The following is a 72,089-nucleotide window of genomic DNA, read 5'->3' as shown; positions in this document are numbered from 1 at the left end:
CTTTGATTTTTTGCTGTTGAGGATGGACCAACATGCAGTTCCCCAAGAAGGTGAGCAGCTCAGCTGTAGTATTTTCCTCCGGACTCTTAGCCACTAGTTCCATAATTTTTTCCTAAAGCTGATCACAAACTTAGATCTAACATCTGTTTTGAGTATGCTTGTTCATTAAAGCAAAATTTAAAGAGCAATCAGGTTTGGCTTTCTGTAAGTATATAACGTGCTCCCTGGGCCAAACAAATTGCTCAAATCTGGTTTGATTCTTCAGTGAAAGACACTTACAGCATTTCAGCAGTGTATGTTTACTGCAAAATACATAAAATCTTCATTCCTACTTTGTTTCATTTATAAACTGTTAAAGTTGTACTATTGCAATATCATAAAACTGCAGTGGGCCTATAAAATTGCTTTGTAGGGCTGTAATTATTTTTCCACAACTTTGCTCATTATTTACAATTAAAACAAAACAATTTAAAAGGCAAGAGCAATCATATTGAACAATTCTGTTTATTATAGCAGTAAGTTCTGCAGTGTGGATGTGTGGATTTGCATTCTATTTGTATGCATATACATATATATTTACACCTGATGCCTTGGTTTGATGGGAGCTGGTATTTCTGGCTCCCATTCTCAATGCCTTTTATGACTTTTCCTCAACCATCTCTTCTCCAAAATGAGAAAAACCATTAATGAATCTCTTTCTGCATGATATCCTTTACCTTTGAGTAATGTTATCTCCTTGGTGCTATACCTGTTATTAAGATAATCTTTTACGGATCTAAGATACAAGAACTGTATTCACTGTTAAAGGTAGACAGTAATGGAAAATTTAACGGAAGTGGGAAGACATTAGAAATCATTGCTTTATGTGTTAGAAATAAGATTTGTGGGCATGTGGCCAATTTTCCTGTCATACGATGCATTTTTGGTTATTCTGTGGGTCAGAACCAGGACTACATAGTAAGACTGCTTCCTGCATAAGACAGTGGACCTGGTTAATACAATAGCAAAGCAGGGAGAACAACTGGTTCCAAGCCTACAACAGGTCCTTCAACAAGGTACTTGCAGCCTGTGGAGAACGCTTAACCTCATGTCACCCTGCCAACACCTTCCTGCCCCAGGCAGTGTGCAGAGCAGAGCCACTGAACGCACAAACTGAAGCTTGTTCTCAGGTCTGAATTCTGTGCTGGCCTCTCCTGGGAGAGCTGATACAGCAGTGTACTCCGTGCAGTTACGGCGCTTTTCAGCAGTGTTTATTGTTTTAATAGAGAAATGAACCGTGCAAACTGTTATTGACATAAAAACAGTAATTAATGTCTGACTAAAATTTTTCATTTGTTCTCTGGATCTTAAATGCATCTCCAGAAATAAACATTGTGAGGTTGCTTCAGACCTCTGTGAGTGTTTGGTGCTATAGACACCATTTATCTTACTTTCCCTGAAGAAAGATTTATTGTAAGAAATGGTTGTGAAAAGATTGATAGACCTCATTTCAAAAACACTTGCAGAGGACTCGGGCAGCTGATTCGCAGGTATGAACTTCAGACTTCTCTGCAAAAGAACTGAGTGAAGAAACCAAAGCAGCAAGGACAGAAGGCTTATGCAGGTTTTCAGCCACTTCTGTGCTGTGGCTGCATATTCTCTCAAGTGCCATCTAGGAGACAGTCAGATGCCAGGATAAATCATGACTGTCTTATGCTCAGTGACTGGGAACAGAGGAGCAAGTTCCACTTTTGCCCTTTCAAGACTGTTTAGTGTGCAAAGACAAGGAGCAGCCGTGGGCACTCATTTACCTCCCATTAAAATGTAACATCCAAGAAACGCATCTGCCACTCAGTGATACCTGCTGTGTTTTTACAGGAGGAACTGGTGTGAGTGTCCCTTGCTTATCTGGGATTCGCTGCAGTCAGTAATAGGAAGGGGAAAAGCTGCCTCTGACTCCAGCATATCGGTAATGGAGAACTCTCACTGAAATTGCTCAAGTAAATCCTCAGTATTTGATCTGAGTGCTTCCTTGTTCAGAAAAGGTCAGTTTTAATGTCAGGGACAGCTGCTTAAGCACTCCCATATTATCTCAAAATTCTTAGTAAACTATTTTCAATATCATCACCGTGATTAAGGGTCCAGTAAAAGCCTCTAGGAGCTACTAGACTGACACTAAAATTAATCTTAGGTTTGGTAATTTTCAGTCTTGTTCCTATGAATGAAGAATACATTAGACTTTTTGTTAATCTGCTCTTTTATCAAGCAATACCATATACCAAACTGGAAGAGGAAAATAACCTTGATTTGACAACAAATAAAGCAAAAAGGGAAGCCAGTTCCTGCATGTTCCCCTTCCAGCTGATTTTCATGGGACTCTAGTGACTGCAGAAGGTAGATAGCTGGGAAGGACAGTGCAATGGCAAGAATTAGGATACGGTCTCTTATTCTTTGACCCCCTGCTGTGCCCAAGGAAGAGGATTTCTGTGTGCTGGAGGAAATATGGAATTCCATCACTAATTCCTTTAAGTGAAGTGATTTCTAAAATTTCTGGCTTCTGGCTGTATTGTCCAGCTGTACTGTCTTGAGGAATGCTGCCTGGTATAACTACAGTGTTCTGCTTATAGTACAATTTCCTTGCCTTTAAAGTGTTCATAAAATTACTCTGTAGTACTCTGAGTCTAATAAAGACTCATCTTCAGCATGAAGGGCTTGCCAGTGTAAAAGTTTGTTGACAAAGAACTGGGGACCTTGGAAATAAAATGAATAGCTAGTTCTATTTTAAAGCTAATTGAATGCAACAGAATCCTACTGGGAGCAAACACTGACAAGAGAATGGAAAATATATTGTAACTGAAGTCAAGGGAATTTGGATAGCTTATACCAGCTGATTGTGTGACTGTTTTGGTTTAGGATATTTGGTTCACAGGACCATACTTGGCTACAAGACTACATATTTAAACCACTTCCATCTCTCACAGACCCAGCTCACCTGGGAGTATTCTCTAATGGTCTAAAAGAATCATATTCTTTGCATTAAAAGAGTGACTCTTCACTAATGGCCACAGCATAGGGTAGCATGATGTGTATCCAAAAATCGTAAACTAATCTTAAAATAAGATATTCAACAATCTCTCTGAAAGGTAGATCTGTGTCTGTATGCAAATTTTAGAATCAATACACCATTCCTTACTGGGACAGCAGGTAACTCCTCCATCTCCTGTCCGTGCCCTGTGCTGCTTGGCCTGGCATACTTCCTGGGGCTTCTGATCTCTTTCCTTTTGAGAGAAGTTCTAAACAGTGTTCATATAACAAGGCTGCGGAGGGGACTGGAGATGAATTCTGCACTGTTTATAGCATAAACAGGATGCAGGAGCTCTGGGCGTTTTTCTGTGCTGTTGTATAGGCTGTTGAACAAACCAGTACCTCTGGGCAGATGTTTGATGCCAAGTGAACCTGGAAAATTGCAGCTTGTGTTTCACCCCTAAGCTACAGGTGCCTCTGATCTTGGTAGTGAAGATGAAGAAGCTGCACATCTCACCCCTTCACCTGGAGAGCGAACATGGTGCATTTTGTGGAATTCCATCAGTCCTTCAGTGAGTTTCACTCCCCAGGAACCACCATCATCCTTTAAAACATTCTCCTCCTCCTTTCTTTCGTAACTGCAGTAGGAGCTGTAGAAACATCATCTCGCTTCCCCAGAGCCATGGGTAGTAACAGCTTTCAGTTGTTAGTGCTGATTGGAGCCAGTGCAGAATCAGTCACTTCAGGTGAGCACGCCAGTTCACCACCTCCTTTCTGAACCCGCACTTGATGAATGGCACTGAAGTCAGCAGCACTGCCTGCAGTGCGTAGGTGACAACCGAGGCAAGAGCGTCCAGCGTCTGGCTCACACTGACAGCTGGAAATTGCAGTGCCCAGGTCATGCTGCTGCAGATTTTGACCAAAGCTAAAGAAATAGATCTTGAAATAAGCTGTTAGGGATTAATTTTGAGAAAGGTCAGCTCCTCATCAGTTCCTCAGCATTTCCTGGGTTCCAGAAATACTTGTTCATTCAGTTGCAGTGCTGTTGCCAGCTTAAAATATGGGCTTGGACTTGATAGGGAGGTGGGTAATCTATTAATCAGCACTTCATCATCTACAACTGCTTATCTTCTCTTTTCTGTAATTCCTCTTTTTAGCTGGACATCAGCATTGTCTATGTACTTCATACCATCCATCAGCAGGAATGAGTGAAGTACACAGCGATATATCAGTTTGACTATGCTCAATAAAGTGAAGGAGAAGCAGAAAATTATTGCAATAATCTTAAATCTTTCATGATAATGGAGTTACATATATTTAATTTCCTTATTCATTACCGTGGTGATGAAGCCCTGTGCTAGCACATAGTTCTGATGTGACATGGAAAGTATCCTCCTAAGATGTTTGGGTTTTTAGGTTTTTGTTGGTTTGTTTTTTTTTAAAAAAAAAAAAAAATCTGGGACACAGTCTCTGAAGTGTTCCAAACTGAACTCCAGAGTTCCAGTAAGTCTTGGAGAATACTTCTCCCAGACTTCACATTAAAAAAATTAACTGAGCTGTTGAAGGCATTAACATCACTGCAACTGTGCCTCCTTCCTCTGTGCTTGACAACCAAGAAAAATGTGTATTAAGTTTTCAGCAAAAGAGATTCAGCTGTTCCAAAGAATGAATGGCACTCATTTTTCTCCTGGTTAAAAATACTTGCAGATGTTTCATTAATAAACTGCAGTGTCCTCCTGTGAGAACAGATTAAAATTTGAGGGGAATGCAGGAAATGTTCTTGTTGCTATTTGTGTGGACATTTTCCCAGCTTTGACAGAACTACAGGATGCAAAAGGCTTATCAGAATTGGCTGGCACGTGTTCTGGGGACTAGAGCTCTCTAACCAGCACTGTACAAGGGCTGCAGGGACCAAACTGAGCTCTCTCAGCATGTTTGCCTTGGGGCCAGGGGTTTGGACCTCAAAGCAAAACAAGAGGCGCTCTTCCTGTCCTTGCTGAGGTAGGGCTAGGCTAAAGCAGGGATGACAGCAGATGGATGAGAGGACACAAGACGCGGTGTGAGAGCTGCAATCTAGTGAGGCTGGAGTAGACTGGAGCTGCCTGGACAGAAGAATCAGGCTGATGTCACTTGGGAGGAAGAGCAGACCCAGATGGGGGGTCCTCTTTCCTCCGTGGATTACACCTACAATCAAAGCTCTGATTTAAATTTTCCATAATAACTTTATGTGATAACTTTTCCTTTCTGTGCCCTCTAAATTACTTTGTCTGTGGTAGATAAATTGATCTCATCGGGAGTAAAAAGGGCATCTTTTGTGAAGCATCAAATCTTTCTTGCTGGAATCTGGATTTGTTAACTTCACTTGATGAAGTTAATAAATGTTATCCCTCTCTCCCTTCTAAGGCTTTTGAATACAGAATGGGCTGGATGCTTAGAGGTTTAGGACGATTATGTGTAATGACAAGTCTTTAACAATGAATTGCATCCTTAACATCCATTAGGGGCTGTCACTTCCTGTTTGGAAAAGGCACCTTTTGAAGGTTTTGTGGTTGTTGCTCTTCTTTGTAATTTGAAGAAAGCTATTTGGGACTTTCAGTTCTGTCCTCTCAGCCATTCAGTGTCTAGTAAGATGTTCAGCTCCTTGCTTCAGGCTCCAAATGAAGATTTAATGAATTAATAGTTTTAAAGCAGCAGTCTGAACATCATTAGAGCAGGATGTGTTACTGAGATTGTAACCTTGAGTTATACAGTAACAGTGGAGACAGCATTCCCCAGGGAAACCTCCCAGTACGTATAAAGGCAAACAGTAATCTAGCCACCCAGACCACGTGCACGCTGCACGTACCTGCCAGATGGATAGTAGAATGGCAGTTACAGAAGCGCTGATACACACATTTTGTCAGCAGTATCATGTCTTTTTGCTCCTGAAGATGTGTCAGGGAAAACGGGGACATGTTCTTTGTAAGTGCTCAAGATGCCTGCGGAAGACAGCTATCATTCCAGAAAAATAGACGTTTTCAAGTATCAACTGTAGTTAGTCAGCTTAAAGAAGACTATTCCTTATATATACAAGCTGTGCTCCAGCATTGCTGACATTTATCTAGCGCATTTAGTATGCACTACAAGTATTTGGGCCCAAGTATTAGATTTATTGAGTCACGAATACATAAATATCTATATGGAAAAAAACTAGTACAATCTACTTTTTTAAAAGGATTTTATGGGAATATTAACACTCTACTTGTAAAAGAGGTCTGGTTTCAACCAAAGCAACATCTGGTATTCCCTTGATTTGTATTAATAAGAGCATATTTATTCCTTTGTGACTATTGTCTTGAAGGAACCCAACCAAAGTACTTGTGATTTTGTCTGAAAGCTGTAGTTGGCACTAGTTTAATAAAAGAAAGTAACAAAGAATATTTTATCCAGATGTAAATGGGTGATGATGAATTGGTGGGAATAGACAGCCATTGATCTCTCCAGAGAGAGAGTGCCAGGCATCGAATTCTCTCCAGCTCTGAGGTCTTATGGGTTGAAGGCAGGAATCAGTGAGATACTGTTTCCTCTTGTTGGCTCTCCATATCCTTTTCTATATACAGAGAAGTACTGATTTATGTCAAAAAAACCCTTACCTTGGCAGAAGGTAATTCTCCTATCAGCAGGTCTTTTTTCTCTCTTTAATTTTGTTCTTTGAATGAAGTTTCTGATAACATTATCTTGTCTTTGTGTTAAGAGAACTCATAATCTCACCGCAGGGCCTGTATCCAGTTCAAACCTATCAGGTTTTTACAGCTGCTTTTCTTTTATTTCTGGTGTTATTGTTAACACACTTCTATAAGCAATCTTTAGAGCTCATATCAGGCTATTTCATAGTAAATATCCCTAATCTTCTGAATAAAATCCACTCTGTGCATGTATATCTTCTGGTAGTTCAAACCTGCTTTCCTCTTCCAACTGTCTGCTTTTTAAGTTATCATAATCTTGATTCAGATCTGCCAGTTGACACAAACAGGTTTATTAGAGGTTTCTGATTCTCCCTTTTGAATCATTCATCTTTTTCTTCCACTCTTCAGAGCTTGTTGCTCAAATGATATAATAGTTCATTTTGCATTACTTTGTATTCGTAAGCTACATCTCTTATGTTCTAATTTAGTTGTAGGCAATACCTCAAAATTCCCTTAAGCCAATCAATATTTGCTAAGTAATAAATATCTCTGTCTGTGCTGTTGTAAATGAATCTTCTCACTCCTGAAGATTTCCAGGACTTCACTCTACAGTTTTCTACTTACTTTTAAGTACAAAGAAAACTCCTATGCCTTTTAAGACACAAGAAGTTTACGTCTGTGATTTCCAAATCCCCACCAAGTATCTCTGAGAGGCAACTGCTGTATAATATCTGAATTATCTACACCATGTGCAATAGCTATGCTTAATAGAGATATGCTGACCTAAAGAAAGCCAGAAAGGGATCTCACCTGGACAAACCAGAGATAAGTAACAACCCTTTTGTCAGCAATCTGAACTATACCTTTCCATTCTCCATCCACAGAGGAGCCTGCTTTTGCTTATTGTGCCCACCTAGGTACTTATGTATGTGTATATGTTAATTTGTGTACGCATGTTTGTACAGGTAGGTATAATTCATCTTCTGTGCTGTGGTACAGAAGAGGAGGGTACCAAAGTCTGACGTCTTTTTTAATGCGAGTTTTGTCCTGGTGCCATCAAATCACAAAACATGATTCCCTTGCTGTTATCACAGTGAGTTTCAGCAGTGATGTAAATCAGAATGGCTAACAGAATACCAGCAGATCAGGATGTCTTACCCTAAAAAAGCCTCAGGTTGGGTGCTCTAATGTGACACAGAGCTTCCCAGGGCTTAACAAAGAGTCTTTGCAAATGAGCGAAGCCAGTGTAGTACATAACAGATGTGTGGCTATATACCAGACTCTATAAGCTATGACAGTGGTAAAATGGAAAAGGGTGTCCTCTCTATAAATGGACCAAATGGAAGATAGAAATGTTATTTGAATTAAGGGGTAGCATTAACACCAGACCTGGAATAAACTATCCAGAAATAAAGTTAATTTGGTGATGGAAAGGTTGCTAAAGGTTGCAATGAGATTCTGGAGCAACTTTCCAATTAGGGAAGTGGGGACAAAACACCAAATTACTTCTGAGATGGAACTTTCTCATTTATGAAGAGGTTACATTATGTGGTTGCCTCTGGTAGCAGAGAATTGGATTTGATGACCCAGGAGGTCCTTTCCAGTCTTACTTACTATGAATATGCAATCATTATGAAAATAAGTAAAGCTTCTGGTGTGCTTCATTGGGTGCAGAATCGTTTCTGCGGTAACCCTAGGAACCTAGCTGGAAATGATTAGTAGAATTAGCAGTTACAATCTGAAGACACAGAAAGTTGAAGTGAATGAAGGAACAATGTAGAGAGTCATTTATTCTCTGGTTTTGGATGGCAAAATTGTGCATGATGCACTTCTTTAAAAGGGAAATTGCTATTACAGCAGTTTGCTTTATGTCCTTTGCTTGCATTTCTGACAAGTTTTTTTATAGAACCGTATATTCCCTCTTCCACTGTACTGTGTCTGTGTGCATTTTTAGCCATCCATCCTGTGCTCCTATGCTGTGGATTTCAGTGACTGACAGGAGAAATTGTCATTGGCATTTACTGAATGCCCAGAATTACCTTGTCCAAGACGTCCTACTCTCCTAAGGCAGCTGCAGTCATCCATGATTCCCAAGTGACCTTCTGAGCCCAGTTCAGGAGGCTCAGATGGCTGCCTGGTTGTGCTTCTGCTGCTGTCACCCAGAGGTGGCAGCGGCGGTGGCTGTGTTGCTAAGCGGGGCAGACCAAGCAATGCAGCAGTGCTGGAAATCCAAGTATGTTCTGTAAAGCATCATCAGAATATGAACCATAAATCACATCACTCTGTGATGTGCCACAAATCCTGTGATTCAATGTGTCAAACAGGAGCTATTAGGCTTCCAACTTGGGATAAAATAATCACAGCAAAATGGGTGGATCTGTCAAGTTGTTAAAAGATAATGCTGAAATATGCACCAATCTGCTCAGCAATAAGGCTGTCAGAGATGGTAAATATTAGTCTAGAAAATGGGAAAATAGACTATTTTTTACATTAGTGCTTGTGAAAATAACTTGTATTTGACTTTGCATTTTAATATTGGCATCTTTAACCCACACTGGAAGGTTAGAGCCAAAACAAAATATGCCGAAGAAACTATTATGTTAAAAAACAACAACAACAAAAACACAAAAAACCCAGGACCCTAAATCCCTGCTGTATGACCTTGAAGAGCAGGAGTACAAGGAAAGAGTCTGTATTTTATATATATATATATATATACATACATATTTGGCCAAATCCAGTTGTTTAGTTGTTCAGTTTAAACAAGTTCATTTGCAGTGCAAAATCCTGTTGTCTCCGGAGACCTGACAGGAAGGAACAAGAACTTTCAGCTTCTTCCTGCACAGTTATGAAGTCACCTTTTCCATTACCAATTGCTACACGTCTTCCCAGGGAAAGTAGAGACCTAAAGGTGGTTAAATACACTGATGTCAGTGACCAAAGCAGCACTGGTCACACCTGATTTGGACAGTTCCATACTGAAAGTGTAAAAGTGAGCTGAAAGAAAGACTGCCTTGTCAGGTTTCTAGTGTCATGAGGGAATCCACCTAAAGACCAATGTCACTGCTTCTGCAGTTGCTGGTAATAGCTCAGTCTCCCAGGTGCAAAGGGGCAGTGTTGGTGCAGCATCACTGTTACTTGATGCCTCAGAAGAGCATTAAGAGCTCTGGAAATGCTGTGCAGTGCAAGAAGCTGACTTCTACCCACTGCACATGGTCACATTCCTCACCATTTCAGACACAGGTCTCAGGAAGGGAGAAATTTATTGTCCTCTTCAACTTCTCAAGAAGTGATGCCCTTTGCTAGGCTGTGCTTTACTGTCATCATTCAGTACAAAGCAAATGCAAGCCTGTAAGGTATGATGTAGGCACAGCTGGTGGGCTTCCTAGAGTTGAGGTTACCTTGTATGTCCATGTTGTAAGATTTGTTTCTGCTGAGTTGAGCTTTGTCTACCTGAAGCATGCTTGGCTGCTGCTATGGGATGTATTTGAGACATTGTCAGCAGGAAAAATTGAGCTTTTTCTTGGAAGAAAACTGCATTCTTAATTGTTGGCTGAAAAGCTCCCTCACTTTCATATTTCAAACCAGACACCTTGCCTAGGGGGTTGTTCTGTTGCTGTAGCAGTAGCTGATAGCAGAGGGGTACGTGGGACTGCTGTCTGTGAGAGCAATGATGTTGCTGGGGTATGTTGTTATGCATACAGTGTGATGCAGCTCTTTAAGGCAGCAGGATTAAGCTTAACAGTACTTGACTTTGCCACCTCAAGGATCTTTTACAACAGTGTTTTGCCTGCAAGAGAGATGTGTAAGCTTAGTTTCAGTGGATTTGTGGATGGTTCCATGTAGGTGGTGTAAACAGTGCCCTCTCATCTCCCTTACCTGGGATTCCCAGCTCACCTCCAGTCAGTGCAGTTTGTCTTTCTGCCTCCCACGAGCAGCAGTGTGAACCAAACTACATATCTCTGTTGTAACTATGTTTTGTGTGGATGATGTAGCTGTAATACCAGCTCCTGAATTTCTTTCATGTATTTGTGGTGAACAGCTCTGCTGGTGATGGCATTCTTAGTCTGTGGCAGATGTCCACCTATATACCCTCCACATATGCTGCTGACAGCTTAGCAACTGAGGTAGTCTAAAGATAATTACATATTAAGTCCTGGATAGGCTCTAGTATCCTATCAGTAATTGAAGTACCATAATATATGTGCCTATGTTTACTGCAGGGTGCTAAGCCAGATGGTTTTCATCAGTTTGATCCTTTTCATGCAGCTTTCCTCATATAATGCAGTCTCGTGTAAGCAGTTGTAACAGCCCTACATGTTTTCTATCTGCCTTTGCTGTAGGAACTAGCTGCATGCAATAAATGCATCTCTGATATTCTGCAGTCACCTATAGTAAAAGAATCTGTCCAGTATATTCTTCATAATTCCTTCAAGCTTTCTTGACTAGTACCTCCCTTTCTTGACTAGTTCCCTCCCCCTTAACTACCTAGTGTTTCCTATCCCTACCTCTTTTCCCTTGCACCCCATATTTAGCTTTATTTATTGCTACAGGGTTGTATGATCCTCTTTGGTTTCCTGTAACTGTTAAACACAAAACCCAACAGCTTTGGTTTTGCCAGCACAATACAAGCTTTGCAAACGTGTCAGATTTAGGGGCCCACTTAAGCTATTCCCAGGTTTGCCTTGCTGGGGAAAAGGGGCCTTTGAAGTCTGTAGCTCTCAGTCACTGAAGGTGAAAGACTGTACCTCCGGGTGTGCCTGGATGGTAGGTAGCATACCCCTAAGGGCAGTGAGAGCACCAGGAGTACTAGGAAACTCTTACTTGGCCACTGTTGGGAAGTTGAACCCTATGAGTACCTTGAACCTCTCAGGGAGCATCTCAGCACACTCTGAAGCACAAGATGGAACATGCTGTGTGCCAGGTTTTAATTTGCTTGCTGTGGCACCATGGTCCTGCATTATGGCTGTGGTCGTCTTACACAAACTGCCTCTCGAAGAGGATGTGAGCCCTCTGCCTTTCTGTACCTAATAGTCTCTTGATATGAGAGTGTATGCAGCAAATCAGTCTGTTAGAGGAGAGAAAGAAGTGATAACCAGAAGTGTAAAGCAGGCTGCATGATGGAGAGCCAGGTACATAATACCAGCTCAAGTCTGTCTGTCTGGGTTTGGTTTGTTGTTTTCTCTTTCTCAAGAGAAAGGCAAGGTGCAGAACACAGGTCTGCTGTTTTTTTCCCAGCCCACTAGGCAGCAGTATCCAGCAGCGTGTATTCAATGCTCACTATCAATTGGAAAGCTATTCTAATTAGGCAGCACTGTAATCCTCCAGCTGCTCTGGATCAGTGTGAACAAAATCCCCTCAGACTTGAAGTGGATCAGATCAAGAGACATTGTGGTGCATGATGGCATAATCCAGTGGGATTGGGTCTAGACTGGTGCCTCGTGCTGGGGGAAGGGACATGGGGCTGCAGCCTGCACTTGGAAAGGCCACTGTACTAGAGGAGTGTGAAAACTCAGCATTGGTCAGGGCCACGTTTTTTGTTTCAGGGCATACTGTAGGTGCTGCATTTACCCAGGCAGCCCCATGACTTTCACGTTATCTGTCAGTGCTACACAAGATTGGAATGAAATACATTTGACAAAAGTCCATTTGCAGAGCAATGAAATGAAACCATCTTAATTTAACAGTATGTTAAAGTGTATAAATTTGGCAGTGACACAGGGTATGTAATTGTACAGCTTATGTACTGCATTAATGAGGTCTAAAGCTTGTCCCAAGAATGCAGCTATGCAGTGACTTTCATTCCACAAATCCATCAGAATAGCATGTCAATTCTTTCCACACTGTTTGGAAGATCTGTAAGTGTTAGCATAGTTGTACAGTTCAGAGAGTCACTGGAATGCCTGAAGGAGCTGAATTTGCCCCCTTGGACTTCTCATTGAACTATTAACTGTTACGATGCAGTTTCTGTGTTCAGTGGCAGTCTCGAGGCTAGAAGGACCACCTTGGCTGTGTGCAGTTGGTGTGGTCATTGCTATCTCCGCTTCTGGTCTGGAGGGGATTTGCGAGGAATGTTGGAAATGGTGAGAGGATGCAGAACTCCAGGGAAGCAGAAACAGAAGCCCAGAGCACCAAAAGAACAGACAGAAACTTAGAGGGTAGATAGAGATGAGCATTCTGGGGGGAAAGACTTGGAGAGTCTTCAAGATCTCTCCCAGGCTGTTCTCATCCCACCTCTGTGTACGAGGCATCCCCTTCCCACAGTCTGTGCAGTGTAGCTCACTGTCCCATGTGTGAGAGGTAGAGAACAGCTGAGGGCTGGATGAAGGGCTCCTCTGGAGACAACTAGAATCAAAGCTGATGGACACCAACCATGTGTAACTTGAAGCCTTGCAACTACAGAGGTAAACTGGGAGCATGCAAGGCTCTCACTTAACATCAGCAAAGTGGCTGGATGAGCAACCAGTTAGAAAAACTCATCGCAGTTGTAAGAAGCTAGAAAATAAACTTTGCATCTGGTGTGAAAGGTTCAGTTTGTAAAAACAATCAAACAAAACCCACCAAACCCCTACATCAATTCCTTGTTGCAGTTCTCAATAAGTAGCTTCAGCCAAATGTTTATTGTCCTACTGTTAACATTTGAACATCTTCAGAATGAATCCCTTCTCTCTTGTAAAACACTGTGTGTCAGGGACAATAGATAATGGTCCATGGTGAAACACACAAAGATAGAAAAGTATTGTTTGCTTTGGCTGCTCCCCAGAAAGTCCAGCTTTGGTTCCTACTCAGAAAGTTCTGCTTTAGAACTGCCCAGAAAAGTCCGGACCCTTGGAGACCTTCCTAGATATTGCTGGCCACTTCATCCAATGTAGGCTGGCCCCCTGCATCGCAATGAGTGTGCTTTTTGTGAGTATGAAAGCCTGAGCCTCATGCTATGTGAGGGAGGCAGAACCTCATACCGCCCAGATCAGCGTTGCCTCCGTAGGGACGCCCACTAAGGTTGAGCCTGCCACCTTGCACTACAATGATGATTCTCGGGGCTGGTTTCCTGATTGTCTTCACAGTGTCCTTGGGGTTGGTAAAATAACCACACATTGGAAGTATCCTTTACTGTATCCTTTACTATCTCTATATTTTCCTATATTAATAAACTAGTTGAGAGTTCTCTATTTCTGTCTCGTTTCTCTCACCTGGAATCCTCGAACTCTGGAACACACTGTTTCAATGAAACACTGAGGTATATTCAATTTAAAACCAACACATGCACACAAAAAATTAAAAAAGAAAAAGCATTTGAACTAAACTGAAATTGAATGAATTAAGGTAATGCCGTAAATAACCCTGTTTTCACATCTAGCCTGAGTGGAGCTTCGGTTCAAATACACAAGAGCATGTCTGTGCCATTATCAGAGTGAACTTGTCTTCTAAGTATGTACTGACTGTCATGGGGGATAGGTGCAGATGTTAAAAAAAAAAGGGGGGGAGGAGTAAAAGAGGAAATGTGAACATTCCTATCATTACAATTTCAAAAAAATGGGTGGCAATCAATGACTGAGCAGTGGCCAGTAAAAACTCAACAGAAATCAGCCTTTGCACAGCTAAAGGCAAAACTGTACAAAAGGTTGCAAGCACCTGCTTGAGATAACAGGAGACTTGGAGAGGAGGTTGAAGTGATGGAACAAGCAGGTAAACAGTGCTGCATGGCTGATCCTACAGCTGCCTGTAAGATTTTGACATTTATCTCTAGTGATAACTTTATCCGCAGTGGACTGACAAAAAAACAAGTGGAGAACTTTGATGATGCAGTTTGAGAAAATTACCAAAACATGAGAAACTGTGTTCAAGACACGTGAAGGTAAGATCAGTGTGTCGACCGTCAGTCGGACAAGCCAACAACCTGCCGTGGCGGCCCGCCTCTGAGCAAGGAGGTTGGACTGGCTGCTCTCCACAAGCCCTGTCCACCCTCAGCCATTCCCTGGTCTTGTATTTGCACCACAGCTCCAGCAGTTTTCATAGACACAGAATTTCCATTGGAACGTTCATCCTGAAGCACATTTTCATGACAAAGTTGCAGGTCCTGGTACCAGTCTGTAGTGGAAGTGCTGACAAAACTTTCCCTGCAACAGTCCAAATGTGCTACTGTTACGGAGAGAGAACATGGAATAAGGTCCAGAGTTAGGGACTGACATATAACTCATGCGTGACAAAGCATTAGGATTGCTTATAATTAGCAATTATCAGTAGCAGCCTCCTGTGATTTTCTATGTTGTATGGCCCTTTAATATCTGCTTTTCATTTCCTCTTTAATTAGTAGAATATCTATTTCATAATGTGTTAAATCTGATTCTCTTACGCTTTCAAAAATCATTATCAGAAGAACCGCCTGAGCCTACTTCTATTTGTTTGAGAGCTGTTGATATAATTTTATTTTTACATTTGACAGGATTCTTATCTGTTTTATTTTTGTGATTCTAGGATGCACTCTACTGTGTGCAAAGTGATGCATTTTCCTTTTGAAGAGATCGTCCCCTACATATGGTATCTGTTATTTCAAACTGTAAGGCAGCCTAATTTTTGAAGTTGGGCACACAGCTGCTTATTTTTCTTTTGTCCTTGGTGTCAGGCTGGTGGGAGTCGGAAGCAGAAAACTCTTGCAGCTACTGATGTTCAGACCTGGCGAGCATCCCCCTTCCTGTTCTCTCCCACTTGGGATCTGCTGCTGTGTTTGAAGAATAAGAAGGGAAAAAGGACGTTCCTCTTCTCTATTTCATCTTGGAGGTGATTTCGTTTCTGCACTGAGAGTGGTGATTTGAGGTTCCCTGAGTGTTAGTGAAGGGACCTAATTCTGCAAGTTACAGCACACTCATTTCCCATCAATTTTATTGGCAGCTGGGACCACTCAGAGCTTTGAAGGTAAATTATGCAAAGCCTGTTGGGAACCTTTCTGGAACAGGAAAGATTTTGTAATGAATCTAACCTATTTACTCCTTTAACTGAAGGAGGGAGAAGCAGTCTGAAGGGGGAGCTGAAAAGGGACTGGAGGGAAGCAGGAAGGCTCCCTGATGTGGGATTGCAAACCCAAACCTGGCCTTCTTGTAGAGACCTGAGAATTTAGTCTTCAAAAGACAAACATCTGCCAGGGAAAACAAGGTTCACTTGCTGCTTGTGGGTTTTAGTTTTATTTTTTAAGTAGAAGAATCTATTGTGATAGAGGAGTCTAGAAAAGTCAAAGAAGAAGGTTGTTAGGACGATGTGTGTCTGGGGAAGACGTTTTCTTTCTGTGCTGTGATGTGTTGGCTGAGGCATAAGTGAGGAAATGCTGAATACAGTCAAAAGGATTTTTCTTTGGTGGCAGGGCAGAACTTCATCTTTTAGTTTTCTTTGCCCCTATCTGCTCCTAAATTTTAGTGCCAGATATTATAATAATCTGTTATGTTTATTCAGGTATATTTATTGGTTTATTAAACTGAACTTCACTTACTAGACGTAGTTTTAAAGAATAACCTGTAAGATTCAGAGATCCCAGATTTCCACCATGAGAACACAGCACTCTGCAGCAGAGCGGAGCTGCAGAATGGAAACTGTTTGGACAACACGGTTCCCCTCCAATCTTTCAGATTTTCTGAAGTGCTTCTCAGCAGTGACTAAGCATTTACTGCTCTTTAGATTATTTGAGTATTTATAATCGTATCTGATAAATTACTCACTATATAAATGCATGAAAATTGGTGGTATGCCTGCAAATGATAAGAGTATCAGAAGTGACAGAAAATTTATTGGGTATGGTTGTTAACTGGGCATGAAGTTAGTATGAACCAGAGCAGTTTCTTGCCTCTGACACTGAAATATTTTAAAGCTTGTCAGGCTTCAGGGTTTCTTCCTACAGTGCTCTGTAAAACCTAGCTGTTGAATGTTCTGTGGGATTTTGAGGAGCCGGACCACGCAGAGATTAAACTGAGTTTTCTTCTTTCTCCATTAACCGACTGATCCTGTCTGGTTGTGGAGAAGGTGAACTGACAAATTCCACTTGTTGAGTAGCTCTCATGCATAAATCCATGTGTGTGAGTGTCCTCCGGGGGAGAGGCCAGCAGGGTCCTGGCTGCTGAATGGCATTGCTCCCCCTGGACCCCAGGCAGTCACAGGTTGAGTCCTCTGGTCTCGGTCATAGCTCCTGCCTGACTTCTTTCCATGTGAATATAGATGCTGCACGGGAAGATTCTGCAGGCTGGTGCTGGGAATCCAATTTAACAGAGTCCTTTTATCCCTTGCTGCTGTTACACTGCTGTCCTTTTGCTGAAGCATTTTTAGTCCTTTTAGTTCATCACGTTGGTTTCTGAACTGTTAATCTGCTCCCCTACATGTCAGGGTCCTCTCTGAGAGCCACCATGCCTGCTCTCTTGCTAGAGCACTGTTCAGGTACTCTTGATGAGATTCAAAGCAAGATGTACATAAATTTGGTACATAAGAATACAGAGGCAAAGCGCAGAAGACCACTTGAGAATGTATGTTGGTTTGCTTTTTGACAGAGGTTTGTAGTTTCCTTCTGATTAACTGCCACAATTAAAATATAAGTTACTGTCAAACATATTTTCTTTGAAAAGTTGAGCTCCCTGTGGGGCAATGAGAGAGTTTCTGTCTGATGCCTATAGATGACCTTTGAAGTCCAGCAAAACTTCATCCACTGCACTTCTGGAGCCATGTGAGCCTGGAGGAGAAACACTGTCATTCAGAAGTTAATCCTGCTAACGCATTAGGAAAGCACATTCCCACTAATAGTTCTACAGTCAGTTACTGACAAAGGCCTACAGGAAGATGTACCTGCTTCACTGATCACTGGTCTTACAATTTGATCAATATTATTTTGAATGAGTCTTTTTTTTTACTTCCCCTGGCATCTCTTTTTACAGTCAGACTGAATGTACACCATAAAGCTGCGCTGCAGATATTGCTAACAGGACCAGCCATGTCTCTTATGGGTTTCAGTCCACAGCAGAGGCTCAACTTCGTTCACCCACGTGGTTTTATCTGTTTTCAAATGAGCTCCTATTATTCTGTGGTACCCTGATGGAATAATAATTGTGATCTCTTTGCTGACTCCGTTGGAGCTGCTGTTCTCTAGCAGAATTTCTCAGCGTGTTCCACAGGTTTTCTGTATGCTTCCAAATTGTTAGGGAAGCTTTTGGGCACTTAAATGTTACAGTTGTGCTCACAGGGTCCAACTTTTATCTGTTACATGTGGTCTGTACCTGTGGTTTTGAGGTTGCTCTCCCACAGCCCTAGGGCAGGAGCACAACCGAGAGCTGCCTGCAGAGCCTATACAGCCTGCACAGGGCATGGAGTGATTTCCCTGTGCTCCCCTGTCTCTGGCTGGCTGGAAGGGTCATTCAGAGCCCTTGGGAATAGCGTGGATGTGACTTGGTTTCTCCTATCCAGAAGAGGTTCTGCCAATGTTTGATTTCCTCTCTGCTTTTCACCACTGCAGCTGAACACAAGCCAGATTTCCAAGGAGAAGGGAAGAATCTTAACTGAAAATATGCATACTTGTGTCAGTCAGTTGTGGTTCCACCCAAAGAACAGATACCGTGTAAGAGAGCACAGTGGAGAGCAGAAGTGTGTAGCAGAGCACTGTATTTCTTTATTGTCTGTCTGGCATTGCATTGAACACATGGCTTCCTGTAAGCTGTGTATTGCCCAGCAACCGAAATATTTCTGAACGGAATAGGAAACAAGTGGATGATCTGTGGAAAAGTTTCGTTTCAGAAGGAGCTCCACAGGTGACCAGGTAATCTAGATGTGAAGATCTTATTCTTCTGCTATAATAAAATGGTTTATAAAGGTGTTTAAAGTTCAGCTGCGTCAAATTAAGACATTATAGGGGAAACCATATCTGGAAGGTGCCACACAGCAATATGTAAAGTGTTTGCTTATTTGGTGCCTTAAATAACTGAGAAAGAGGCATGGGGAGAAGATGCTATAGCACAAGTGGTAGTAGAGGCAATAGAAAACATTTCTGGATGTGGGCACACGCAGTTTTGTAAGGCGTTTATGACAAAGAGGAATTATGGGATTGGGATATTGGGGGTTAAGAATATGCCTGCAAATTCCATGGTTTGAAAGTAGAGAGAAGGATTGCTGTTAGTTGTAAGCAGAAGACAAAAAGGAAGCAATCATTGTAAAAAGCAGTTTGTACAGTTCTGATTGATTGATTGATTGATTGATTGATTGATTGATTGAAAAAAAGCTTGTGAGATTGCTGCTGCCTACAGAGTAAGAAAAGATCCAGTCTGGGTCAAGTAGGATGGCAACTGACTGAAGATGAGACTCCACTCTCCTCTCACAGAATTTTTCATTGACCTGGTGCATTGTTTTATTGTTTTCCCATCTGTAAAATGGCATAGAATTGATACCTGCCTTCTGAAGTGCTACAGTACCCCAGCCTAGCAAATCAGATTCATGTGCTTAATTGTAAGCATATGTAAGTAACTTCTTACTATTACTTGTAAGAAACTTCCCAGATGTGCCAGTGGGTGTTGCCTTCTGTTGTCTTTCTGTTCATTCCAGGGTCAAGGACCAAATGTCCAGCCCCTTGTCAGTTCAGCCATAGCAGAGGTAACCTCTACATTCAGATACTACAAATGGCAGAATTATGGGAAATAAGAGTGTAACTCTGAGAGAATTAAAAACCATTATTAGAGTAATTCTTGTGCGCTCCCTGTCATTAACCACAGGCTGTATTCAGAAGGGCCATTTTTTATCCAACACATCTTGTGACATATATGCATTTACAAAAGTTAACAGGGCATTTTCAGCAGAGATGTCCTGAAGCTTATTGTTTTCTCAATCTCCTAGCAACAAAATTTCATCATAAACTGCAGGTATTCTGAACACAAAGTCACTTGTTTGAAGAACATTTAATAGAATAAATAGTGAAGTGCATTTGTAGTGTATATAACTGCCACCATGTAGGGACAGGTAGAGCCAAAAATGCCATTTTTGTCATGTATAAAATGTATTTACTTTGTAATCCATTTGCAAGATATTTATTGGCATTTAAAATAGACACTGTTGGACATCAGTTATTATGATTGATTACATGTAGGTTATTGTTTGTTTTGTGGGGTTTCTTTTTACTTTTTCAAAATCACTCGGGAAGGAAAGTAAAAGCAATCTGCAAACCCACAGTCTGGATGGCCAACCATGAGTGGGCCTGCAGAAAACAGTGATGTTCTGTTATCTGAAGAGAGAAGGGAGAGTGCTTTTCTGACCAGCGGCTGTTGTCCACCCCGTGGTCAGCTTGGAGAGAGACACAAGGAGGCACAAGGAGGAGCTGCTCTGATGTGTCTGCTGCAGGAGCCCCTCTTGTGGGCTCTACAAAATCCTAATTTAGATGCTGAAACTGTAATCTCAAACTAGAACATAAGAATTAGTCTCTAATTAGTCAGCTTCAGTGTTTCTGCATAGAAAAATAGGGTTTTTTTCAAGGACCATTCCCATTTTTGTCTTAAAGTCTCTAATATTGCTCTCCATGATATGGAGAGGAGGTGATAATTCACTGTCAAGGTATTCTCACCAAATGCCTCTACCTGTTACCATTGCATCTATCTTTGCTCAGGATAATCCACCTATTGATGTAAACTGGTATTTTCTCATGAGTAAGCTTTTTGGTCACAAGTTTTACGAAGTTCAGTACGTGGGGTACCTACCTGAGCATGCTGCCAAATCCTGGGAACTTGGTAGTAATGCTGAGACCTAAGAAATATCTTAGGCTTAGAGGTGGGTTAGAGTAGACTTTCAGTCCCCTCTGTTCAACAGTATTAGGTCCTAAGATTGAAAAAAACTCCCCAAGTATCAGCAAGTTTTTAAAAGTGCATTTTTAGTAGACAGTTTTATTCCAAGTGTGCAATGCAGTGTTCCTGTTTCACTCTATAACTTCAATGAGAGTTTTCTTTAATTAGTTTTTCACAATCTTAGATTATCTGTTGAAAGGGCCCCCACTGTTGGCTTGGTCAGCTTTCAAAGCTGCTTGTAAACTGTAGGCATGAAATTAAGCCAGTAATGGATATAAATTTGTCTTTGTTTAACATGATGCTCCCATATATAGCTGTTTTCTTTTAACATCACATTCCTGCTCCCATTGTTTTTCTTCCTACTCTCATTCTTCTTAATACCATGACAGGCATATGCTGGTATCTTCTTTCCTGGTGTGAAATCATTGGCATGTCCATCAAGTTTCTTTGCAAGTCAGTAAGTGTGTTACTGCTAATGGCCTGTGACCTGTAAATCAAATACATGCTGAGATCATAAACTTTCTTTTTTTTTCCTAATAATTCTCAGATTATTGGTTATTCTGAAGTAGTATTAAAATAATTCTATGGAAACTTTCACCAAGTGGAAGGATGTGATCCTATTCAAGATTCTCATTCAGTGCACTTCTGCATAAAAAGTTTATGAAAGGTTGTGAATGGATGATCAACTCTTACTGATATTTCTCTGTCTCTCAAGCCTGGCCTCAGTTAGAAAGATTTCCCCATTGCTTCTCCAGACGAGCAGGGCAAATCTTCCCTGTTACTATGGAAAACCAGCTTCAGAACCATCACAGTGCAATTTAGTTGTGTGCATGTGCTCATTGAGACGGTAACTGGTATCACTGCAGGTGCCATAGACGTGAAATTAATATTAGATAGTTTAAACTTCATTGCGTTGCCAGTGCACACTGCTTTGCAGTCAACTGATGCCAGTCTCCTACAGTTAAAAATAGAGGCTTGGTGTTCTTTCCCCGTGTATTTTTCCTGTTCTGCACAGCTAAATGCATATATTAATACAGTGGCATCCAATTAAAATAAATGATAGCATGATATTTAAGAGTAAAGTAATTGTTTCTAAGATGTCAATAAAATTAAATGACATCCTTCCCCTTCTAGCTTTTCTTAAGCTGAGGATTTCCTGTGTTCTTTGAGCAGTGCTTTTAATGGGTTCTCAGTTCAGTATGTGACTGTGTTGCAGATAATCTCCATATGGGAAAGCTGCTGACTGCCCTACCAGAAGGGCACTGCTATTCCTTAGGAGACTTTGAACACAGTAGTAGCCAATGAATTCTAGGAATTACAAACATAGTTAAATCCCTGTTTCCAAAATTAGGAACTTTTTTACAATTAAGATTATTGTTTGCAATGGATTGTAAATTTTGAAGCTATTATCAGAGCACATACTCTCTCTGTCAAAATTACTCCTCCTGGTGATAGTGCATTAAATGACAGTGAAAACAGATACTTTGCATGTAAATGCACTGGAGTTAAACTCATAACACATTACTACCATTGTAAAGATATTGCTAAAGAAGTTTTTATCATTTTATATTTGAAGAGTATTTAAAGAAGTAGAACTGAACCAACAACTGTGACATGATTTAGCAACGCATGATAACCAGAGGTTTGATTGCATTCATCTGGAAGGATTCTACCCATATCCCTGAAAGCCTCATGAATGAATGTCTGCCCAAATCATGTTTTAATGAGTCATAATTTATTTATAATGTTTTTTGTGGAAAGGGAAACGTCTACGCTTTTTGTACCACTATTTAGAAAAGTTCTCTTTCCAGTGTCCAAAAAAAGAGGTTTAACTGTGATGCTCTGTACACACATGTTCATGAGGTTCATTTCATACTAACAAGCAGCTCCATGCAGGTTTGAGGGCTGAAAGGAGAGCAGGGGTTACCTGGGGCTCACTGCAGCAGGTTGAGGCTGACCATTCAAAGCCCTGCCTTGGAAGCACTGAAGACTGAACAGTGGCTGTTTCTCAGGATAGCCCCCAACGTTTGGCTGTGGGGTTCTGCTGTTTGTTGTGATCAGTAAGGTGAACAATGTTGTGACACTCCATACACACACACACAGTTTTTCAGTATGTAGAACTGTTAAGTACCACCCTGTAATGGTGGTACTTGAAAACACCTTTCTTTGGCAGGCAGTGGAAATCATGGGTAAAGAGAGTGCTTCAAAACGCCTATTGAACAGTCATGGATCTCCTTTAGACCACAATCTGTGACACTAAAATTAAGTTTGGAAATCACAGTATTGCTATGTGGAGTGTCAGAACGGTAAAGAATGCTGCGGTGAGAGCTGAGAATTATATCAGCTTTCTCAGTTTGGATCCAACTAAATCTAGCAAGGTAAGTGACAGGTGATTTATACTAACAAGGAATTGTCTGATAGGAAAAGGGAACTGAAAGAGAATTGAATTGAGACAGACATGAGTGAGGAGAATGAGACGCTTGAATTTCTCAGATGTGTCTAAGCATGTCGTTGTGGAGACAACAGCTGAGGGAATAAAAAGAAATCAGTGCTCAAGCACAGAGGCAACTCCAAAACAGTCACTGGGAAAAAAAAAAAAAAAAACAACGAAACTGTGGAGAAACTAATTTAAGTGCTCTGGGCAAAACAAGATAATGAGGAATGTACCTTAACACCAATTGGTTTCACTGACTGCCTTAAAATGTCACTTGTTACTGTACTAAAACCATTTGTCATCATACCTGTCCAAAATCACAGCTCTTGAAACGCCGCCGAGCCGCCCGGGCCGAGCTGCAGGCGGAGCAGGGCTGGCGAGGGGGCCCGGCGGGCAGTGCCCGTCTCGGTGCCGCTCTGGGGTCCCGCTGCAGCCCCGCAGCTCGGCAACGTGGCCCCTTTTGTCCCTTCTCGTGCCGGTCAGTTGCCTTTCCCTGGCTGCGGGTCCTGTTTGTGCGCAGCGGTGATGCTCGCAGCGCGCACAAGCCGGGAGGAGCGCAGCGAGCCCTCCCCGGGGAAACGGCCACGGCTGTGACACGTCCGGGTCGTACCCGCTGCTGCTGGGAGAGGTTTTGCTGGGCGAGCGTTCGAGTCCCGGCACAGCGCAAGCAGCTTCCAGCGGCGGCCGCGTGCGCGGTCCGAGGAGCCGCGCACCGGGCAGCGCCGGCCGGGGGCTCCGGTGCCGCCTCTCGACGGCTGCAGGCGGGGTCTGCGGCGCACGGGGAGCACGGGGGTCCCCTCACGGCCCCGGCAGAGAAGGGCCGAGGGAGCGGCGTGAGCTGCAGGCGGCGGCCGGGCCGGGGTCGCTGACCGCGGGGCTGTGCCTGGCAGCCTCGGGGCGCTGGGAGCGGGGCTGGCCACGGTCTGCGCCCGTGTTCACGCCTGTCGTGAAAAGCGACGGGTATTCCGCGTGTTGAGAGGTTAAATACAAAGCTCGTCTCTGGTGCAGCTGCCGCTCACTCTTTTGCGGAGCAGCTTTCTTGGTTTGTGCTGAATTTTGATGTGAAAAATTATTTCAAAACAACTGATGCTTTTTTTCCCTCCTTTATAATGTTTTAAGTTATCTTTGAAATTCTATAATAAAAACGCTGAAAAGAAGTGTCAGAGCAGAACAGCACCAGTTCGTACATTTCGGTTCTGGCGTTGCATAATTAGATCTTCTGCAAACTAAATTAAATCTGCTTTTAGTGCTATTCAGGCCCATCTACAGCTTTCCACCTGGTTATATAAAAAACCTATGTCATTGTTTAATTACATCAACTGTGTTGGTTGGCTGAGCTGACATCAGGTTGCTCGCTGGAAGATGCAGCATTTAAAAGGGAGAGCATTTATTCTCATTCTCTTCGCTACATGCTTTGATGTGTGTACTGTTCACCTGTGCTCATCTGTTCAGTGTTTCTAGGCAATTACTGCACTTTATGACCAATTCAATTAGAACTTGTTACATTTATTGTAATAATACGTCCAAAGAGTGTATATTTCTCCAGTCTGCACAATGAATTCTCTTTATGGTAACAGGAGAGATTCTCTTTTCAGTACTGATGGTCACATTCTGGTAATTTACGTGGCCTAATGGGAATATTTCGTGTCATCTTAAAAATAACTTTTTGGGTGCATTGCCAGTGCATTCTAATGCCACTTACTCATACAATTTGTCTTATTGATTGCCACCCTTCTGTGACTCTGAGTTTTAAAAATTCTGAGTGTCATTCTATAGATCCTGTTAAATGTTAAAGCCATCTGGGAATGCCTTAATCGATTAGTCTTGTGCAGACATGAGATGCAGAATGATAACAGTAAATTCCGTCTTCAGCTTCTGCTGTAACTAGTTATGGTTTAGTCATGAAAACCTTCTGAATTTTGTTAAATGTTTAAGGTGACTATAAGGAACGCTGACAGGTTTGGGGCCTAGAAGTTCGTTCAAGTATCCTAACATTGATACTTAGGAAGTTTGAGTAAGAAACAGCAGTAGTAGATCTGCAATTTGTACCCTTATGCATTGTTTACTGTATGTGTGTTCTACATGTCTAAAAGGAAAGAGAAATCCCTTTGCTGCCCAAGTAGTCACCATTTTGAATTTACATGTACTTCACAGTGAAGAAAATGCATTTTTCTGCTGTCTGGACGAGCCAACTTTGATATGGTGGAGCTGGGACACAGTAAGTGCTGTGTATAAAGGGTAGTGTCTATTCTGGACTGTAGTAAACATCCAGGTTCTGTATGCCACAGCTGGTCCATGTTCAGATTCATGTGGTCGTCCCTACAGGAGATTTTTGGGGCTGGTTGGTTTGTTCATTTCTGAGGGATCCCACTGAAGGCATTTCACTGCTCCAGGCATCCTCTCATGACTGATGATCCTCCCCTGCTTTTCCCTCACAAGTGTCACCCACAGCACACAGGCTGTAAGACAGATGCCTCATTTTCCCTCTAGAGCACAGGCTGCCATTTCCCCAGCAGGTCGTGTTAATCCAGGTGTTCACCAGCTCTGGTTAGCAGTGGGAGTGTCTGCCCGCGTCCTGGCTCTGCCCCAGCATGTTCCTTCAGGCCATCGTGGATCTGCCACTGGTAGGTCCTTGGTGATGGATGTAGTTCCATGGTAGCCTGGAGCATTCCTACCTCCTGCCTGAGCTGTGTGTCCCTGCCTGCAGCCAGGTGGGGTGGGCAACCACAGAAAACATTTCAAACGGGCCCATTTTAAGGCAGTTTTTATTGATTTTGCTCTAAACACGTGGAATAAGACCAAGCAGCTTCAAGAGCTGAAGACGAAAAATAGCAACAATGGGGAGTTTTCAGTGCCCAGGACCATAGTAGTGCTCATTATAAGACTGGCTGTTGTGTTAACCTCTGCTGTTCTTGTTTCTCCTCTGCCCTTCTCCCTGTTTTCAATCAAAAGTGCAATCTGCTTTGAATCAAGAGCACTGTGATAGATCCCACGGTGTATGACTAAGTCTGTGCAAGGTCTAAATCTGCTTCTGTCTGTGGAGAAGTTAGAGAATGTAGGTTGAAATTATAGCCCCAGATAATCTGCAGAGACCAGAAGGGATGCCCCTATATAACTTCATACTGTTGGTACTAAAATCCTGAATCATCTTTATTCAAAATGTATTTAAATTATTGAAGGTTGGACCAGATGATCTTTGAGGTCCCTTCCAGCCTGGTATTCTCTGACTCTACGGTTCTATAAATCACTTTGTAGCTTTACTTTCTAGTAATACCTAATATTTTCTCCTGGAGAAAATACAGGGAAGCCCTGGCAGGACCCATTCCCCCCCCCCCCCAATCATGTATCTTGAGCAAAGATCAAGGTAACCATCCAGTATTCCTGGTAATTAGTCAGGCCTTAGGACACCATTTTCTTGAAAACAAACACAAGGGAGAAATGAAAAATAACCATAATCAGTTATTTATTTCAAGGAACTCAATATGCTAGCTGGAAATTAATGACTCTGAAGTGCAAATATGGCTGGAATGGTTTAGCTGGTTAGATATGCTGTGCTGATAATAACTACTTAGGGAAGTATAGGTGGTCATAAAGTTAGCTTTGCATACACAGCCACTTCCACTTTAATTTGGCATGAATTTGGTAAATATGAATAGTGTAATTTCCTACAAACACTTCTGGACTCTAATTTTATTTTCATTTTGACCTGAGTGCTTATTCTGTTTATACTTGTAATTCTCCAAGGTGTAGCTAGTGCTTCATCTGCTGTACAAACAGGCAATTTGCTTATCGCTGAGAAGGAAGCCTCTAAATATTTACCAAAATCACATTACAATTGCTGAAATAGAACAGGAATATTTTGAAATCAAAATGCTGGCTAAATAAAGTTTGTGTTTTTAAGGAATACGTGATGAATTGGGCTGAGGGCTTGGTCTTTTGGCAGCTCACCCGTGGATCTGCTGAATTTCGTGGCATGGGACTTGTTAGGGGGCTGTAGGTGATGTATCCCTCACCAGCACAGGAATCACCTCAAGAGCACCTGAAGTGCTTATGGAGCTGGGTTCCTTAACAGTCAATTTGACTGAAAGCAAAACAAATAATTCTTTTATTGTATAAGAAAGAGTCCTGTATGTTTCTAAATCTTCCACTTAATACAGGAGCCTTAATTAGTAGTTCCTGTGTTAACCTTCTGTTAACCTCTTCGATCATGACCATCAGTCAAGTGCCTTACCACTTCTTGAAGGCTACAGACACATTGCAAAGGAACTGGAAAGTAGTACAAAAAGCTTTGAAGTGTCCAAAGTGTAATACCAACTGAGTCAGACTTGGCAAGCAGGTGGAAACAGAGAACCAAAAGGGGGCTTGTATCTTCAGTAAGTGCAAGAAATACTGATGGAAGGAACTCCCAAGCAGCTCTGTTAACTCTTTATAGTCAGATTGTTAAACAAGGGTATTTAACTTCTTCCTGTTCATGGGAAACACAGAGAGAGTCTGCTGGACATTTCTGTTATAATTTGAAAGAGTATAGCATACCAGGGGAGTATGCAAGGAAGCACTATTATGAAAGTGTGTAATTATTTTTTGCTGTTAATGTTCTATAGTACATTAATGAGTGAAAGTATCAGCAATTAAATCAGCTGATTCATATCAGTACAATAAAAATGAGTGAAAAGTATGAGCAGCAGTCTCTGGATCACCTTACCATCAGCACTGATGTGTGTGTGAGATGGTGTGTTCTGCCTCAGTCTGTGGCTGTAGCTGTAGTGAATGGCTGAGTGACGCCTGCTGATGCAGCTGATGGCATTGCCACTGGTGCGTTTCAGTTATGTTCCCTTTCAGGCTGTGTTGCTCCTTTGCTTGCTGAAATTCCTTCCTTGAGTGTATTTTATATGGAAGAGGCCAAATACTTGGCATTTTCCCTGTGTTTTGTTTTCCTGGCCTCATTCTGTTCCATTCGTGCAGGCAACTGATGGTGTGGATTTCTGAGAGTGCAGGGGGTAGTGGATGTTTATGAGCTGCAAACTGTAACCTTTCTTGGGTTTTCTTTGAATTATTGATTTTCCTTGTAATTGTATTTGTGGCAGACTTCTAGTTAAAATGGATGCTCTTTTTTCTTACTTTATAACTGTCTCAGTAATTACCTTTCTGGATTTGCACTCTGTCTGGGAAGCCCTGCATTTGGGTTTCTTTTCTTTGTTCAAGCAACCTTTGTCACTGCCACCTTCACATGTTTCTGGAGCTCCTGGCTCTGTCAGTGATAAATCTCTACCTTGGATGGGTTTGTTTCGGCTCCTCTGACTCATTCAGTGTCTTCTGTATTGGGAATAGGAGACAAAGAGTAAGAACTGCTTCTGGGATGTGAGAAGACAGGAAGCAGCAGCTCAGTGCAGTTGGCCTTAGGGAAAATAAATGAGGGAGCAAGAGAGAGGGATTTCTCCGAAAGCCTCATTGGCTGTACATCTGTCCCTGTAATTCCAACTGGGATTTAACACCAAAGCAGGGAAGTTGTTTGAGTAACTTAATAGTGAGAGAATAATCTCCCTTTTTCAGCGGCATGTCTGTGAATCCCTCCCACACCACTATCCCCCTCACCCTCAACTGCTTGAATGCTGCCTACCGCACTTGTCAAATACAAAACAAAGCACTTGATGATGGTTGTGCACAGCTGTAGCCATCTGCTGAGCATGCCACTTGCCATTTGCTTTGATTAAGAGCAGGTGAAGAGAGGCTTTAATTACAGAAAGTCCGTAACACAGTTAAGCATTCACCTCCTCGTGCTCTTCCCTTGATTGTGCATTTTTCTTCTTTTCTCCTTGCAAAAGGCAAGGTATTGGCTCTAGAAAGTATACAGTTTAATCAAAAACAATAATGATTTGCCAGCTTAAACACAGTGCCCTAGACAGCATGCTTGAACTGACCCATCCGCTGTGGTTTGGTGAGCCAGAGGGTTTTCCTCAGAGTATGGAGCAAACAAACTGCTTCTACCAGGTAGACACTGTTTGTTGGTGGGATCATAGTTCCCTTGAAACTGTGGTTATCTGTTGTTAGGACAGGAATATGTTAAGAAGTATTACATGGCACATAAGCCAAGAAAAGGTTTCATAGACCTGTGTCATTATAGCGCCATTTCCCATTGTATGCAAGCCAGGCTGTTGGTGCTGCAGTTACACCTCTTCATGGAGCTGCGGTGCACTGGGGTGAAGGAGCACAGTCTGATCCCAAATAAACCCCACAGTGCCAGCTCAGCTCTTGAACTTTCTGAAGCTTCTCCTTCAAGTTGCTGACTCAGTACATTTGCGTCTTAGTAAGAGTTAGCTGTATTGAAATTAAAGGTGATAAAGTGCCTGAAACAATTACTATGGACGGTCAATAAGGATATTCTTTCTGTAGCATGGTTAGCCTGGCTGCAGTCTGCAGTGAGAAGTGCAATCAATACATTTAAATAAAGACAAAACAAATCTTACGTTTGCATACGATTATGAAACGAATTATGGAATCTGGGGCACATGGTCCAGCTTGCTGCCAACATCCTGAATTGCACAAAGGATAAAAAGAATGGCAAACGCTTAGTGAGGTTAATCCTTAGGTGATCCTGATTGATTCTTGGTGGTCATTTTTCTAGAAGGGAAGCCCAAAGGACCTCTTTGGACTAAAGCTGTAAAACACAAGTACGAGTGCTACTATGCACTTCTTCTGTTATCCCCCAAAATGTAAAATAAGTGGACCTGGACTGCGCCAGAAAAATGCTGATAAGTAGTTGTGGCTGAAATTCAGCTTCACTTGTTATCTTGCTTGTTTGGGAAATATGAGGGAGCACCTGCAGTTTGAATGTATGTCCAGAGTCATTCACTGGCCTTTTCAGAGCTATTCATGCAGTTTTCTAAAGGCAATAAACAAGTACAAAGAACTCAAGGGGGGCACTTCCAGAAAACAAGGGTGAAGCTTTGCATTGAGACAGTGCTCAGAAGAGAGGTACAGTATAGTAATAGAATGAACCTTTCCAGGAAGACAGAGGAAAGACAGACTTACTTTTCAGATGAATGGCAGCCAATTTTTGAATTAATATAACGTTGAGAGAATATGTAGCTTTGCATTTGAAATTTATTGATTTTTACCTCTTTCTCTTTTGGCATTTATTTTCCTATTCAGACTGAGTGTGTTCTGAATCTTTTTCTCTTTTCATCACGCATTTTCATATACAGACCTAGAAGATAAGCCAGCAGGGAAAACAGGCAAGAACCAGTTTTGAAAGAACCTTTTCCTATAACATAGGCAATATGTTGAGACCTTAAAATTGTATACAGACACTTCTTGTCCTGAAATTTGAGTCTTATACTGGATGAGTGAGAGAATGCTGTGTTCAAATCATGCAATAAGCATTATAAAGGATGTTAAAATTGTATATATCCATTATTTGTCAAGGTTGTAGATGATCCTTCCCTCACTAGATCTTGATATCTTCCTAGAATTTCCAATTGAGTTAATGCTGTAATAAATGTTGTCCTTCTGACCTTCTCAGCCTATTGAAATAAGGCTTTTTGCATGCATAGTGTTTTCATTATCATTGATTGGCATTTAGGAATTTGTGGCTTTGTCAAGGCCAAAAAAAAAAAAATCCTATTTCATGTAAAAATGAAATGAGGACTTTTTCCCCTCCCAATTCACTTATGCCTGTTCCTAGGACAAGGAACAGACAGGTTTGAGTGTTCATAATGAGCAACACAAAATGGGGGTGAGGGCAGGGTTTAGTAAGCACAGGCAACTTGAGTGTTCCAAGATGTCATTCTGACCAAATGTTTTATCCCATGAAACTATTTCTCTGTGAGAGGATCAAAATGAATGGTCTTGTGAGGATTTGGCTTTCATGAATGTGCTTTTTCCAATTAAAAGAACCCATTTGCCACAAGCCTGGGGGCTGCTTTGGAGAAGGTTCAGCCATGCTCGAGAGGTGCCAATGAATGGGCAGCATGCCATGAGATGTTGCTGCAGCGACCTCAGTGCTGTGGTGGGTGTTCAGCAGGACACCGTGGATATCCTCCCATTACCTGCAGTGCCCAGGGCGTTAGCGGCACAGCGCAAAGCCCGTGCGCACGGCTTCCTGGCCTGAGATACGGAGCAAGGATCCAAACTCCCACTGGAGCATTTCAGGTTGGTCCTTGCCAGCTCCGTGGTTTCCTTCCTGAAATGGACGGCTGATCTCAAAGTGGCAGCTCTGTCTGTAGCCTGGAAAAGAGACTCCTTAGAGCTCAACAGGCTGGTTCTTCTCAGGTAGGACATCAGGTCTCCTTCAACGCAAGTGGTGGTGGTCCTCATCACTGTTTAGCACTTCTCACAGACTTATTTTTCTCAATAATAAGGAGAAAAACATCCACTGGAACCGCAAAGGGCTACATGTGTCAACAAAACAATTTATTAAGCAATGACATTAGAATTATCAGTCAAGATGACAAGTTTTACAGAAGTGACCTTTGTAAGCAAGAGAGAACTGGGAGAAAGTCACTCTGCATTCTGACTAGTACCATAACTGCAGTGCAGGTATTCCAGTCACTTTAACAGAGAAGGCACAAACGATCTGTGGGGTGATGCAATTGGTAACAAAGAAAATTTGTTCCTTCTATCCAGCCTTAAAGCTCTACAGACTGTAACCCCAGATCTGGGGTTAAAAAAGGAACTTCTGATGGTAGCGCCTCATACTACTGTGATGTTGCTGTGGTTCTTTTTAAACACTTAGCAAGTTTATAGCACTTTATAGTGATTTCGTATTGATTTAGCATCAGAGGTTATCAGAGTAGAATTATAGGAAAAACCCAAAGGTTATGTCCTTTCAGTGAGCTGGAGTCTAAATTTGCTGTTTTATCTTGCTGCTTCATCTTGCTCTCATCCACTAGCAAAATCCTGCCCTAGATGTTTGCTGGTTTAAATGCTTTCAAAAACAAGGTTGTGAAATTATCCAGATGAGAGATGAAATGGGTCTAGAACATCTAGTGAGGTGGCCATAGGACACTGCCTAGCTGGGATCACCAACAGCAAGTTAATTAGACTGTGCCCAAAGCTGGTACGAGTGATGAGGTGAAGCTCCCAGCTCCAGCCATGTTTGTGCAGCTCATCAGCTACACAGCTGCTCTGTGCTGCAGACAGCATCATGCCATGGTGCAGTGCTGTGCTTGGAACACAGGTTACAGGAAGGAGCAGTTAGTCTAAGCCAGGTTTTGTCCTTGTACCTCCCATAGTGTTTCCCAATTGATTCTTTCTAACTCCAAACAACTTTTTCTTTTGATAATCTACTCTCCAAAACTGAACTGTACACAACCCATTCACCTGGTTTCTGCTTTTGCTGTGATTTGCCAAAATTATTTTTAAATGTGCTTTGCCTCAGGAATGCCGTTAATGGAGAAGCCAAGCAGAACTAACACAGAAATGTACAGCCTCTAGCAAAACAAACATCTTTGATATAGGAAAACAGGCAAGGGGAACAACAAAAGGAGTGAAACTTTTATTGCAAGTGCCCTGTGCCTTAATACCATGGTTCACCTCATCACTGAGGCTCTGTAAACATCTCTCTGTTTTCTGAGGTCCACAGGTCAATGATTGACCAATATCTTCATCTGTCTTGCTGTGAGTCATTTTGTCTAAAATGTTAACTGTTGCTGATAGTTATCATAAAGGTCACCGAGGGATTGATGCCTGTTGTGAAGTGGATACAGCAGGAATGAAACAAACACCATTGGTGATGTCCTGGGCATGAGAGGAGCACAGCATCTGGGGACTTACTTCTCTGACAGTTTCACTGCCTTTGTCATTCCTGCGCCGTCAGGGGAGGTGTGGTCCCATTGCTCTAGGCCAAAGTGAAGATTTCATTTGTATCAGCTGTAACTGTCTGGCGAGGTTTTTCTTTTCCCTATGGGCCCGGGATTTTTACTTTGGAGAAACGGGTCACTGAGTGTGTGCGTGCTGAAGGATCGCAGCCAGGTGGTGCAGGACCCAGCCTGCTCTGTGGTCTGAGCGCAGGGGAGCAGCATTCCATGGGCAGAAGCACACCGTGGTTGACAGGAGGGTTTCCTGCCCTTTCCCCGGAGTCACCGCGGTGCAGGCGGGAGCGATCAGGGGAGCGGTGCAGCCAGGAGCCGCGCTTGCCGTGGCACAGCAGCATCCCGCTGCTGGACCTGCAGGCAGCGCTGCCCACCGCGGGACCGTGCTTGGTCACCGCTGTCACCTACGGCCATGCACAGCAATGAAGGTGAATTCCACCTATTTGCCGCTCCACTGCTGCCAGCTGGGCTGCTGGAGCCTGTGCTGCTGCTGCGCCTCGTGCTGAGAGACGCGAAGTGAAGGTTCACTGGAACAAGCACAGGTTCATTTCATTGGCATCATCTGCCCATTTTCTGCTGCCTGCATCTCATTCAGTCAAGGTTTGCTTCAGAAAATATTTGGAGCTGACATGAATACAGGTGCCTAATTTCCAACTTAGTTTAAAATTAAATATGATGTTATGCTGAGAAAAATGCCATCATTGTGTTTTCAATAAACAAATGTTGTCTGTTCCCCTCCCCAGTGGAGACACCCAGTGTCAACGGAGACAATTACTTTGTTGTAATTGAATTTGAAAAGCTACTTGCAGAGAAACAGGCAAGCAGTTTAGCAAGATTGATGTAAATGGGGGTTTATTTAGGATAGATAGGGATCTAGTTTAAGCCCAGGATGCTTCTCCTGTGGATCTAAGCCTGTCTATGTGTTGAGAAAGGTTTGAATTGAGCAAAGTAAGGTTTGTTTTATAAAACATCTTTAGTTCTGAAGCCTGCAGTTCAGATGACATAAGACTTGGATCAAGAAATAGTCATAGTAAGTTCTTTTGGAAAACAAATTAAAACCCTGAGATTTTCTAAATGCCGTAACATTGCTCTGGGATGTCTCATGCAGGAATTCTTAACTTAATCATGAGTAACAAGTCAATCCACTTCAACCACATTGTTATTTCTTGAAATCGTGGTAACCCGGTTTTGCTGAGAGATAATATAATAGGATATCTTCTTATCCCAAAAACCACAACACATTGCATTCACTAATTTGCCTTAGGGCAAACCCATAAAGGTGAAAGTTTCTACAAGTCCTGGTTTGGCTTTCCCAGCATTGTTCTTTCATTGAATGACTTGACTAATCTTCAGTTACGGCATATAGGTGTTATGTGACTGGTTTTCTTTGAAGCAATGAATATAAGAGGTTTATTCTGGGTCTTATGGCACATCATGCAGCTAGCCTGGCAACACTTCATTTTCCTTCTTCCTACCACACAGCTGACGATAAAACCGGCATTTTAGAAAGGGAGTAGTGATGCAGATGGGCCAGGTGTAAACACAGGCACAGTGGCTACTCTTCTTATTTTCCAAACCTAGAGGTTAGTGCCAGACCCTGAGCATTTCATGCGGGCTGAGCTGCTGCAGTTCTGCATGTGGCCATTTGTACTGCTTTTAACACTCATTTCATACATGTCCTTCTGGGGAGACTCTGTACAAGGGGACTGGTGATCTTGGAAGCACATCCTTGGGTATGCTGAAGTCTGGGGAGCTGGGACATAAGGCATAGTGGTTAGGTTGGGGTATGAAGATGCAGAAGCCTATCACTGTTCTAAAGTGACATTTTCTCTGTAGTGTCTCAGTTTACCTTCTAAAATGGACAGTAAAAGCTTTCCTGTGTGGAGACATCGGGGTGAAATGAGCTGTGCTGCGAATTGATGGCATGCCATCTTTTCTGCTCTATGTACTCCTTCACGCAGTGTCTGTGGTCATAGTTAAAGACCTTCCCTTTCCTCTGCCTCTCCAAAGGAACTATGAGTGATGGAGAAGTGTCAACTCAACCTGAATGTAACCTGTTATGATAGTTTGGAGAGCTGCAAACTGCCTTATTTATTCCGGCACAGTGTTAATCAGCTGTCCAGTGCAATCAGTTATATGTCACCTCTATTAACAATATAGTTCCCCGTGTGAAAAAAGGAGGGAGAGGATGACAGGTATTTATAGCTCCCTCTCTACAACCTCTCATTTCATGCCTCAAGACAAGCTGTGAGTGCTGCAGCAGGAGCACCCCATGGGTGGCCAGAGCACACGCTGACCAGGGAGGCTCACGAGGAGCCCACAATGAATTTACTGCAACTTGCAAGAAGTTCATAATAACAAAAGTTTCTGTTCAACTCGCAGGGCACTGCCATCCTTTTCTTCAGATGCACCTAGAGCTGTGCAGATGTCTGCGCTCAGCCTGTCCTTTGCTTCCTGCTTAGGGAGTGCTCAGTCGTGCAGGGGGAAACAGTGATTTCTGAACCAGAGCTGTAGGTTCAATTGAACACCCAGAATTGGTGATGTTGCTGTCCAGTCCTTCATTAATTTGAAGGAAATTATACCTGATCTGAATAGAAATAATGCAGTTTGGAGGGACAGGATAAAGGGCTTTAACTGGGATGAGTTGAAGGGAAACAGAAATGAATGAGTTCAGACAAATGACAAAAACAGTAAAAAAAGAGAGGGCAAAATGGAAATATCCTTATTATTTATTATTTATTATCTAGCAGAAAACATTGGTGATTCAAGAAAAGCAGGTTTGGAGGCACATGCGAAAAGAGGCTGATGGCTGGAATAGCAGAAGCAGCAGCTCTGAGGCAGGAAAGAGGGAAATGGATCTGGGAGAGGAGCAAATGCTGCAATAGCAACAGCAGTAACATCTCCTTTCACTGCACACCCAAACCACACATTCGGAGGCAGCCAAACAGACTGTTAGAAAGCAAACAGACCATTATGGGCTATTGAACAGATCTGTATTTGGATAAATGTTGGTTAGCAGTGAGTGGTGAAACAGCAGTTGCTGTGTGTGCTTAGCAGCCCTGGAGCCATGCCCTTAGATAGCCACAGCCCTTGCTGCAGAGGAGCATCAGTATTTCCAGATACACTTTCAGGTTTTTAGTCATGAGGTGTTAGTTTAATTTAGTCATTTAGGTTTTTCAAGGGGAAGATACCCTGGAGATGCCAAATCTGTCTGTCGGGAAGGATGACTGCATTCTCTGATACATTTCTTGGACTCCAGGATGGTTTCACAGCCTCTGTGGAACAGCAGCAGCTTTTTCCTTTAAACAACATTGCATTGTTCTCTCAGCTGTTGCAACTACATTCTCCCTCAGAACTATGCTGAGCTGGAGCAGCTTGTACTAGCAAAGCAAGTAGCCTCTTGGCTTCCAGAGATACTTACCTGCAGTAGGAAGAGCAGCGCTTGAATTCTTTACTAAAAACTGCAAAGTGCAGCCACGCCAGCTGGCTTGGCAGTGGGTTAGGGTCCAGAGTGTGCACACACATACATGTGCACACGCAGAATCATCAGATTTCCCACCCACCTGGTAGGTGCAGATCTCACACTTCAGAATCTTAATTTGTTCTTAATTTGTTAACCCTAACCCTTATTGGAAAAAAAAAATAGTTAAAAGAAAAAAAATCACAGGTAGGTGTTGCCTTTCAGCGCCCAGAGGAGAAGGGGCACTGCCTCAGGAGCCTGCGGGAGATGGAAGTTCCTTAAAAGAAAACTTCTCAGAGGAGCAGGACCTGAATCCAGCAAGTTCTGAAGGAATGCTCAGTCCTGAGCATGGGAGTCCCCAGGCATGGAAGCAGTTGCTTCCACACTGCGTGCTGTTCATCCTGACCGCTCAGCACCCCCTGAATCTGAGCCGTGTGTCTGGGCTGGTGTCACCTCCAGCACCCGCTGCCGTTGGCAGAAGCACAATGCACAGTGCACAGTGCACATGAGTGCGCCCACAAGGCTGTGCCCACAAGTACAACCTAAAACCCGCCCGTTGTTCAGCAATAGTTCACACACAGATGGTGCCTTTAACCTTGGAGCTACATTTTAGATATAAATTCTACTTTCTAGTAAACTCAGGATTAAAATGGAGATGTTGACACAGCGGAAGCGCTGCCGTAAAGAAAGAAGTCACACACTTCATTGTAACAGCAAGAAGATGCATAATGAATAAACATTATTTTAAAAGACTTGATAGTACAATGAATTTTTCAGTGGGAGAAACAGAAGAGAAAGTATTTAAAAATACATGAGTTTCATATTTGATTATAAGTCAAGAAGCAGCAGAAAGAGCCAAAAAAATGGATACCAGTGGCAGCAGGCACCAAGCTTTCAGTCTTGAATTAATGAGGTTATTCATAAGAGGGAGGGAGTGACAAAGTGATTAGTTAATTACTGTGCAGAAACATGCAATTAATGCACAACTGGAATTAATATACAATGAATTAAATTGCCACGTAATGCAAGCAACAGAAATTGAGACGGAAACCTTGATTGCTGATTGGAGTTATTAGTACAGCAAAAAGTCTATTGAATTCAGCAGTTTGGGTGGCAAACAGCACATTGAACTAGTGCAGTCTGGTTCCAGCCTGCCTGCTGTGGCAATGGTGTGTGCATTCACTGCAAACTTGGATGCGTACGGGGGCAAGTGGGATTTAGCCCAAGAGGGTAGCCACTAGTGGATGTGCAGCACGGCAAGTGTCCTGGTGGGCTGGAGAGGGCAGCCCAGGCACAGACAGAGCTCTTGCTGCCCACAGTCACCCATCAGCAGCCCTGCCACAGCTGCTCCTGGGGCTGGTTTTCTACCTTTAGTGTCTGGTGTGAGTGCAGCGGTAAGGAATGACTTTGCACGCGGGTCTAGGTGTCTGTTCCGAGGGGTCTTTATGTACCATAAAGCATAAGGGCAGCTGCCAGGTCAGAGGCAAACAGTGTTTACTGACCTTTCCTTTGGAGAGAGTAGGGGTTATACAAGCTTCTGTCATGCAAGGGAAGGAAACATCTCAAACTACACTACATCATAACTCAGAGCTGCCCTGGGTCTATTCTAAGCCTTGTCAGGGAAAAAAGCCTTTTTATCTTGTGTGTATGCACATATATATATATATATGTATGTATATTTTTAATAGATAGGTAGCAATCTTGCCATAGCCTACTGCACAGCAGCAGCCAGCACACTGCAGGCACTATGCAGCAGCTTGCAGCAGCCCAACAGCACTGGGGAGCTTGGTCTGCAGCACGGTGCATTCTGCTCCATGACAGACCCTTTCTGCAGTGGTCAGATATGAGGAGTGTGCAAGGGCACACACCTTGAACTGAAACTGCAGAAGACAGAGCTGATGGTATTCAGAGATCATGCCAGCCTCACATTTATTATCTCTCTTTCCATTCAGCAATATAAGAAAGAGTGATGTTTTAGATACAAAGTAGGATCTGGTTTCTCTCCTAAGGAATTTAAAAACTGAAGTAGGAAGGTAATTTATAATAGTGTACATAAAGATAAGCTTAAGGGAAGCAGGTGAAAGAGAAAAATTAGAATTGGAACATTTTTCAGAAGGTTCTTTATGCATGGAAACTCTTAAGTTATGAACATTGATTTATCTTATGGCATATTTATTATGGTCTAGCACCTATTGCATTGATGATATGCTTTATTTCAGTTGTATTTAAAAGTGAGTGGTAGTGCATTTTCTTGGAACATAGTACTTCACCCTTTTACTTCAGAGCCTTATAAAGATCAGTAAATCAATAGCAAAAAAAAATCTTTAAAGAAAGCAACAAAGGTATAGCCAAGGATTAGAACATATCCCTTCATGTCAGGGCAAAGGGATCAATGGGTATGTGCTGTGTGTCATAGGAATCTGAAAATGTAACCACTTCTGGGCAGAAACAGGAAAACAGATTCTGGACTGTGACTGAAAGGAAACTTTAGTCTTAACCAATGGTCACAAGTTAACAAGAAATAAAAATGGAAATCCCAGCACCCTTGTTTCCTATCCTGAGCCCCAGTTCAGCAAAGGACTCAACAGCTGTTAATTCGGTTGCTCCTAAAGACTCTGCCAGACAAGTGAAGTCCTCTCAAAGCCTTTCATTCTGTCACCAGCAGTTGCAGGGAAGTCACCAGTTTTTTCCAGGCCATTTTCCACAGTCTGGTGTGAGCGAGTCCACCGTCAGTGGCGTCTGGTCCTATGAAGCTGAGGGCTGAAGTCCCACTACATTTGATTGCCTGGCATTGGTAATGCTGGCAGCTAGGGCAGGGTGAGACTCTAGGCTGAGGGTGATTGTGGGGTGCTGAACCTTCCTCTCCTCTTCCCACTTTTCTATAATGGAACAGAAGCTTTAAAAACATCCCCCAGCACAAAGCAGCACATCACCAGCTTTGTCACATGTAAATTGTATTGAAAATAGCCTTGGACTTCTTCACTGCTTGCTGAAATAATTTTCATAACCAGGTGTCTCCTCTTTCCAAGACCTGGTTAAAATTCATACCATGTCAATCGATCTGCCTTTACCAAATCAGAGGAAAATTGGAGTTTATTCAGTCTTATCTCATATTTCTTTCTCTTTCTCCTATCCCACTCTTCCGCTGCTGCTCCACTGAGAAATTAATTCGGTCTTTCAGTCAGTGCAAGAGCAGGGTTGGGAATAACAGGAAGAGCTCAGTTGCTAGGAAAGGTATTAGTTTATAATAAAGTGCTGATCCTTGAAATGTCATTTTCCTGTTTGAAGATAGTACAATAAACAAGATTAGAAAACCAAGAACTCTGTTAATTTAAATGGTGGCTTGTTAATATTTACAGTATTCTAAGCAACAAAAATAACCATGTCTTCTTGTAGAAGTCCATCCAGCAGTATTTGCTGTGAAAAATCCTGATCATTTAATGATATTCATGAGATTCAGCATATGAAATATTCTTAACCCAACAGGCACTGAATCTGTGTCTGGCTGGGTGAGCAGTGAAATACTGGTTTGAGTTTGAGGGCAGAAAGATACACAGCCCATGACCATGATCCATGTCAAAGCCTAGTCCCTGCCAGCACTCACTGGTACTGGCATTATGATGGCAAGTATGAAGTTGCACTTGTAATGTTTTGTCTATTGTTGGTTCAGCCTCCTGGTGCTGGCTTGGACTCTGCAATCTCAAATTAAAACAAAAAAAACCACCAAAAATGCCCCAAACGAACGAAAACACCCAAACAACAGCTCCCTTATCTGCTCCAAAACATTACCCAGAGGGAAACGACATTGCTCTGCCTCAGCAGCACCACTGCTTCAGGGTGGCAGCTGAGGCTGCTCGTGCTTCAGGAAAACTTCAGAAAACCCAACACATTGTTTCTGCTGTGGATTGAAATAAACCTTTGTAGACAAATCCCATGTCAGGGTTGTGGCATGCCGTGTCTGTGGGCAGGTGTTTGGTACGGGGCGTTTGTGACTTTCCCTCATCTCTGGGGCACTGAGTAGGACAGGAAGGAGATGTCACCTCACCTCGGGGCGAATGAGGAGGTGCCACCACAGCCTGGCTCTGCAGCCATGGGGAGGGTACATGTATTCAACAGTGCCAGTCTGTTGAGGGAAAGAAGGAAGGTGAAATGTTGAGCAATGAATGACACTTCCCCAGGGGTCCATCCTCCAGCCACGGTGCCGTTTCTGAGGATGTGTTCAAGAGGAGGTTGGGTTGGTTTCTTTTCCTTTGTGCTCCCCTACCTCTCTATGCTATGTTGTATCTGCTGGGTGCAGGGCACCCGTAACCTTAACGTTTGGGCGCAGGGTCTGGCAGCAGTCAGGTGTCATACTTTGCCATTCCCTTTCCCACATGTTACGTTTTACGACACTGGAGTATACAGAGCAAATTTTATACTAGCACTGATTTGCCTCTCCTCTCATTGCCATGTGAGGGTAGTGTACCTCCCATGGGATGTTGTAAAATAATGGGTTTTCTGGGTAATTCCATTTCTGAATGCCTGCTAGCATTCTCCCCACGTTTCTCTTACTATCTGATGGTTTTCAAAGATTGGAAGGCAACATTACACAGTAAACCCAGCTGACGTTTTTGGTTTCCCTCCCTCCATCTCTTGGTGGAGCAGGAGCATTTGCTGTCTCTTGCAGCTCTGCGGTGAGCTGTCTGTGCTCACAGTACTTCTCAATGGCATTTTTGTACATCTTTTCCTTAAACTGACGATTGCAGAGCCCCAGCCTAAGCTCAGTCCCTCCATAGAGGGGCAGGCTCAGCACTTAGGGCCCTGCAGTAGCTGGCTCTGCTGTGGGTGCTGCTGCCAGCAGTAGTGCTTTTCCATCGACCTCAAGGGGCTGCTGACCAAATCTCTGTGCTGTCAAGTGGAGCTCAGCCTGTCCCAGGGAGTCGCTCACCACATTTACCGCGTTCTGTGATTTTTAACCTTGCTGATCTCCTCTGCCCCAAAAACCTCTATGAGAATGTTTTCCAATGTCTCCTGCTCATGCAGCCGCTGGCCACTCACTGTGTGCCTGCTGTTGCAGCGCCAGAGCTCCAGCTCCTGCAGCATCCCTCGAACAAGGTTTTTCTTGTTTCTTTTATTGTAGGGGGTTTAAGGAGGTAAGGTCCTACACTTTCAAATCCAATATTCATTTAATGCTCCTGGCCATCTGGGCAATGAGACATAACTTTGTGTTAAGAGCTGGATTACCATGCAGTACTTTTATTCGGCTTTGGTATCTCCCCTACATTTTTCCTGTTCTTTTCATATTCCTAGGCTACTAACCTGTATTTCTTGTGCAGTGCCAATTTTTTCTGTTTCTCTGTCCCACCAATAGCACTTTAGCTCCACTTTCAGTGAAATTAAATTATAAAGTAGGTTGTGCTGTGACATGATACAGATACTGCTGCCTGGTGGATGTTATTTACCTCTGAACAATAACACGCCCTGAAATATTTTTTCAATTACCTTGGAATAAAGAAGCCTTAATTTGTCTAAGCCAAATCTGACATGAGCAGCTCTGGGGATGGATGTTCCTTAGTCTCATGGAGATGCAGCGTCATTATTAGGATATTGCTGAACTGAGGCCACTCTCCTGCAAGTAAGCAGCACCATGGTGAAGCCACGTGCTAGTGGTTTTGATAAAGATCGATCTGAATCAGTTTTCTTTAACTGATGCAAATATATGCAGAAATGCCATCAGTTCAAGCCTTTGCTCCTAATAGTGGAAGATCCAACGTGGAAGGTTTCTGCTGGTTTGAGATAATTCAGTAGGATGTGGAAGGGAACCTCAGGATCCCTCCTCTGTTCATCGGATACTTGGCCAGCCCCACAGACAGGACGTCCAGGGGCTCGAAGGCCTCTCTCAGCCGATTTCCTTGTGGGGCAGCTGTCCTCTCCTGGAAGGTTTGCCACAGAGCGCTTTTCCTCCAGCTCTGCGGGACGTATTTCCTCCTTCCAGGCGCTAGGAACCAGGGTGAGCAAGAACAGGAGCAGCAGAGGTGCTGCTTTCAGTGGTTCCCACAGACACTGCCCTGCCTGAGCAGACATCCCCTCCACCAGAGCCGTGCAGGAGGTCTCTGGTCAGGTAAAGCGGTCAGTGCTGCCTGAAGCCTGCGGAGCCTTTCCCTTTATGCAAACCTGTCACTGTGCCATTACCCTTAAACGGCTGGTGCCTGCTAAAATGTCTGTAATCCCTGCAGGCTGGAGGCGCAGGGAGGTTTCCTGCTCCGCATAACCCAGCATCTCTGCAGCACATAAAAAGCCTTTGTGAGCCCTCACAAAGGGCCAGTGCCTCAGCTGAGCCCATTGACTTTGATGGAGCATTGCCAGCCTCTACCAGACGAGAACCTTTTTTCTGGTATTTTCTAAGGATACTACTGGGAAAACACTTTTGAAATCTGATGAACAAAGTTCTATCGATAAAAAGTGGGAAAAAACACTCTGTCGTGTACTGCGGTGGAACAAGTGGGATCAGATTCCAAGGGACTGAGTGGGGCTGGCTGGATGCATTTTTCTTTCTGATGAAGGTTTGGCAAAGTGGGAACATTTCCTAAAAAACACATCAGGTTTCATCAGAATTCTGTGGGAAATCTTTGGAATCTTTTGTGTCAGAATTAGAACATGGTGTTTTGTTTCTATTATGCAGTGAAGATTGATAAATCCTTTGGAAAGAAAGTGATTTGATACTCTTGAAAGAAAATATTTCTGCAATTTCATTTTGCTGTAAATTGTGACATTTCAACTCGTTACTCAGATCTGGCAAGTAAACAAATGCCAAAATTCCTCATGGAAATGTGATTTACCACAGCTTTAGTAAGAAGTTGTTTTGGTAGGAGGCATTACCCTTGGGAGCTGAGAGTGAAGTAGCAGAGGTATGTGTGACAGGGAAATCCTCACCATCACCTTATAATGGGAAATGACACAATGTTAAATGGAGCACAGCATTTCAAGACAGCACATCGTGTTTCCTCTGCCTGTTTCAGCCACCCTGGTTTTCCAAGCTCCCGCTCTGACTGCAGGATACAGGTGCCTGTTGGTCACAGGAACATGGCCTCAGCACATCTGGCTGTTCTGAACAGAGTGCTCTCTGAGCTCTGGGAATGCAGCTCCGCCAATGTGGAGTCAGAGGAAGGAGGATGCCTGGGGCTGGCAGCCTTGGAGGGATTGTTCACTTGCACCCCGTCTGCTGACAGCACTGGTGGGGATCATCATGTGGAGTACTCGGCACTCGAGTTTCTGGTATCTTTATGCTGTTCCCCCACAGATTGTTTTCCTGTTGGTAACCAGTTGCAGGAGGAGGTAATACATCACCTCTGGAAAGCTACTGATGCAGAAATGTGATCCATTCCCTCATTCCCTGAGATAGGCTCTGCTGGCCCCGCAGGTGCAGTGAGAGACCTTACACTGGACAGGAGGATCCTTTTTTCTTTGGCTTTGAATAATGTAAACCATTTATCTTTATTTCTGCCCCTGAAGACAGTTTTTTCTGTAACTTAAACATTGAATAAAAATGCTTCTCTGAAAAGCACATCACACCTTGGAGGTGTGTAAAGTTCTCTTTGTACCAGAGCTCCTTTGGAGTGGTTCCCCTGGAAAATTTCCCTAAAAACTGTAGGAATGGGCCCTCCATGAAGAATAAAGGAATGTCCAAAGGACACTTTGATGACCTTGTGCTTGGAGAGACTCTGGGGATTACTTCCTCTCTTTTGTATTGGTAAAAAGCATTTTTTAGTTCAAATGAGATGTATCTGTATCTTGGTACTGTTTCTGAGTTCTCAGCTCATAAAGTTATTTGCATACTGAAGTGGACCTGATTTTGTTCGAATTCCAATCATTTCACGTATTTTTTGGTTTTAAAGAGTAAAAATTTTCTTTCGATCAGAGAGAAAGGAGCTGAATATTCTTCCTCTGTTTCCAACCTGCAGTGTGGTGAAAAGATGGAAGTTCATCTCCAGCCACTCCACTTCCTTTCAGAGAGGGAAGAGTCACTGAGGCACCACTTGTACCTGTGACCCCCCCACCAGCAGTGGGTGAGGCATTAGATCCCTTCACCTAGTGCCATTTTGCTGATTAGTTTTAGTTTTGCACCTATTTATTTGGGAGCATCCCAGTGTGCCTGGTTTGGCCACACAGAGCATGGGGTTCAACAGCGGGACAGCCAACCGCTGACCCTGCGCTCTCAGCCCATGCACACTGCTGGCATTTGTGCTCAAGGGATATTTGGGAAACTGCCTCTTTCTCTGGGGGGGACAGAAAGCCCACAGAAGACCTGTGGACGTTCTTCTCTGGTCACCTCTGGGTGGGCACTGGTGTTCTGGAGATGTGAGCTCACTGCCCCGGCTGTCAGCCACTGCTTTCTGAGCGCACCTCAAGCAGTGCTCATCTGTGTTACCCTGTGTTCAGGGCAGGAGGGCTGGTATGGCTTTTGCTCTGTCTCCTTGCTTAGTTTTGTGTCTCTTTTGTAACTGAGTACCTGTGAGTTACCTTTGTCAGTTAGCTGGTGTGTAAAATATTAATGGAAAAATTCCTGTCATACAAGAAGGTGGATGCAGGCACAGATACTGTTGTAAGAAAAGAATGGAGTGAGAACAGAGGTGCTTATTCGGCTTAAATAAGATCTTACTTCTGTAAAATTACAGTGTAGACAGGGTAAATGTTAGTTTAGTATCTGACTGACACACAGATTAGGCTTTTCACAGCACTTCGTTTCAGCCAGCACCAGCAGTGTGGAGTTCTCCAGCGCCTGCCCAGGGGCTTTACGGGACAGCTCTGGTGCAATGTGAGCCCTTACTCAGACTCTTCTCCCTTCTCGTCCAGACGGTGATGGCTCAGGGGGCCGTGTGCTCTAGTACCACCCTGTGCTCTTGGCCACAAGCTGCTGAATGCAGGTTTCTGTGCTGATCCACTGGCGAGTGAAGTTAGCTTCACTTCCCATACTCCTGGCAGTTTCAATATGTGCTAAAAGTGTTTGATGCCAGGGGAGTCCAAGGAGTGTTCACATGCACTCTGCCACTCTGCAGGAAATAACCTTTTCTTTCTCGCTTCAAAGGCTGCACGTTGCATGTCAACAGTACGTTTGGTGGTACACAGCAGTGTCGTATGAAGAGGTGTAAAACTTTGCTGACTTCAGTGCTTTCCACAGGAATTCAGGGGACTGCAACCATCCCCAGAAAGCTGTGCCTTCAAAAGCAAGCAAATAATTTTAGGTAGTCAAATTAAAACAAGTGCAGTGTTTGATCTGTTTCTGAAAGAAATAAAACAGAATACAAGAAGGAGGCATTTTTGTATTACTTTACTGTTAGGCAGACTGCCTGACCTCTGGGCTACAGAAGAAGATGCAATTTCACTGGGAAAGACCTAATTTTATTCAAAAGTGATGAAATGTCATTGCTGGAAAAATGCAGGAAGGATGTTGTAGGACAGGTTCTGGGTGGCTCATGCAGGCAGTGGTCCCAGTGCCCAGCAAACACCGCCAGACTCTGCAGAGCTGCAGGGAGTCCTGGCACCTTCACAAGCTGCTTAGCATTCTCCACACGACAGGCTGCTGGCTTAGCTGCAGACGTGCTTTGATTGAAATATGTCAGCACTGAGCTGTGTAGTGCCAGAACGTCTGGTTGAGGCAGACCAGCTCAGGTCCATCGGTTTTGGCCTTGGCATTGCCCCACTGCTTTCTTGAACTGCTGCACGGATCTGGCCCATTGGCACAGCCCTCCCAGCTGCCCCCAGACCCTCTGGCTCTGTGCAAGACTGCAGCCCTCGTGAGCATTCGGGCTCTGGCCTCTGCTTTCTCCTCTGAGGACAGCAAGATGAAATAACGGTTGCTCTCTGTTTGTACTTCTCTATGGGCAGGGGCCATCAGCTCACTGGCCTTTCTGGGCTTGTGTTTAATGTATTGTAGCAGCTCCTGTGCTGCACAAGTGTGGTTGTTTTGGGCAGTTGGTGCACAAATGCTAGAGCAAGCTGTTGTAGGTGGTGCTCCAGGCTGCCTGCCTGCTCTCCAGGCTCAGTTGGTAATCAGGTCATTCGTGTCAGAGCTGAAACCTGGCCTGTCCTGCCAATGTTGGCTGTCCCACTCCATCGTTCCTGAATGCGAATATAGACTCAGTTCTCGTGCCAAAATTTAAGCAGAGAAGAGAGCATCACTGACACACAGGAGACATTGCTCCTCCATCCTGGTAAATGCTTCTGGTGTGGTTGAGAGCTGATGGTGAGACATCAAGTGAAGCTACAGCCCCAGCCTCTCAGCTGCCCTCTTTAGCCACCAAAATAGCTGAAGAAGAAATACCTCAACTCTCCAAATAGATTAAGTAGTAATTCTTACTTTTTTTCAAAGCATATTTATTGTGATCATTAAAGACAAAACCATTGAGAGTACCTGCCCTATGAGCTGACTCTATTCTTGAATAAGCCAACTGACTGACTCCTCACAAAGCCGAAATACATTTGCGAGTGTTGCAGATGTTCAAGCCAGTTAGAATGGAAGTGGGAAGAGCTTCCTGGTCAGTACTCTTCAGGGTCAGAAGTGGATGTTTCCACTGACACTGATCTATGTAGTTGGGTTTGGGTGTCTCCCACTAAATTGCATGTGATTCACCAGTTTGCTGCTGCTCACCACTTCTGCCCATACCTAGTTTCCACTGCATTCCTTCTCCACAGCTCGGAGGAGCCAGGACTGTACCATCGCCCAACTAAGTTCCAGTTTCACTACAAAGACTGAGAAAAAAGCTTTATTAGAAAAGTAGTATAGGCACTACTAATGCAATGAGAATCTGAAAGCTTGGAGCATCTTCTCCTGCTTTCTCCAGTTATTGGTGTGGTGGCTGTTTTTAAGCCATCTCAGGAAAAGGTACAGACCTGTACAAATCAGTAGGAGACAGTGGAATTGCATCAGCAGAAAATATGAATCATTCCTTGAATTGGCAAGAAATTGTTTGCATTGGTTAAGAAGTGAAGTCCTCCCTTCACTGTTAAATCCAGCTGTGCTTTATAAAGGAACAGATTGCTGACATCCAGCCTCTAAAGTCAACTCCCATTTTTGATGGCAGCCAAGGACTGATGCTCCATGAAACCTCCTAATAGTCAGATCCAGAGGCACAGAACCATAAATTGTTCTATTGACACGACCAGTAGCAGTTTTACAGATGCACTTAAACTGCCTCAAGTAAAATCTCAATTGCTTAGTTTTGTGGAAATAATGGGCCCAGATCCATGCATCTACATCTGCAGCATAGTGTTTGGAAAAAAGAAGTTAAGCTTCATTCCATGCCATTGAGAGTAGTGTGAATTGGAGTGTTCCGCTGCTGCTAAGTCAGCAAAACATGAAGTAATTGCAGTTCCTACGGATGAAGGTTGGGGAGCTCTGAGAAAAGATGTCTGGGGAGGGACTGGGGAATCACTGGTCAAGCTGCCTCCATTTGCTTCCAGCCCCAGCCAAACAGCTTTGTGAATGGCTTGGCATCCATGGACATGCCTTTGGACACTGGCGTCTGTCTCCGGCCAGTGATGATCACAGATGGAAGGAACTTCCTCCTCCTCCTCTCAGGCAGATGTCTGGAAACTCATTTCCCTGGCCTGCAAGACGGTTTTACAAAGCACTTGCTCTATGGACATTTGTCATAGTGATTCCCAATAATTCGTAATTCATTCTTGTGGAAAGCAACTGCTTCACTTCAGGCCATTAATTGAGGTTGCAAACAAACACTTGCCCGTTTCGATGGCTTTGTTTTCCTTTCTTTCTCCCACTTCTCACTACCTCCTCTTCCTCTCTACACTGCATTTCAGCGGACTTTCTATGTTCAGCAGCTTTGTGCAGTCCCCTTGCGTGCAGCTCCTCTGAATCCGTGTGTAAACTAAAGGTCATGTTAGGAATGCTTTCCTCCACACTTAGACTTAAATATTTCTATTTTCTAGGGCATCCTCTAGAACAGTTTTCCCTTGAAGGAGTCTCTGGTTATTTGTGCTTGAAGTAAAAGTTTGTGAGAAGTCTATTGACCCTTTAAGGCACCAATATTCAGCTACTTGCTTGTGGTTCTTTACTTGATAAATTACTAATTTAGGGTGAAATCATACTCTTTAGTTACTCCCTGTTCATAAATCACAATCTGACAGTCTTTCTCTGGGGGAAGATTGCTGTTTGCAGTATGCTCTGCCACCAGAACAGATGACAATATTAGTTTATCAGGAGAAACCTGTATTTTAAAAACAAATCCTGATGCAGTAAATTCCCAGCTGTCTGTATTGCTGCTTGAATGCTGTTATTGCCTGATGGTCTCCGTGATGCTGAGTGCAGAAGCCTTTGTATAGAAAGCAGAGAAATCAAAAATGGAATGTGTGATCAGATGGACAGAAAGGGGGAAGCAGGATTTCAATTTGACAGTAGCTTGACAGCCTGGACAGGTATTATAGCAGATTACTTACACTAATGAGAAATCACACACCACTTCCAATTAAGCAGCATTTAATCAAGGGTAAGATTACTAAAGCTGCAGTATAGCAGTTTCAAGAATCTGTCAAGCTGTTCTTGTTTTACATCACTACCACAAAATCCTGAAGCTAGATGTTTAAAGGCATTTTAAGCCTTTGGCTCTTGCAGGACTTTCATGCTATGTCTTACCTTTCTAACCAGCTTGCAGGGCACACGGGACTAGTGTAAGGTCCCTACATGTATGACTTGCCATTTTTCTTTGCAGCAGGAGTGAGACAGAGAAATCATAGAATCACAGAATAGTTAGGGTTGGAAAGGACCTTAAGATTGTCTAGTTCCAACTCCCCTGCCATGGGCAGGGACACCTCACACTGAACCATATCACCCAAGGCTCTGTCCAACCTCGCCTTGAACACTGCCAGCGATGGAGCATTCACAGCTTCCTTAGGCAACCCATTCCAGTGCCTCACCACCCTTACAGGAAAGAATTTCCTCCTTAGATCCAATCTAAACTTCCCCTGTTTAACTTTTAACCCGTTACCCCTTGTCCTGTCACTACAGTCCCTAATGAAGAGTCCCTCCACAGCATCCCTATAGGCCTCCTTCAGATACTGGAAGGCTGCTATGAGGTCTCCACGCAGCCTTCTCTTCTCCAGGCTGAACAGCCCCAGCTTCCTCAGCCTGTCTTCATACAGGAGGTGCTCCAGTCCCCTGATCATCCTCGTGGCCTCCTCTGGACTTGTTCCAACAGTTCCATGTCCTTTTTATGTTGAGGACACCAGAACTGCACACAATGCTCCAGGTGAGGTCTCACAAGAGCAGAGCAGAGGGGCAGGATCACCTCCTTCGACCTGCTGGTCACGCTCCTTTTGATGCAGCCCAGGATACGGTTGCTTTCTGGGCTGCAAGTGCACACTGAAGCCGGCTCATGTTCACTTTCTCATCGATCAACACCCCCAAGTCCTTCTCTGCAGGGCTGCTCTGAATCTCTTCTCTGCCCAACCTGTAGCTGTGCCTGGGGTGGCCCTGACCCAGGTGTAGGACCTTGCACTTGGCATGGTTAAACTTCATAAGGTTGGTGTGATAGGATTTAATAGGTCTTGTTCTCCCTCTCCTAGATAGCAGAAATGGCGGTGTTAACCTCAAGCCCTTGTGCTTAACCACAAGATGCCCAACCTACCTCGCTGCTGCCAAGACAAGGACTAGACTTCAGCCTGGCTTTGCTGGACTCTTGGTGGCGATACCTTGGTGTCGAGCTCAGTGGGAAAAGCTTCTTTCTTGCTCCCCTGTGCAATGTGCTTTCCCTGTCTGTGGCTGGGTCAGTTTGTCTGTCCTCCTCTTGCCAAAGTGCCTGGGAGGCCATGAATGATGTCTCAGACCCCCAGGTAGCTGACAAGGAGCTATTCTGTTTCTAGTGGGGTCTGTGCTTTTGGGAGGGAGGTGCAATGCCCTGGATCTCCTCCCTGTTCCCATGTGGGGCAGGGCTCCCAGGGCCACCAGGGCTTTGAGCCAGCAGAGAGAGACCTTGGGATAAACCAGTGCATGTCCTGTGGGACCTTGCCACCCGGTTCTTCGTTGTATAAAGGTGCAGTGTGAGGAGCAGTAACTGAGGCTTCATTTCAGCAGGTTTGTTTTCTGCTGTCAGAGCTCAAACCCAGCTCTGCTCTTGGCACCAGCAACTTCTGCATCCATCCCTGCGCTGCCTGCTAGCTGGTGTCAGAGCTCTGTTGCTCACACCTTCCTCCTCTGCCGTTGTCAGTGGTGCTGCCGATGGGTTCGTCTGCATGGGCACCAGGCCAGGGGACACTTGGGTGAGTGCTCTCCATGTTCCCTGTGCTCTTGGCCTGGTGGTGACATGGAGCCCAGAGGTTTCTTTGTATTCCAGAAGAGCACTGCTGGTGTAAGAACATTGTTACTGTGGGTATGGAAACGTATTTACATCCTTAATATGTCTTTACTTCAGAGAAAACAGGCATGTGCAATTAATTCTTATGATGTATGCTACTTGAGCCTATTTGAAATGGTGTGTGTCTATGTGCAAGGCCATTCATTTCCATTCTTTACAAGTAAATCAGTGAGAGAGGGTTTTCCCTTTCTGCAGTGCCAGTGTAAGGACTCAGACTTCATGGGTGTTTAGTCCCAGTTCCGTGCTGCTGTTTCCAGCTGACACTAGTTGTGAAAGTAAAGTCCTCATTGCAGAGGAGCTTCAAGCAATAAAAAAGTGAATGATCAAGAAAGATGTGTTTTAATGATTACCTTTGTGCAGCGCCAATCAAGGAAAATGAAACAGCAATTTCTGACTTAGTCCTTAGTGAATTTAAGATAATTCACTTATTTCTGGGAGAGAAATCCTCTTCCTGAAGAATGCTGTCATGGTAAGAGCAATGAACAATGTTTTTTTTATTGGAACGAAAACTCATGCTCCAGTGCAAGTTGCCTCCTGAAATTAGTTTGCAATGCAGTTAATGTACACTGGGTTTGGTTTTCTCTATGGCTGCATGTGTAAAATGTCCCTCAGAATAAGAACTTCAGTGCAGAGCTTTAGGGTTTGCAAATCGTGTTCACCAGCTAGAACCCTCTTCAGTTGTCAGGCAGGCAGGAATACAGGCAAAAGAGAAGTATCCCCACGTGACGGATGCTTCTTTGTGCAGAGCCCTCTATAACTTTGCTTCCAAAAGGTCACTGTAGCTCCTCAGAAACAAGGTTAGTGCACTTGGGCAGTTTGAGACAACTGCTCTTCTTTTCCACTCATGATGGAACTCAGAAAATTGTCTTGCACCATTTATACAAGTCTGTTGACCTTGACATAAGAAGGTGAAAGAAGTTATTGGGGAAGGTCCATGTAGCCTGAAACGGCAGCAAACTAATCCTCAGAAGAGACACGGGGCTGAGAGAAGCATATGCTGGGTATTCATTTAGAAAACGACCTTGAGGAGCAAGCAGAGGCACCAACGTCAGTCTCCACCGCGGAGCTCTGCCTCGCAGAGGGTGGGCTTTGACCTGCAGCGGCCACTGCCTGAACCTGGCTCCTGCTTTTGGTGACTTGCAGACTTTCACCTGGGATGTGTCCAGTAAAGGAGACATCAGCACAGCGTAACACACCCCACCCCCAGATATCCTCTCCCAGTAACTCTGGACAATGGCATTTATCACCAGGAAGCTGTGCCCACCTTTCTGTCAGATACAATGCAGGCTGGCCAAAGCCTTCAAGGCATCACGGCATTGGTGGTTGACTGGGGAGGAACACGGTCTGGAGCAGATGAGGGATTATCTGCTGGTAACTGCTCTCTGTTAGTGAAATAGGGAGCCGTGGGAGAAGTTACCAAATGGTCCAGATGCGGTTTGCATTCTGTTTGTGTGACCTTGTGGGGTGACAAACAGAACATGGTCTTTGTGTGAGGCCTTCATTAACAGAACCAAGTGCCAATGTAGGTCCGGGGAGGAGGTACTGCTGGATCATCTACCAGAAGTCTGAGAAGTTAAAACCATCTTTTACTCTTAGCCACTGAAACACAGCTGGAGAGAAGCAAAAGGCTGCCTGGATCAAGAGTTTCTGCCCGGATATAGTTGAGTCCCTGAGTCATCTCCTTTTATTTCTCAGTAGGTCTCTCTCCTGGGCAACTTAAGTGTCACATTCACTCTCCCAAAGGGCTGCATGTTCTTCTCCAGATTAGAGTGCAGGGAATGCACTGCCTCAGTCACTCTGGGTCTCATCTGCTGTTCCTTGAACATTTCCTGCTTATCAGTTTCCACTTTATCACCATTTTCTGCTCCAAGACAAGTGTACAAAATATTCTTTAATGTTCCAACAAAGTAAGCTCTCTGAAGTAGTTTCAAGGTTGTGTCTGATGTCTTCAACTATTAGATTTGACCTTTATAAGAGAGCCTCTTCTCTGTGTTGCTCTGGATGAGCCAGTTCAGACTTCAGGGATCTCATCCTGCTGACATCTCTGCAAGCACATGGGAGCTAGGAATGGGCTAGATGTTAAATCACAGTGGGAAGCGCTCATCACCCTGAGGGTCAGTAATACACAACGTACTTGCCAGTGAGGTGAGAAGTCAAGACCTTCCCTGTGTGCTCTGTCCAAGCCTCTGAAACATTTTAATCCTCTGAAGGAGACTGACCTATGATAAGAGTGCTCAGAGAGAAGCTCGGAAAGAGCCCGTGGCATAGCATTAGCTCTGCTGGGGAGTGAGGAGCTCATCAGTACAAAAGGATTTTCAGGAGCCTGCCACGGAGGGAGGTGATGCTCCTCTCATTATGGCCACCTCCACCTCCGAGTTCATTTTCTAGTTGCTGCAGGCAATGAACTTATAAAGTATAAAAACTTTGATGGGTTGTATCATCTCAGTGTGGAGCAGGAAACATTCCTGCCTCCCATGGCAGCCAAGGAGAGGTCAGCGTGTTTTAATTCTAACTGGCTTCACAAATTAAGACCCAGTTTTTCATTTACCAGTTATCTGCGCTTGTCTGGCAGTGATCAAGTCCACCAGTGTTATCCTATTTGTGTAGGTCAACAGCATTAATTGGTTTTTGTGCATCTTGTATATTGAGCATGCAAAACATGGGCTGTCTTGCCAAGAATAGAAGCAAAGGCAAATTAAAAGGTGCTTATGTTGGGGTAATCATAAGATGCTTCCAGGTAATTTTAATAAATTAGTTGTTCAAGTCACTCAGATAGCACTAAATTAATATGTCTGGAGCAACGTGCTGTATTTTCTATCAATCATTTTTTATTTGTTGTAATTACATTTCCTCTGCTTTAGCTGTTGTTAGCTGTTGTAGCTGCAGTAGATGCAGAGATGGGAACTCAAACAGTGCATTCAGCTCCCTTCAGGGACCAGCTTTAAAATCAGTTCAGTAAGTGGGTGCACAACAACGTTAAATGTGGAGCATAATGTGGATCTAGGAGGAGTTTCGAGAATCCTGTTCAGCTACTGCACCAGAAATGTACCCAGGGCTAAAGAGTACCCAGAGGTCCTAGAAAAGACAACCCTGGCTACCTAGTGGGCTAATTCTGTGTAGATACTGGAGGCCACTTGGCTTATACTAAATGTCAGAGTTGGAAATTTTTATTGGAAGAGGTTATTTTCAACCCAGCAGAGACTCTCCTTCTCTGCACATCGTCAGAAGTGTTTGCAGCTAAAGAAGCCGTGGGAAATATCACTCACATGTTTAAAGGCCGCTTTTCATTTTCCCTGCTGCTGGCATGTCAGAGCAATTCCAGTGCAGTCCAGGCAGTTAGACTGGCACAGAACCAGTCCAGATTGTCTCTTCAGAACGTCAGGCCCTGATCCTACAAATCTCTCCTTCTGCGATTCTGCGCACACGTGATCCTCTCCAATGGCACTCTGCAGAGCTACCTCTCAGCATGCTCAGGCACCGGAGGGTAGGATTTCGGGCTACTGAAAGAGGCTGAACCAAGTGGACACACCGACACAGCTTTATCAGTTCCTTCTTTCTCCTGCAGACAATGACTTGGCAGGGCTTACGCAGAGATTTGGGAAAAAAAATGGGAATGCAGCGCAGAAGCCCTGGCTTAGAGCCACGGCTCTTCCAGGCCTGCAGTTGGAATACATTTGCCTTGGGTGTACTCCAAAGGGAGGGTAATGTGTGATGTGCCTGGGGAAGGGGGGGGGGGGGGGGGGGGGGGGGGGGGGGGGGGGGGGGGGGGGGGATGTAAAAGCACAAAAATTGCAAAATTGGCACAAATGTGCTGAAGATCCGAGTGAGCAAATCATCCTTAACTGGCACCAATAAAACCTTTATGATGGAATAGCCATAATTAGAGTACTTCCTACTTCTACATGCATTTTCTGGGGTTTTTCTCTTTTCTAAGTCTGTGAAATTGTACATGGTTTTAATTGATACTAATGCGCTAATGCATCCTTGAAAACAAACCCAGTGTGTTGGCTAAGCCACAGTGAGCGTCCCAGTTTTTATTGTTTCTGCACAATGTCAGTACAATGTTCCCTGGGTGTTTAGGTCCAGCTTCCAGCCTGGATTAACCATTTGTGTGATCCCCTATGTCTTTACATCCATTCTGTTTAGTAGTAGGTACCTAGCAGTACTGCCTTGCTATCTGTACATTTAATAATCTGGCTAGAGATAGGATATATAATCCAGCTGTAGCAGTCTCAGTCTTATTTAACAAAGCTTCACTTTGCCTTTGTCTATCTCAGGTGTTGTGCTTTCCATCAGATTGCATGATGGATGCGGGTTGGGGGAAACACCAACCTGCTTCCAGCCAAAGTGCCTCTCAAGTTTGAGATTTTTTGCTGGTTTTATCTCCTGCAATGTATATTTTTTCCAGTGCAACACTCTGAAATATGTATGAATGCTTCCCATCATGATTTCTGGCCATCTGTTCAGTCTAGTGGGGATTTCAGAGGCTATTTCTATTAAAATTTATCATTGCTTATACATTTTCTGGAGCACAAAAGTTGTTCAGCGGATACTGGAGGAATGCCATTGTGGCTCTGAATGCTGAAAATAAAAGCACATAGAAAACAATACAACCAAATAAAAGCTTAAGTGCCAGTGGGTTGCCCATAAATAGTTGATAAAACTGAATACAGCTTTCTGTCAAGTAATACAATGTGTGCCTAATATTGCAATGAAGTAGACTATTCAAAAAGTAGATACAGGTTATAGAGACAAATTCTTTAAAAGCAAGTTCTGCTTTATTGGGAAAGCTGCTTGAGAGGAATGGGAGATTCTTCACACAGATCTTTGTAAGATGAGACTGGTCAAAAGTAATCAGCCCAAGCACAGTGCTGGGCTGGCTGGGTAATGGGGGACAGCCCCAAGTCTTTTCAACAGCTAATTATTATGCTTCCATGAATATTCTCCCAATTCAGGTCACTCAAACCATGAGGTGCTGATCACAGATGAATGTTTCCTAGCCCATTTGCATTTTGCATTGTGTGCTCAAAGGGTTAGCAGTTGTGGATGCAGATTTAAAAAGACTGGAGGGTGAAAGAGCTGAGCTAGTTCTGCATTTCACCAAAGATCTACAGCCAGCAACTGTCCAGTGCGCCTGAAGCTCTTGGGGACACAAGTCCTAATTTCTCATAAATGAATGGTAGATGTTTAATTTTGAAGCAGTGCTTCCATTTTTTTAATTTTAAGGCTTCTAAAGTTTCTGTTTACAAGTTGTCTTTCTAGAATTCATCATGCTTAGCAAGGGCAAACAAACTGTTCCTACAGACACGGCCAGCAGACCTGTGAAGGACTGGTTTGCTGTTGTACCTGCTAGCATCCCATCTCAAGAAACACTGCTTGTCAAGGATAGACTTAGGCATCTAATTCGAGGTATTTCTGTAACATTTATCTCCTAGAATGCCATATATGTGAGATTCTCCTTTATGTGCTGAGAGGGAGGCCCTGGAGAGGTTCCTCTGAAATGCCCACAGAGGAAAACAGACCGGTTTACTCCTTGGTTTATTCTTACTTCCCTGAGTAACTAACGCGTAAATTATCAAGTCATTTTGGCTCGACATCATCATAAATGTTGATTTTCAGTGCTATTGTTGGAGCAAGTCCAGAGGAGGGCCACGAGGGTGACCAGGGACTGGAGCACCTCCTGTATGAAGACAGGCTGAGAAAGTTGGGGCTGTTCAGCCTGGAGAAGAGAAGGCTGCGTGGAGACCTCATAGCAGCCTTGCAGTATCTGAAGGGGGCCTATAGGGATGCTTGGGAGGGGACTTTTCATTAGGGACTGTAGTGACAGGAGAAGGGGGAATGGGTTCAAACTGAAACAGGGGAAGTTCAGGTTAGATATAAGGAAGAAATTCTTTACTGTAAGGGTGGTGAGGCACTGGAATGGGTTGCCCAAGGAAGTTGTGAATGCTTCATCCCTGCTGGTGTTCAAGGCCAGGTTGGACAGAGCCTTGGGAGAGATGGTTTAGTGTGAGGTGTCCCTGCCCATGGCAGGGGGGTTTGGAACTGGATGATCTGAAGGTCCTTTCCAACCTAAACCATTCTAAAATTCTATGGTTCTAGTACTGTGTATGCTTTGATCAGCTATAAAATCAGGATACTCACACTAGAGTACACCACAGCCTGGCTGTGCATGTCCAGTCCCAGGTAAGGCACATGGGAACATCTCAGAAATGACTGGTGCTTGCAGTAGTTTTAGTCCAGCTTGTTTGCTGGGCCAGATACACCCATTTTATGTTGCTCTTCTTCTACAGTAATAGTGTTTGTAGAATAGGTAGTCAGTTTGAATTGTGTTCTGTACATTGCATTATATATGTAAATTAATTCCTATTAATCTTTATAATGTTAAGCTACTGCTAAAAATGTTTTATTTACGAACTGCCTTTGTTCTTCTGCCTCCCTAATTTCAGTTCCCCTCAGCCTCTTCTCCCTGCGTATTGAGGTACTTCATTAACGTTGTCACGTTACTCTGACCAGCACCGAACACGCGGCTGTTCCTCGAGACCCACCACGGGGAGCTGAGCCGCGCTGACGTGCGAACAGCCTCATGTGCCACCGGCAGAGAGGCTCCCCCAGCCCCGGGGCACTGCAGCACAGCTGTAGCCAGAGCAGGCAGGGCAGGGAGATGGGGCAGGATGCACAGTGAGATCCTCCTCAAAACAACAGGAGCGACAGAATCCTGACGCTGGCAAACCCACCAAGCTCTGTCACCATGCACATGACTAAACGAAGGCCCAAAGCAGAGAGGATTCTCTCTGAATGCTCGTTATGAGACACTGGATGTGAGAGCACAGTATCCAGGTCTAATGAACTGGCATTAATCCTGAAACAGGTAGGATGAAAACAGAGAAGTGATTATCCAATGGAATTGTCTTTCCCATTATTGTATGGACACAGGAATAAAGTGAGGTCTTATGCTACCAAAAAATACCTGCAAAGAAAGCAAGAATTAATGAGAACTCATGGAATAGTGTGTACTTAGAGGAACAAATTCCTGTTGCAGGAGGCATTTCCGTACCCAAAAACGTATATCCAGAAAGCCTGCCATTTAAATGTATCAATACTTAGCTAGAAAATTCCTTTTCTGTTTATGTTTATTCAATTCCTGTGAGACTTCAGTATGTGTTTTGGCTCGTATCTGGTGAAAAAATAGACAACTCAGTGTGCAGGTGATGCTGAAAGAGGGGTGTACTACACAACTTGCCTGCAGCTCCAGATAGCAGCAACAGCAGGCACAACCAGATTTCTCTGACCAAGCATATTTGATCTCATTATGTGATAATTGATTAAGGTATGACTAATAAATAGAATGTGATTGACCTCATTGACTATTTTAAATAAAAAAGTACTATTTTTCATGAATAAACATGCAGAGTCTAAAGACTGAGTTTCAAAACTTGCTTCATAGACAATCCAGAGCTCATCAGCTTTTCCTTGTTTTTGGCATTATCAACTATTTCTGAAGGCAGAGTAGATTAGGAAATTGTGGAACTGGTTTACAAACATTTCATTAATCCAAAGGAAATAACAGTTATAAAAATGATCACTATCCTCTACAAATTAACTATTCTATGACAAAATTAATTTCTCCTCAATCACAGAACCAAATTCTTAGCTTGAATACTTCCAGTTCATTAAAGGCCATTAACTGGGAAACCGTATATGAGGAGGTAAGATGTGCCCTGTACTCAGCACAAATACTAACTTCTTTTTCCAATGCATTTTATTTTGAGGAGTAAAAAAGGCAAGAAAAGCAAACAGGCAGTGGTGTGACTCAATGACAGGGATGTGCAGGAAAAACACATCCGACATGAAAACCTAAAAGCTGAAGTGCAGCAGGCCAGCCTCATGTTCAACACTGAAGAATACACATCTGCTCAAGAATGAATTTTCAAGGTCTTGGACACACCAGTTCATGATCTATAATTAATCAAAGAAGAAACAGAGACAGTCATGTACCAGTTGCTTCTCTGGAAGCAGGATGTGTTGAACACACAGTTCTACACAGCCCCTGCATAACACATTATCTAGATACTTGCTGCCTGGTGAAATACAAGAAGGGAATAAAAGGACAGCAAATGGTGAGGAATTTCTTTCCTCATCTCTGGATCTAAAAGGTCATTTGTAATTGGAACATTTCAAATTCAGCACAATTCAGGAAGATTTAGATTTCTCATACAATCATCTTATGCAAAAGCCATACTGACTTAGAAAACTGGTACCTCACCCACTGCACTTTCTGTGAGAGTTTTGTCACACATGTAGAAAGGGTGTATTCTGTAAACTTACTTTCTTCTCAGAAAGCTTTCATATAATGGAACATTTGTGAAAGAAAAGAAATGGTCTGGATTAGTGGTTAAAGGCTTTGGCCACAGACCCTACTCTTGTGGACTCCCAATAGCATGGTTATGCCTGACTGCCAAGGCCCACATCATCCTCTGTTCCTGTCTGTTTGCAGGGGCTACCCAGGCACAGTTGGTCGGTTGTTCTCTGATAGCTTCACCCAGGGCTTGGAAGAAGTTTAATTGTAGGGTTTAGAAAAGGAGGGGTCATTAGTCACTGTGATCCTGGATCCCAAACTGATGCAGGCAGGGCACCACAGGGACTGGCACTTTGGGCTGGCTGGGATATAAAAGGGTGAGTGAAACAGTTCTTGACAAGCTGCCAGACAGCTTTGACTTTTGCTTGCTGTATGGATGGCAAATGAAGCACACTGACAGGGAAGAAACATGAACACTCAGGTTTTCACAAGGCATAGGCAGGATATGGACACCTCAACTGACTTTACACAGGAGTCTGAAGGGCTGAGGTCCCATACACAGTATTAGCAGCAGTGCCCCATGCCAAGGGAGCGGAGTGGCTGTACGGAAGGTTTTGTGCTGCTAATATTTCCTAAAGCTGGGATCTGCCCCCGGTGGCTTGGGAACAGAGGGGTGGCACCCTGCATCCATCGAGGTACACTGGGATCAGCAAATCCGCACTCCCACCCGGGATATCTGGGCAGCAGGACTGAAGGGAGGGAGCATTCACCAGCACAACTTTCACCAGTAAGCAGGAGAGCCCCAAATGGCTATTCATGGGGCTAGACCTTCCCTCCTTGTGTAGGGGAAGCCTGTCCCGTTCCGCATGTAATGAAGCATCAGACTGGATATGACCATATACACATGGAGTTTGTTGTTTTAATGGGCTCTTTGTCCCTCGTCTGTTCTAACTTCTATGTAATTTTTATTAAGTGAGTTAAATGGCTGGTGGTCAGCACCGCTGCCTATAAGCCTTCAAACAGGACACCTCAGGCGTGTATCTGTAACCTGCCTTTGCTTTTCCTGTGCTGGTTTGATCCATGGCAGCCAGGTAAAATTGCTGTGGTGCTGAAGATGTGTTTCCTCAGAGTGAGTATCATCCTATCTGCAAACGCTTCGTAATCACGAGTGTGAAACATTTTTTCATCATAATGCTTTGTCTATTAATGACAGAATATTCTGGTAAGATAGACATGGGAAATAGAGCTGGCTTCAGACACTTGAGATAAGACTCTCTACACACATACAGCCCAAAAGATATACATAAACCCAATCCAAACTGTGAGACTGCCAGGGATGCAAGAGATGGGGCAGCAGCAGCTTAAGTGTTATTACAGGTTTCTCAGAGGGGCACAGTGGGTTTCTGAGTGCTCAGTTTCCACAGAAACTAAGCTCCAGATTTTGTGCCTTTTGTAAGTCTAAGTTCAATTACAGAAGTAATTATATTGCAGCTTTACCTTTCAGTGGGAACAAATACATTTTGTAAAGTTTGGAAGAGTTGAGCTCTGAAAACCTTAAAATAATGATCACTATCTCCATCTGTTGTAGACTTACACAAACACAGACTGCTTTGTAGCAGTTCCTGGTACAGTGCTAATGGTGACGACTGAAATTCTCTTTAACCTTCCAGTAAAGAGCCTGTAATCAAGGCCCATTGGCCACCAAGTTTAAGTAAATCTTCACACAAATACACAAGATTTACAACCAAAACCAATACCTCAGAGCTGCCCAAGTGTGAGTGAAAGCCAGGTCTGTTTTCCCCTGCAGCACAGGGAACTGAGGTGCTGTCCAGCTCTACACATATGTGACTGTTAGATTTATTTCCTGGGAGCCCTTCATTTCAGATGGTATTCCACTTCTTTATCTTTTTGTGCACATTTTAACTTGTCTACTGATTTACTAAGCAACTTTATATTAGCTCCCACCCAAAGGACTGCTGATACTGCTCTAGGTATTTACTTTCAATCAGACAGCTTTTCTCTCCCATTTGTTTTCCTGACATTATCAGTGCCTTCCCATGAAAGCAGCAGCTCCAGCAGTGCACCTCTATCACAGCAGCTACACGTTTCAATCAAAGGAAAGGAAACAAATCTGAAAAAAAAAAAAGTATAGATAGAAGACTGTAACTTTATAATGTGGCTCTTACAGACTCATGTCAAAGAAATGATGGTTCCTGAAACAGGAAAGGTTCCTGCTCAGGGAGTGAGTGGGGAATACTCTTCTGATGGTTTTTCAGAGTCAATTTACAGAGTGCAGCTGCCTCCATCCTGACCAAAGTCCCTGTGAAAATGGCCAGATCTCTCCTCCTGATAGATCTGCTCTTCAGCTCCTACATGAGGGGTGCTCTGCCCTCTCAGCCCCAATGTGATCTGCTCTCACCACGATGGCAGAGGTCTGCATGGGGAAACAAGAAACCAAAGCATCCCAATAGTTACTTAAGAATATCATGTCTGATCCCACAGAGATAAGCCTTGCAGTGTAACTTAAGACTCTTAAGTCTACGTGGTAGTACCAGGAGTGGGAAAAAACACTGAGAGTTCCTCTTCAGTGTATCCTATGGGACTTTGCAATTTATAGCAGCTTCTTCCCTGGCAAGGACATTGCAGCAAACCCGTATCACCACCGCTCTCATTGAAGGCCAGAATGGAAATTGTTTGATTTCATGAGTGAATTTCCCAGCTCTTCTGTGGTGAAATCACCAAAGAGCCAAAGGCAAACACTGAACACCAAAGGAGTACCAAAGAACAGCACTAACTTTAAACCAGTTTTCCATCAGCCCCAGACACTATTGGAAGTACAATGATTCTCACAACACATCATACACGATGACTAGTCATGGTTCTTCTGAAATGAACCCTGTGATACCAGAGAGACAGAACAGCACCTAAGGCTGCCCAGAACAGCATCTGATGCTGCCCAGGACGGCACCTATGCTGCCCACGTTCTGGCTTGACTTGGGAGTTCCTGCTGCTCCTAACTCAGAATGGAGAAGCTGACACAAACCTCAGCAGCAGCAACCCCTGGCTCCTGCTCCCACTCAAAAAAAAACATAAAAGGGATCAAACTCCCCAAAGTAAGCAATTCCCGTGTTCCTGAATTTCTGTAGCTGATTCGTTGGTGACATTTGTCATCTTGACAGCACGTTCAGGAAACCTGACAGATTTAGGCAACAGTCTCACACTGAAAAATGTTCCCGCAAACTTTTCCCAGTTAAGCTGCAATGAATTTGCTTATCGAAAAAACAAAAGGTTTTTCCTCAGCTTAGCTCCCAGTTACTTTGATACATGATGCTTCAAACAGATCTAACAAATGGACCCAGCCTGAGTTTCGTATTTGTTTGTAAAGCTGAGGTCATTGCTCACGGTCCCTGCCGTTCCTCATGCTGGGGCCCAAGGAGCTCCTGCAGCCCCGAGGCACCCACAGGACCCCTCTCTCCGCCGGCAGCAGCTCGGGGCCCCGCGCACCGCGCCGGGGCTCGGGTGTCCGGATGGAGCCAACAGCGTTGTCACGCACAGAAGTGGGAGCTGTGGCTGCGGGCGATGCCGGGGCTGGCGGGGTACCTGTGCTGTGGGGCACTGCCCGGAACAGAAACCCCAGGCTGGGGTGTCGGTGCTAACGCAGAGGAGGAGGGTGAGCAACCACACTCTGCGGCAGGAGCTCAGGAGGCTCCGGGCCAGTGCACCCACAGCCTTAGCAGCCAACATCCCTTTAAGCCTCTTCTTCTTGTACAACCTCCCTCTACCTCGTGAACGGAAATTCAGCACCAGCTGTCAAGGTCGTCTTGTGAATGTTCAGCTTCACAACTTCACTTTCCACACAGCTTTTCCTTGTCCATGGGGCTTCTACAAGAACTGCAGTGTGAGACTCTTTCTGAGGTATCTTCTCAGGCTCGTGCATGACCATATTACCGTCAATTATTATCGCAAACTGTCTTTGTATCCCCTTCATTTCTAAAGACTTCTGAAATCAAAGCTACAACTGCAGGATCTTTTCCAAACCTATCCTAAAGCTCCCTGGATATTCCCAGTTGATAAAAGATGCTCTTATGCTGTACATTACAGGGACCTTGCTATAAACATCAAGAGCCTTTGGTGTCATGCTAGCAGCACTAACGTGAAGTGAAAGATGGTTTTGGCTAGACCAGAATACATAAAAACAGCTTTTTCTTGTGGTGGCTTTTGTTCTCAAAAGAAAAAACAGCAAGAAAACAACTAAAAGTTAACTACCATACCAAATGAGTACAAAAGTTGTTTTGGATACTCAGTACAGCAAAGAGAAACAGAAACCAAACTGCTGTAGGATAATGAAGGTTTTTTGTCATCTGCCAGGGAACCTGCAAGGTCATCTGCTCACCTTTCCTCAGTGCAGTGGGCTGTACATCCCTGCTATCCATCCCATTGCAGTATCTATCTATAGTGCTGTCGGAAGGCACTATAGTCTGAGGAGCACAGAGTGTATGTCCAGACTGAGGACTCTCCTAAACTCCATCAGCTAAGACTAGGATTACCAAAATTAATACAGATCTCCTCTATTGTCTGGTTGCATCTTGGGTATTGAAAATCATAATAATAAATAGGATGGCATTTCCTCTATTTCTCCAACATCTACTATTCCTTATGTGCAGACAAATAGCACATCCTCAACCTGCAAACCTTACTGACATCCGCGTATGTTAAGAAATGTCACTTCATATCTTGTCTACTGTGGATAATCACTGGGAAAGGGGAGAGAGAAATGCCTGAACATTGAAGATAAGAATAAAGGTCTTTAAAAAGGAGCAATTGCAGCAGACAAGTGCTGACACTTCCCTCGTCCCCACGGCAGATGTGTGTAGTGGGACATCCATCACTGCCTCCACCGGCTCAATGCAGAACGTACTGCAGCTCACCGGGCCACACTGCTGGGCAGGAGGGCACTGCAGCCACCGCTGCACCCTGCAGGGCAGCTGGAGGGCCAGCGGTGGCCCTGCTCTTGTCTGCAGCTGCCCATCCGTGTTGTGCAGGCTTGCAATGATTCCCTGCTTACAGTTTGCCATTTCCCCATGGCTCCCTACTGATCCCAAGTGCTGTCAGAGAATGCAGTCAAGGAAGCTGCTCTCTACAATCCACTGAGTCTCCCTTGAAACCAGTGCTTTACATGGTGACTGCACACTGAAGTCTAAGACCAGTAGGAAACCAGGCAATTAAGGCTTTAATTCTGAAATAAAATTTGAGGGAGGGGGTGTATGTTGAAAAGAAAAATTGCATTTCAGAATTTTCAGAGCTCCTGTTCCTTGTCCTGTCCTGAAACTGGTGCTTTTAGAGCTGCTCTCCTGAGTGCAGACCAGCTTGGCTGCTGCTACTCTTCTCAAGTACAGTGGTGGGTGAGTTGCCATGTGTTTCAGGGCCCGCTATGAAGCCCTGCTCCAATCCTGCATCATGCTCTTGGATCAGGAGTTGTTTCGCCTTCCAGACTGGACAGTAAATGTACAAAAAACATACCTTTTCTAAAGGAAATGTAAAGGAGAGATCAGCGTGTGCAGCTCTAGATTGTATGAAGGTGCTTGTTACAGGTGTGCCGGGACAGGTGTGTGTTTTGCATCAAGAAGGACCTTTCAAGAAATCTCTGTCTTCAGTAAGTCCACTTTGGGCTTTTGGTTGCCTGTATATGTTTCCTAGATTAAAAAAAATGTCCCAATTCAGACCTGGGTTTTAGTGTGCAGAGAGCACAATAATGAGGAGAAACTGTTGGGTTTTAAAGAATTATTTCTTGACATTTTTTCCATAGACCAGCTATGTTACCTGTGTTACATCCCAGGGCATCTTGATTAAAGACCTGAATTCCACTCCTGTGGAGGGTGGATTTACTCTCTTGTTGGGTCCTTCTTCCTTCTAGCTTCTGTAGACCTTTTCATAGGGTGTCTTCACAGGGTGCTCCAGTGCTTCTGCAATGGCATCATCTGCCTCGTTCCCTTCAGGGGGTGGCAAAAAGATGTTACATGAAAAGCAATAGAGGGAATTGGAACACAATCTCAAGAATCTTCCAGCTGACAAACGAGGGGCTTGCACAGCATGACAAACAAGAGGTATGCAGGCAACCCTAAGGGATGGCTGGTCAGGAAGTAGGCAATGGTAGAGTGCTGCTGGTAGGTGCTGTTTGTGTCAACAAGTGACTGATAATGGGTTTGGGAGTGTGAATAGATTTTAGCCAACATGCTGGTATCATAAAGCAATATTCAGTGGCACTGAAGTGTTCACAGAGACATTTAGTATCTACAAAGATCACAGTTTAGCCAGATGAAGGTTGAGGACCTGCGTCTGTGCTTGCTTTTCAGCTGTGTTCATTGCTCTGGGATGCAGTGCAGTGTTTATAGATCATAAAAGCTTCTTTGAGCAAAATTTGCTCATCGGAGTAAAGGTGCCCACAAGGCAGGAGCCCTGTGTGTGCAGCTTCTGTGTACAACAGTACTTGGAGCCATGCTACTGTCACCCTTGGATGGAATAGCTGAGGCCTCAGTTCTTTTTTGTTCTGCATTATTTATCATCTTAGACAGCTTCTGTGGGCTCTGCTCACAGCATGCTGCCCTCAGCCTTGTTCTGCTCTGGAATAAGGAATCCCCCAAATCCAGGCAAATACGGAGTCAGCAGATTGATCCGAGTTTGGTCACACCATTAGGGATATCCTGTCATTTACAAAAAGGGCTTGAGATTGGTTTGTTTCCTGCAGCTGGAAACCTTCATTTCATTACACAAATTATTTCTGTGAAAGCTGCTAAGAAGGATTGTGTTCTATAATTAGAATAATACCCCCAGGATTACATTCACCAGTGTAATTATATAATCATTTCAAACTAAACTGTGCCATGAAATTGCACTAGGGTGGGGGGCTGTTGGTAAGATTTCTGTTGCAAAGCAGTTGCCACAGGCCTGTTGGAAAGATTTCCAGTTCAACTGAAACCTCCTCCTGCCTTTCCCTTTCAAGAGTTTGAGATTAATGAGGGTCGGGGTTTATGGTCAAACACCTGCTGTCTTCAGAACCCGTTAGTGGCAGTGAAATCAATGCAGGTGTGGAAGGTGGGGTGGTGCAAGTTAGAGTGCGTCTGTTGGAAGCCCACAGAGGGAGCTGCTTTTGTGCTTCAGTGATTGGTACTTCAGCATCTCATCCAGAAGCAGGCAATCAGCTGGTCAAAGTGTTGGCTGGGGACCCTGTGGTGATGGCTCTGCGCAGGGAGGCTGCGAGCTGCACAGGTACCAGGCTGCTCCCAGGAGACAGCAGTGGAAGGGGGAGGTCCCAGCGGGGTGTCACTGCCTCCCTGGAGAGCCACTGCTGCACGTGGACACCATCACCATGCTCAGGACCTTTGGTTTCACCATGACGTGAATGTGACTGTGTTGAACTCTCTTTCCATGCTTGAACCTACGGAAACACGTAGGTGCAGTTCATAGATGAACACCAGGTTGCATCCTCTTTTTACATGTTTCTTCCCTTACAGTGCCTTGTCTTTGGCACAGACAAAACAGCACCAGAAAGTCTGCTGAGTGTCACACAGTGTACTGAACTCCAGAAATGAGGAGCAGTGCCTCATCCTGTTTCATTAAGAATTCATCACTGTCCTCTCCAGCTGCAAATCCCCTGGTTAGTGAACCAACAGGCAACAGCAGGGTAAACTAATGACGAACTGCAATATTTGCAACCTGAGAAAAGCAAATATTTCACTAAGCTCTCCTCAATTATCTCTGGTAGCCTCAAACACCTCTAATGAGCACAGCCTATCTCTTCCAGTGTATTAATGAGAGCCACTTAAAATTCCCCAGGATTCCTGTGGAGAACAGATACATGGACACAAATGGACAAATAAGGAGGTTGTGCAATTGCAACTTCAAGGACTTCAAGGGCTGCCATATTGTCCCCAGGGCTGGCTGTGGTGTGCTCTGCTGATGCCCTTGTTGTATGCAAACTAAAGAGACAGCAATTCAGGAATTGCAGGGGGGCCTGAGCAACGGTGTAACCTGGCTGCTGAGAGACCACAAAATCATTCTTCTCCAGGACAGCATCCCCTGACATGGACTTCTTGGTTTTCCATTGCTAGCTCACATCTCAAGCATTGCACCTGGGCAAGAAATAGGATGTCAGAAAAGCAAACCTGCAAACACCAGTGGTCACTAGCTGGGCTATCACCTTCCCATCCCATGTCAGGAAGAAGAGGAGGATCTCGGGATCTCGGGAAGCAGCGGGTGTTGTGGGATGTGATGGCCATCTGCTCTGGGAGCCATCTGCAGGATCCTTCCCTATAAATCCCCCATGTGAAGGAGTCTGTAGGAGCCAGAACAAGACCTGGAGCTGTCACAATAGGAATCACAAGAGAAGTGTGTGGAGTAGTAGGAAGAGCTAGAGGTGCTCTGCTTTACCACCCCAGGGACTAAAGAAAAGGGATACAAACGGGGAAGGGTTTGCTTCTGATAAGCAACAGCATCAGAAACACCTCACATTTGAGGTTTTTTAAAGCAAGAACAGAAGAAATTGTTACTCAAAGGGATTTTGCCTCTAAGACTGGAATGTACACAGACTGGATAAAACCCAACAGAGCCTTGGGAAGGAAATAGAATTTGAGAATATTTTTTCATCCAGAAGTCTGGGCCATAATGAAACCTATTTACAAGCAGGTGTTTATAGGAAAAAAAAGATCAGTCATTTAAAAACTGTAAACTGAGAGCCAGCATGCTCCCTGATTTCCTAGTCTGTGGCTGTGCTGAATTGGAACATTCCACTTTTGGATGCTCAGGAGATTGATATTCAGGGATTTCTTCCACTTTTAGTACCTCTTGGCCTTACGGTTACACCACATGGCTGTATCTGCTTACAACTACTACACAGTTCTGTAGCACGGATCAGTTTAGTGGTTTTGCAGTCACACGAACACTCTCAGCTGGGGGGAAAACACTGTGAGTGTGCTGTTACTGCACAAGAATCAAGACTGCACCTCTGAATTCCAAACTGGTGCCTTTGTCTTGTCCGTAATTGCACAGAGAGAGCCTAAACCCAGCGCCATGACTGCGCTGGAGCGTGCTCTTTGTTCTGCAGCCCCGGTGGGGAGCGAGGGCACGGGCACGGCGGCACCAACCCCGGTACCTCCTCTCGTTCCGCTCGGGTCTGATGCGGAGCAGCGGCTCCAGGTCTGCTGCTGGGAAAGCTCAGCGCCGGGAAGCCTCGGGGTGAGCTGGGATCGCTGCGGGCACAGCGCAGGGAGTGGAGCTGGAGCCACCGAGGGCGGCAGACGGGGAGGAGCACGCGAGAAATAAAGGTTAATGTGCGGGAAGCGCTGCGTACGAACCCTCGGTTGTAGCCCTGTGATACCTGCTCATGATGGCATCAGGCTGTCTAAGGTTTATTATGTGCAGCTGGGTGTACATTAGTCTATTTATTAGTCATCACAAGGTTGTTGACATTATTCCCACAGTGCTTTTACATTAAGAGCTCACTGAAATGATAGATTTGTGTTAAGGTTCCCAAGTAATTTCCTTATATCAAGACAGCTTAGAAATACAGAGACCTAAGCCGTTGCTGTAATGAATTTTCTGCCTCTCACAGGGATATTTATCCAATCTGTTCTGTAAACAGAGAAATTAGTTCAGACTTGTGCAAATGCTTTAATTACACTTAACTGGATTAATGGCTGAACTCTGAGGAAATGGTGTTTCTTCAAACAAACCAGTTTGACCAGGCTGCCAAAGTACTTTTCAATTCAGCCTTGGGGCTCTGGACTAAGCAGGCCTGGATGGGGTGGGCAGGGGCTACCTGAGGACCTGGGACAAGAAGGGCTTGGAATTTAGTTGTAATTCAGTTCCTTGGAAGGGTTGGAATTTAGTGTTTGGGCCATGTCCTCTAGTCAAGCTCACTCCTCTGGATAGAAGTTAGTTTTTGGAAACTGATCCAAACTGGGGCAGTTTCAGTCTCTTTCTTCCCAATGAGTGGGGCAGGGAACCTCTCTGGGACCAGCACAGACTACTGACCATCATCCACCATGTAACTGACTGAAAGAGCACTCAACAGAAACAGGAGCAGTTTAACACAGGTCAGAGGAACTGCATGGCCCTGGCTGGTCAGAACAGAGCTGTGTGAAGGTCATCTGCATTGCTTCTTGTCCTGGGGAAGACTCCAAGGAAAATCTCATTCCAGACAGGTAGGGGATTTCTCAGCACTTGTCTGGATTTAGAAAGTGCAATCATTTATATCATTACCATAAAACAGATATCAGGAAGGTTTTGCCAGGTTTTACTGAGCTATTGAAAGCTACAGCAAAGAATTGTGTTAGTGAGAAATAACATTACAGAAAAATAAAAGCCACTGCTGTCCATTTGCACAGAGGCAGTGTCAGAAACAGCCAAATACCAGTTTTCATAACAAAATTGCTGTTTGTTTGTAAATCAGTTTGATGCATATGCTTGCAGATTTTGCTCCCATGTATGTTTATTTATGAAATGGAAAACAGGCAGCAGTTTTATGTAGTCCCATGGTATAACCCATAACTGAAACGTAAAGATACAGTGAAAAAGCCAGTGATGCTAATAATAGAAGCGAAGGGTCTTAGGGTGAGCGCAATCAGTGGGGGATGCCAGTGCTGTTGTTAACAGGAAGGACAGGATTCGTGTGCTTCACTTCTTCCCAAAAGTTTAGGAAAGCTTTTCTTTGTTTTAAACTTGCGCTTCACAAAACCTGGTGTTGGTCAGGACCTGAAGAAGCAGCACACACACAGCCATGAACAGAGGAGTGCTGGGTGAGAGAGAACAGCCAGGTTCAGCCTCATGGCATCCAGGGGTGGGTGCCAAATCCATTTCTTCTGTGTTGGCTTTGACCGTGCCAGCCTGCCCAAGGCTGAGGGGTAGCCCCCTGCTACCTCTGAAAGAAAACTGATACTGACCCTCACCGATAATGTGAACAGTGGCCTGAAGCATCCTGCACCTCGGCAGCAAACTTACAGTGCCGGGAAGCTCCCCTGCGAGGTGCCTTTCACCCACCCTCCTTCCCTCACCACTGGGCTGAGATCTTTTGGTTGTATTGATTTCAAATTCCAGTGGCTCGTGTGCACTCCTCCATCATAATGCTTTGCCACTGGAATGGCTCCTGTGTTTGTTTGTGTCTCTGGCGGTGTTTAGTGCCTCTTCAACCTCAGTTTTCTCTCCATCCCCTCTGTTCTGGTCAGTTCTTGCAGCAGTCTGCCGTGTCCTTCCTCCAAGAGTGTCACAAGCACCTTTGCAAGCTGAGCCTTCATGGACTGTTGCTCCTGTTCCACTGAGCACAGCAAATGACAGGGCTTCTCATTCCAATCCCATTACTTCCATATACTCTTCTTATAAAAGGTGGGCACTGGAGGTGAGTTGGCCCTGGGCAGTGTTGTGCAGGACATCAGTACTGTCATGGTTTAACACTGTCCTTCAGCAGAGAGAAACCACTAGAGCTTTCAGCAAAGCTTAAACCAAAGCTTTCAGAAGGAAGATAAAAGCTTAAGCATCGTCTCATCTCTCATTAGCACCCAAAGATGTGTGAGCACTGAAGGTGCGTGTGCACTGACCTTTCCATCTCTGGAATCAATGTGCAGTGAAAAGCCCTCTGTAATTTAGCACTACCAGTAGTGCAGTTGGACTAACCTCTGCAAGAGCATTTTGCCTGTCACTCAGGGTCCAGAGTGGCTAAGTGCATTGTTTGGCTATAAATAATGAAATCCCACTCAGGGAAAGCAGGCATATTTGAGCCACGTGGTTATTTTGTCTGCAAAACACAAACACTGAGGACCTGTGAAGCAGCTCTCAGTTATCCAGGTCTACTCTTCATCAACCCTTGCTGCTGCTCCAGTCACATTGATGTGAGGAGGAGGAGGGTGCTCTGCAGCTCCACAGATCCTTCACACCAATCATATCCCTTTTGTGGGCATCTCCCGAGGGTGCTGGAGCCCACTTTGTTGGGAGATGTTGGGCTGTTGCACCCATGTAGGAAGGAATGAACTGGCTGCTTAGGTTCTGTTCCCACACCTGAGGTGTGACCACTGGCAGGAGAAGCAGGACCTGGGCCAGAGCAGCTGTCTTCTGGGGCTCACTTCAGGTAAGTGCCCTGCACCCGACATCAGTGTGGCCGGCGTGCGGGGCTGCTGGAGCCAAAGCATGGGCGAGGGGCTGGGCAGCAGCCGGGCAGGGAACACGGAGCGGCAGCACCAGCTCTGGTGCCATTTGCTCTTTGTAGCCAGGACTTCAATTGACTCTCTGGGTTAAATAACTTTTGGTAGCAGCATCCACAATAATCTGTTGCCCGTGAGTCCTTGGCTTTTCTAGCAGGGGGCATACACTGTACTAGTCAGGTTGTCTCCTGTGATACCTGTCAGTTTAAATCGTGTGACCTTTTAGCAAGCTCTGAACCGCACCTGTCCAAGTCGATTTCATCAGGTGCCTTTCTCAGGATTCACAATTTCAGAGCTCTTTCAGCTGAGAAAACTCACTGAAAAAAGTTGGCGAATACTTCACAGAAGAGTGAGGAAATTTGGAAGAGTAATGTATTTTCTTCTGCATGGGTTTTTCTATACTGTTCAGCTTAACTTCCTTTAATGCCTTCTGCTGAAAACATTCACCCCCAAAGGAGCCTTTTTTCTCTTTCTCATTAGACTGGTTCTCAGAGACCAAGATCTGTAGAAAATAATTAAATTAAATCTTTTTTCCTAATTGGATTGAGCAGGTGCAGTTGCTGTCCATTTCCTTCAGGTTTCTCAACCTAAAATCAACTATTTCCTCTTCGATCTCAAGTCTCCTGTTCTCAGTTGCAGCCCCAATGTGCTGTATTTCACCTTCTCTTTCAGGCAATTCCTGTCTGCTTTTTCCAAACTGCATTAGTATCTATATTTCTCATTCCTAGAAGAGATGGTCCCTCTGTGTGTTGCCATTTGTATGAGAACTTCAGAAAACCCTCTTCAAGTCCTGTTTTACTAGAATCTAGAAACCCAAATGTATGTTGTGGAGAAAAATCAGAGGAGAGAGGCCATCAACAAAGGTCTTAAACAGAATGAGAAGTGAAAGAAAAAACTGTTCTCAGGATCCACCAAAGAGCTGCCTTATTGCCTATGGGGTTGGCACACCAAGGGTGAGGGGCTCACTTGCGCAGTGTAGGCAGCGCTACTGGTATTCCTGTGTTAATGGAGTTATATGATAAGAGTTACCAACCAGCCCAACAATGTCCAAACAGGAGGTAACTAGAGACAAGGCCAGGCTGTAATGCTCTTACGCGCAGGG

The sequence above is a fragment of the Pezoporus wallicus genome, unplaced genomic scaffold (assembly GCF_028554395.1).
Source record: "Pezoporus wallicus isolate ANWC-B61680 ecotype Strahan unplaced genomic scaffold, APGP_CSIRO_Pwel_v1 contig_7902, whole genome shotgun sequence".
Classification (NCBI taxonomy): domain Eukaryota; kingdom Metazoa; phylum Chordata; class Aves; order Psittaciformes; family Psittacidae; genus Pezoporus; species Pezoporus wallicus.
The sequence above is the reverse complement of the archived record's forward strand: the minus strand, read 5'-3'. Positions refer to the sequence as shown.